This window comes from Saccopteryx leptura, chromosome 2 (assembly GCF_036850995.1).
Source record: "Saccopteryx leptura isolate mSacLep1 chromosome 2, mSacLep1_pri_phased_curated, whole genome shotgun sequence".
NCBI lineage: Eukaryota > Metazoa > Chordata > Mammalia > Chiroptera > Emballonuridae > Saccopteryx > Saccopteryx leptura.
Window position 1 is genome coordinate 133,635,298 of NC_089504.1, and position 68,599 is coordinate 133,703,896.

Below are 68,599 nucleotides of genomic sequence, written 5' to 3' on the forward strand. Positions count from 1 at the left end.
GGGGTGGAAGCACCCACATTTGTTCTACTCTAACACAATTAAGAAAGAGAAAAGATAGAAAGATAAACACATTAGCTAAGGAATCTCATCAGCTGAGGAGCAGAAGCACCGGCCATCCACTGGATGGGGGCGAAGCCCTGGCTGGGAGTCAGGCGTGAGGACTGTTCTAGTTCCTCCCTCTGCCTCATCTGCAAAGGCTGCTCAGAGGAAAGAAATGCAGACCCAGGCTCTTGGTGGCTTCATCGAAGGACAGAGAGCGCTTGTTAGAAGCAGTTCCTTCACGGTTGAAATTCCACTTCAGGTCTCAGCACCTAAAGTCATTTTTCTTCCTTATTTATGTTTCCCGTGGAAAGTCTGAAGAAAAACTTTGTAGCATCTTTCGAGTTTGTGCTTGGAAAGGAGAAAATACGCTCCTTCTTTGCTGGACAAACACTGCAAACATTGGTGCTTTCACAACCCAAACACAAGCTGGTGTCCAAAGCCTCCCGCTTGGCGGCCCAGGGAACTCCTCAGAGGTGCAGCCACCTGGGTGAGGAGGTTTGCTTTGGGAGCAGAACTTGGAATTTGTGAATTTTCTACTCCAAGTATATCCAAACGGTGCAGCCACAGCCCCTTTCTGCACAAGCTCACTCAGGCCTCCGGGCTCCGTCTGCCTGGGGCGGGGTGAGTGTCAAGGGCCTCAGATGACCAGCTCCTTGGCTCAACAAAGCCTGTGGTGGGGTATAGGGGGCTCAGCAGAGAGGATGCGGATAAACAAAGATGACCTCAGGGACTCTGGTCCTTCTCTCTGGGTGACATTGAGGGTGAAGGTCATGTTTCTGCACCCATAAAAAATGTTAGGCTTCCAAACACTAAACGGAAAGCACTGGGCAGAAGTTATTCCTGTGGAGCGAGAACTGAAATGACAGCTACCACTGTGTGCTGTCTGTGTCTTCCTTTGTGGTCTACAGCAAGGGTTTCCTTCTTTTCTCCCTTCCTCCCTTTCCTTCCTTCCTTCCTTCCTTCCTTCCTTCCTTCCTTCCTTCCTTCCTTCCTTCCTTCCTTCCTTCCTTCCTTCCTTCTTCCCTTCCTTTCTTTCTTTCCCTTCATGAGAGAATAATTGAATAACTCCAAGCACCCACTGGCTTTAACAATTATCAACTTATGGCCAGTCTTGTTTCATCTGTAACTACCCCTACTCTACCCACTCACTCCCTGACCTCTGATGGGAATGTTTTGAAGTTAATTCTAGATATCAAATTATTTTATCATTATATTTTATTATTATTATTATTTAGTATTGGACTCTGATGAATACCAAGGGCCTTCCCCCCACCCTTTAGAAAAAACACCCCAGCTTATATGTAAAATTTGCAAATTACTGCAGAGGTTCAGGAAACCTTTGAAGTACATTCGAAGACTTTATATTTAAAACCTCTGGTATATAGCATAGTTTCTGCCTCTAGAGGAAAACATTACTTTTTTTCTTTTATCTTTTTTTCTTTCTTTTTCTCTTTCTTTTTCTTAATGAGTAAGTGAGCAAACGAGAGTCAGAAAGAAGTGAGACAGACAAACACAGACAGGAAGGGAGAGAGATGAGAAGCATCAACTCATAGTTGTAGCACCTTAGTTGTTCATTGATTGCTTTGTCATATGTGCCTTGATTGGGGGGCTCAGTCACAGTAGAGCCAGTGACCCCTTGCTCAAGCCAGTGACCTTGGGCTTCAAGCCAGCGACCTGTGGGCTCAAGCCAGCAACCATGGGGTCATGTCTATGATCCCACGCTCAAGCCAGTGACCTTGCACTCAAGCTGGTGAGCCTACACTCAAGCCTGTGACTTCAAGGTTTCGAACTTGGGACTTCAGCATTCCCAGGTCAACAATCTCCTTTGCACCACCATCAATAGGCAGGAAAACATTCTTTTGATAGCCAGGAACTATTAGACATTTCATCTAAGGAGATTTATTTTCTTATTTTATTTGCGACAGCTATCTATTGAGTACCTGAGGACCTTGCTAGGCTGTTGCAGGGAGAAGCCAAGAAGCCAAAGGAGGGCTGCTGCCTTCCCGGCCATTCCAGCCAAGCGCAGGCCGTGGGAAAGAGCCCCTTGCAGGAGGGAGGACTCTCCTGCAAAATCTCCTGAAGGCTTGTTTTACTGGCCCACTTTAGTTAGGCCTCTTAGTGACTGTTAATGTGTTTGTTTAGAGTCTGTTGTACTGTCTTTAAGATAAGGACCCGGCTCAATTTACACTCCACCATCAAGTACTGGGCTTGGGGGCAGGGAGCCCATGAGGGAAGCAATTCTGTGATCAAAGCCACTCTCCCCCTGCCCGGCCTTGCGAGCTCCTGAAAGGGGTAGGGAAGGCACCCCAGAGCGGACCAGCAGGGTGCACACAGGAGAGGGGTTCCCTCCAGGCTGGACAAACAAATAGACTTTTTAATGAAGAAATGGATTTGTTTTCTTTCTGTTTTTCTTCTGAGAGGAGTTATGGGAACAAAGCCATTTTAGATGCAGGGTTCTTTGGAGAGAGCTCAGACGTTTTCTGATGCCGAGATCCAACCCTTTTACCACCCCCTCCCCTGCCTTGTCCCACCCAGTGACTGCAGTCAAGTCCAAGCGGCAGCCAAGGAAGAAGAGAGGAAGATGGCGCCTGGGTACACGGGCGGGGCAGGGGCACCAGAGGAAGAGCTGAGACAGGCACAAACTCTGGAACTTACAACGTAGAAAAGATGGCATTTCAGCCAGTGAGGAAAGATAGGCTTCTCAATAAATGTCCTGGGACAATGGGTAGATACCTGGGGAGGGAGGGGGGAAGTAAAGTCAGATTCATACCTCACACCTTAAAATGAAATAAATTGCACGTGGAGCAAAAGTTTAAATGTAAAAATTAAACCCTTGAATAACTCAAAGAAACTATGAAAATATTTTAAAGTTGATTAATGAAACTAGAAACCATAAATAAAATAATGAAAAATTTTACCATAAAAAATAAAGAGTTTTTCATGGCAAACTAACAAAATTCCCATAGGCAGAGTCAAAAGACAAAATGTCCAACCACCAAGTCCTTGCCACTGTTATCATAAACAAGGTCTAACATACAAAGAGCACATACAAGCCAAACACAGTATAAAGTAGGAAAATGCAATGGGAAAGTAGATACAGACTATTAACAAAGAGTTCCTAGGAAACAAAACAGAACTTGGTCTTAATTAGAGAGACACAAATCAAAACCACACCGAGACACTGTTTTCACTTTGCAGACTGACAAAGACCAGAAGGGTTAATCACGTACAGGGAGTGGCTGTGGTGGTTATTTCTCCTTTGTAAACCACAACAGTAGTGGTTGGCACAGGCTTGGCTAAATAAGCAGTCTTGTATGGTACTGCTGGGTATGGCGTGCGCAACGTGGAAAGAAATTTAGCACATCAATTTTGACCCAGGAAATTGTGTATAGATAAACGTAAGCCTGTGTGAATGACTTATATACAATTATTATTTCAGCAAAAGACTAGAAATAACCCAAATGTCCATCAAAAGGGGACTAGTTAAAGAATGGTGACATAGTATCATTTACAACAACATGGATGGACCTTGAGAACATTATACTGTGTGAAATAAGTAAATCAGAAAAAGCTAAAAACTATATGATTTTACACATACGTGGGATACAAAACTGAGACTCATGGACAGAGATAAGAGTGCAGTGGTTATCTGGGGGAGGGAGTGGGGAGAAAGGTGTAAAGAGCGACAACATAAGGTGACGGAAAATGATTTGACTTTGGGTGATGGGTACACAACATAATCAACAGTTCAAATGATGTGGAGATGTTTGCCTGAAATCTATGTACTCTTGTTGATCAATGTCATTCTGTTAAGTTTAATTTTCTAAATAAGTTTAAAAAAGATAAATTATGGTATACCCATACAATGGAATACTAAGTGCTCTTCAAACTAATGAGGATGGTTTTTTTTTTGTTTTTATTTTTTTTGTTTTTTTTTTATTTTAATTTTAATTTTATTTTATTGATTTTAGAGAGGAGAGAGAGACAGGGGGGAGGTGCTAGAGCATCAACTCCCATATGTGCCTTAACCAGGCAAACCCAAGGTTTTGAACCAGCGACCTCAGCATTTCCAGGTCGACGCTTTATCCACTGCGCCACCACAGGTCAGGCTGAGGATGTTTTTAATGTGTTGATGTGGAATCATCACCTCCAAGATACAAAACATGAAGTTCCGTGTAGACCAGTGTGTGGAACATGCGACCGTTCCTGCAAAGTGAGGGGAGGGAGGTGTGGTGGAGCTTGATCAAATAAACAAAACTCTTTGGAAGAATACCAGCCTGGGCTTGGGACGGTTAGAGGGGCTTCGCCATTTTCAAAGTCGGGCAGGTGAGAGAGGGCCGGGCTGGACACTGGCCCACACTTCAGCATGTTCCCTTCTCTGTGTGATCTCATGTGGCACAATGCTTTGGTACTGTCACCAACAACAATCCCTTACTCAGGGAATAATTTTGCAGTTTCTTAGATTTTCGTTCGAATACTGCTTCTCTGGCTGGAATAAAACCCTGTTAAGGGTGTTGTTATTCTACGAGTTCTCCCTTAATTGGAGAAACAGGACTTGCACTTGAAGTTGACAGAGAATAAGGAGGTGGACTAGCTGCTGGAAGACACAAGCTGTCCTTTTGCCCCGGGTCCACACTAGTGTCACCTTGGGGAAGTCTCTCGCCTTCCTGCTGGGGCCAGACCTAGGGTGAGACCAGCGAAGCGCTCGCCTCGGGTGCAAACTTTAAGGGGCACCAAAAACTCAGTAATCAAGATAAAGAATATTTTAAGGCAATGTTTTAAAAGTGAAAATTAATGTCAAAAGCCCATAAACAAAATATGAACATTTTAAATAAAGTATCAGTGATGCTTCCTTTATTTAGCTTTAGGCTCCACTGTGACTCACAGCCCTGCTCCTTCGTCCTCCTTCCCCATCTCTAAATCAAGAGGGTTGGACCACTGGACCTTCAGGTAGCCTGCTGAGTCCTGATGCTTTATGGTGTGCTAGTAAGTGCCATTGAAGAATTAGGAGCATTTTGCAAAGTGCTATGTATCCCAGACAGAGCAGTGACTGACAGGGAGTCTTCACTGAGACAATGGGACAGCAGTAGAGTTGAGACAGCTGGAGGAGAAAATAATGTTGGCCAGCTTTGTCTGTTTCCACTGAGCGCAGCCTCGCTTACACAGCCATGGAGGAGAGACAATCTTTCCTCTGCCTCTGTCCTGATTCTTTCCTGGAAATGGGCTCGCATCCAGTCGGAGCACAGAGAGCCTCATTCAGATGTAGCTTGTGGCCCAGGCGACTACTGGCTAACAAAGCTTTCTAAGGATACCTAGACATCTGCGGGATGCTGGGGAATCTCTCCGTGGAGGTGAGCGTGGAGGCACCTGCTCTGGCTATCCCGGGACACTCTGCTGCTGACCCTCGCTCCTCTCTTGCCCCGTGATGGAACAAGCATCACAGCTTGCTCTCTTGTAACCTTCCTGAGGGCACCCTTGTCCGAGTCTTGACCGAGTCTTCTAAGGTCAGCATGGAATGCAGAAGAACTAGGAATGCAGAGCTGAAGATTCCAATGAGCATATCAAGACAAGTGAGCTAATAATCATACAGGGGGGTCCCCTTTCCACAGCGAACCACTTGCATCTCCATCTGCCCAAGTCAAGGACGGCCTTCCTCAGGAGATTCTGGCATTGATGCTCCATGTGGCCTGAAGTTCCCTGCCCTGGGACAGCCTCGCTGCTCATGAAACCTGGTTTCTTCAGAGCCCCACTTCAGACATGCTTTTCCCGAACCTTCACCAACTGGGAGATGAGGACTCATCTCTGAAAATGTCATTCATCACTAGAAAGTGGCTGGGGCCTCTCAGGTCTTGTTCAGATCAACAGGATGAGACAGTCCAGCTCTTCAGGAAAACCCACCTTTTCTCTTTGGCCCCAGGGGCCCTCAGACACTTGCTGAGCTGCAGGGCTGGGCAGCCGGAGACAAGTGGCATTGGAAAAACCAGCCGCCTCCGCCCTGCATGGGAAGAATAGCTCCCTTCATTGGGACAGCTCTGGGATGGCAGGGTGATCCAGGTCCCCGAGTGAGGAAGTGAATCAGCCCTTCCCGGCCTTCAGTCATCCAGTCTGTTCAATATTCTTTGGTGGTGTGGCATTTGGATGTGCTTTGTCAAAAACTAACGAATATCTCACCTAGGCATTGGAAACAAACATGAGATCCAGCCAGTTCTCACACTTGCTGAGGATGAATAACTCTCTTTGGCTTTCCAGCCGGTCTGGGCGGACAGTGAATGCAGAGGCTGCGAGGTGAGTTGCTGGCCCTCAGGTGGACTCAGCCGACAGAGTGTGACCCCGGCTGGGTGGCCAGCCTGAGAGCAGTGGTTCACAACCTTGGGTGCACACTGGGGTCACCCCGGGGCTTCAACAGCATTGGAGCCTGGGTTCCACTCTCCCAGTAACCTTGCATTTTTTGTCTGGGGTGCAGTCACAGCATTGGGGAGTTTCAAAAGCTCCCCAATATGCAAGTGATTCTAATATGCAGTGAAGCTGGGAAGCACTGCCCTAGACTAATACTTCTCAACCCTAATGTGCAAACAGATGACCTCAGGATCTTGTTAAAATAAAGGTTCTGATTCAGTAGGTCTGGGGTGGGGCCTGACATTCTGTATTTCTAACCATCTCCCAGGTGATGTGAGGCTGTTGGTCTGCAGAGCACACTCTGAGCAGCGAGGATGTGCCGGATAGACCAGTATGTTAGCTCCTAGTAATGCATGGCTATTTAAATAACATTCAGCATTAAAAATCCAGTTTCTCAATTACACGAGCCACATTTCAAGGGCTCAGTCACCACGTCTGGCTACTGGCTACCATATTGGACAGCACAGATATAGAATACTTTCATCATCACAGAAAGTACTATTACGTAGCTCTGTCTTTGAGCAGCAGCTCAGTCTCTGAAACCTCATTCAAGCAACCATCTCTTTAATAAATGTGGTGGAAGCTTTCCAGGGATTACAAAACTTTTCTTTTGTGCTCTTCTCACAGTGCCCGTGCGCTGGACCTAGCCGGTGTTCAGCGAATGCTCGCTCAGGTCAGAGCACTCATGCTCTTGTCCAAGACCACTGCCATGTAAACACTAGCTGATCAACTGGTGGCTACTCGGGCACTAATTAGCATTCTTGCAGAGTTTTATCCAGGACAGCTCAGTAGGAATGTCAGTTTGGCAAAGGTTAACACCAGGATGCACTGGGAATTTCTTCCTTACTCGTGGCTGCCCCATGATTCAGGCCAAAAAAAAAAAAAAAAAAAAAAAAGGCAGGGCTTCGGATGATCTCCTTTGTGAGGGCGTCTGTCAACTGTCATCATAAGTCATGATAGTCCAGCAGATGGGTCGGGATGCCTTGGAGCAGCTGATGGGGACTTTTCATCTTCTAAGCCCAATTCAGAAGAGACAAATCTGGGCATGTTCTCTCTCTCAGGCATTCTCCCTGGGTCTTGGGGACAGGAAAGTGCCCGGACATGGCCTGCTTCCTATTTGTGGGTAACGTCTCTGCCTTTCCGTGGGCAGCTGGCACGGACCCAGGAGACAGGTGGAGCGGGGAGAGGGGTGCCAAGTGCCAGGGGCGGAGGAGGGTCCATCTGACTTAGCCATGCTGGGTGGGAAAGTTGAACCTTTAGCCAGCTGACCTCTTGTTTTAGCTTCATAGTGGTTGTTTTTCAGAGCCAAGTGATGGGTCACTGATAGTAAAACTAAGATCTGTGAGGATTAGGTTAAAGTGGTAGAGGACAAGAAACTGGAGCTGGAGCTGGGGCCTCTCTCATCACAAAACCACATGCAGCTACCTCACTTTACAGGAGGAGCGTGTGAGGCCTCCCAAGTGAAGCCAATTGATCAACATCACATGGCGAGTTAGATACACAGGTAGGTATGAAATTTAGGTTTCCTAACTCAAAGGCCAGTGTTTTTTTCCACTGCTTCATGCCAAAGAGACTTTTAAGAATGTATAAGCTATTCAAGGGGAGAAATAGATCATTACAGACATTTGCATCTATAGTACAACACACAATATAGGCTTTCTTTAAATGTTTGTTGGAAAGGATGATAATAAAAAAAGGATGCTTTCTTCCTGTCTTCTTAATTCTACCCAACACTTCCTACTGCTGAATTCACCTTGCACATACTCCTCCTGGGGTAACTAAAGCTCCCTGCAACACATCACACATCTCAGCAGTAAAGCAACATCTTTCATGAGCAAAGAAAGGTGAAGTGATGAGCAATGTAACCACAGGGAACGTTTTCAAGCTGGGAAAGAAGAAACAGTAGCTCCTTTTGTGAGTCTTCAGACACACCATCCTGCATAGTCACAAGTTGTGCAGCCCAATGCACCAAAGTGATTGGTCTGTTCTTAATAAATGCATAAACATACAACAGCCACCATTTCTTGAAACCTCCTTACCTCTTCCCTACCCCAGCCCTGACCATCTTCCTCACAAGTTCTCAGGATAGAAAACTGGTCAATAGTTATCATCATTCAGTATTATCTCCATTGAGAATCAGCGCTAAATAAAACTGATCACACACACCCCCAAATAATAATCACTGTGCTTAGTTTAATGTTAAGGACCAATACATCAAAGTACACAAACACTCACAAGGCATTGATATTGGGGAATTTAACATTTGCTAAGTGTACATCAATAGGTGTAATCTCACCAAGAGTAAAATATTAACTAAATTCACAAGTATAATGTTAGATATTTACAACCCTTCTAGAAGAGGAGAGGACATAATGTTTTTTTTTCTTTTCTTTTTTTTTTTTCTTTATATACTTTTCTGAAGCTGGAAACGGGGAGAGACAGTCAGACAGACCCCCCGCATGCGCCCGACCGGGATCCACCCGGCACGCCCACCAGGGACAAAGCTCCGCCCACCAGGGGGCAACGCTCTGCCCACCAGGGGCAATGCTCCGCCCCTCGGGGGGGGGGGGCGCTCCGCCACGACCAGAGCCACTCCAGCGCCTGGGGCAGAGGCCAAGGAGCCATCCCCAGCGCCCGGCTATCCCCGCTCCAATGGAGCCCCCGCTGCGGGAGGGGAAGAGAGAGACAGAGAGGAAGGAAGGGGTGGGGGTGGAGAAGCAAATGGGCACCTCTCCTATGTGCCCTGGCCGGGAATCGAACACGGGTCCCCTGCACGCCAGGCCTACGCTCCACCGCTGAGCCAACCGGCCAGGGCTGAGAGGACATAATGTTTGCTATTAGGTTGCACTTGCCAAGTTAGCACTCCTCAGGCCTTTTGCTCCTGGGTGCTGTGCCTGCAATTGTGACCCTCTGCCACCAGGTGGAGGCTCTGTCTTATCTGCAGACAATCTGAATAAACTGGCACATGCAATTTTCTGTTTAAATATATCTTCCCTGACAAACTAGATCTCTTTATTACTACAGTTAAGCATAAAGATCACAGAGGACCCAGATAAGTGATTCATACATAAAGTTATACAACTCCAAGCAAGATTTAAAAAGACAAAAACACTTAGATACAATCGGGCATCTTTTGTTTTACTCATTTTGAACTTTTTCCCTGACTGGGAAATACCACATTGGTGCTATTTTGACCTGAGAAAAGGCAACTTCTCCCTCTTATGTTTCTTTTTTTTTCTTTTTCTTTCTTTTTTTTTTTTTTGTATTTTTCTGAAGTTGGAAACGGGGAGAGACAGACAGACTCCCGCATGCGCCAGACTGGGATCCACCCGGCACGCCCACCAGGGGCGATGCTCTGCCCACCAGGGGGCGATGCTCTGCCCCTCCAGGGGGTCGCTCTGCTGGACCAGAGCCCCTCTAGCGCCTGGGGCAGAGGCCAAGGAGCCATCCCCAGCGCCCGGGCCATCTTTGCTCCAATGGAGCCTTGGCTGCCCGAGAGGAAGAGAGAGACAGAGAGGAAGGAGGGGGGGTGGAGAAGCAAATGGGTGCTTCTCCTATGTGCCCTGGCCGGGAATCGAACCAGGGTCCCCCGCACGCCAGGCCGACGCTCTACCGCTGAGCCAACCGGCCAGGGCCTCCCTCTCATGTTTCTGAGTTAGGTCAAATAGATCAAAAAGCCTTTCTGGTCATTTCCCCTCAAATCTTGACCTTTCCACAGTTACATCAAACTTGTTTTTTTGTTGAAGCTGATAGCTGTTGAGAAGGTCAGTCACTCCCTAGTCTTCCTAGCTTTCACGGTAACCAGGGAAGCTCCTGTTCTCCCCAGTACTGGACCCATGTATCCCTAGTGCCAAGTTTCTTTTTCAGGTAATATTGAAAGTTTGTGAATGCTGAGTTTGTGTTACTGATTGCATTACTTATTAATTTATTAGCATGCTTATGCACACACGAAAGAGAGAGAGAGGGAGAGAGAGACAGACAGGGACAGATAGGAAGGGAGAGAGATGAGAAGCATCAGTTCTTCGTGTGGCACCTTAGTTGTTCAGTGATTACTTTCTCATATGTGCCTTGACCAGGGATGGAGGGGGCTACAGCAGAGCGAGTGACCCCTTGCTCAAGCCAGCGACCTTGGGCTCTAGCCAGCGACCTTGGGCTTCAAGCCAGTGACCATGAGGTCAAGTCTATGGTCCCACACTCAAGCTGGTAACCCTGCACTCAAGCTAGGAACTTCAGGGTTTCGAACCTAGGTCCTCAGCATCCCAGGATGACACTCTATCTGGTTAGTCTGTGTTGCTGATTTTAAAACAATGAAAACATCCTCAATTCTACATCTCAAATTCAAGGCCGTTCATCAATCAACCTATGTAGATCCTGCCATTGTAATGCGAACACATGGGAGCATGACTGGTTAGATAAAAATATTAACAGGAGTCAAATAAATTAAAAATCGAGAAATGAGATTGTTTCTTTCTGGTATGGTAGGGGGGTGACAAGGGCAAATTCAGGGGGTTGAGACCAAGAAAGCAGTGCTGAGGATACTACACCGATACTGAGCATGCTCCATAAAGCCCTCTGCTGAGATGTCACCTCTGCTACTTCATCCATCCTCATGATGAGCCTGTGAACAAACTGCAGTACTCTGTTCTGTGGTGGCAGAGGGCGAGGTTGGGAGAGCTGCAGGACTTGCCCAGGAGGACAGAGCTGGAAAGTGCAGTTGCCGTGTCTTAACCTAGCAAGGTAAAGAGCAACCCAATTTCTTTTTATATTTATCCAGGAAAACATTAAGCATAGTTTGCATTTCTAGGCACTTTTAGGATGAGATGAGACAGGGCTTTGACAGGCTGGAGTAGGAGGGAACTGGGATTCTTTACTCTTGTCCCCATGAGAATGGGCCCTTTACAACCAGTTGAAGATTCTGGATAAGTTCCCTGCATGACAAGGAGTAAAAACCATGGTAGGGGCCTTGTTGGTATCTTAGTTATGCTCCCAGAGGAAGAAACTTATAACTGGGGGTGGAAGAAGGCACATTGCTGCAAATCCTAACAAATTGCTATTTGTTAGGTCACACTGTGGGACAGATGTGACCAAGCTGCCTTCTCTGCCCCTGGCTGCGTCAAGAAGAGCTATTCTCAGTTAAAGGCCAGAACAGGGTGCTTCCACGTATGGCACCGCATGGTGCTGCGTCACACACATTACAATATGTGCCGTTATAACTTGTTTACCTTGCTTTTTCCGTAAATATCTCCCCTGAGGTGGTAAGCTCCTTGAGGACAGGATCTATGTCAAGCAGCTCTTCCTTGTTGTCCCCCACGTCACCTGGCAAGTGCCTGGCTCAACAAAGTGGAGCTGAAGGAATGCCGGCTGAGGAATGGGAGGGGGATGGGGACAAAAAGACCAAGTGAGAAGAGACAGTCAAAGAGGACTCCAAGGGTCTGAGCCCAGGAATCTGGGAGGGAGGGGTCTCAAGGGTAGTGGCTGGTGTCAGCTAAGAAACTGGCCTTCCGGCTGGAGTGGGTTGCGGACAGTCAGAGTACAGTGGTGCCCTGGATGTCCCTGGACAGGTGCCTGGGCAGGGCAGACAGGCACCGCACTGGTTTTGAAGCATGGGCAAGCGTGGCACTCACTGTCCTTCTGCTACCTTCCCAGGTTGTTCTTGGCACAGGAGCCCGTGAGAAGCTGACCACACGTTCCCTTAAGCTTTTCAGGGACTTCCTGGAGGGCAGACCAACCCCACCCAGTGGAGCAGAATGGACTTGGTTTCCAGGTGCCTGGACTTCTCTGAGGGGGTACATGCCTTGCTAGGTCCAGAAGTATCCCAGTTCAGCTCCTTGCTTTCCACAATACTGCCCATCCAGGAAGAGTCTATGGGTCAGGAGTCCCCGGGAGGCAGGCTGAGGGACTTATTGTGAAAGAGGTGAGACGTTGGCCTTCACTCTGCTCTGACACTCTCTCCATGGAATTCAGGACTGAGTTCTAGAATGGGTCAGTCCCTTCCTTGCACTGATTCCATTTCCTGTCATAGAAATGGAATATGGGAAAAGTGACCTCCCACCTAAATCAGAAGGAGACAGTCTTTGAGAGTTAACACATTCCAGCAGCAGGCTTTTTAAAGTCATGTCTCTATTATCTGCTCTACAACCCTCTGTCCATCCCTCTCCCTCAACTCACTCTCTTTTCTGCCACCCCTTAACTCCTCCTTGGCATGGCTGGAAATGCAGTGCTGATATGATCCCAGCCGCTAATAGACCACCCTGTTCTATTATTAACCTGGGCCATGCATCACTACCCATCAATCAATATTTAGACCAGCGCCTATCCACTCTTAACAGGTGAGTTAGCTGGAGATTTTGGTAAAATGCCAATCTTGATTTTGTAGATTCTGTTTTTCTAACAAGCTCCTAAGTAGGTTAATGTTGCTGGTTGATGGACCACTCCTCTAATAGTAAGACTTTAGAATACTCACTAAGACTCTGGAAAACATGTTAAATGTGTAAGTTATGGCTCCTGCTCTCAAGAAGATATGTGAATAGACTTCTGTAGAATTTCTCTACATGCTTGAGGGATAGATGGATGAATAAGTGAATGAAGGAAGGAAAAAATTAATAAAAGGATGAAGCCACAACTTTATGGAACTGGCCACATGTTCAGTGTGAAGAGTTTATGGGAGGAGAAGATGGGAGATAGAAGCCTCCCACTTATGCATGCCTGGCAGTAGGTTGGCCCCTCAAAGGTTGTCCCATGGAGCCACTGCACTGTGCCCTTGTTTGATGAGTGCCCAGAGCAAACAGTCTCTGGCTCTTGGAGATGGCTGCAGCGGGGCAACCACTGGGTGTGAAACCAATTGCATCACCTGTAACCTCTGCTGGGAGTGCTCAGGCATCTCTGCGTTGAGGCGCATATGTTTTTCCTTTTACCTCAGAACCATCAAAAGCTGATGAGAGAGACATATGTTCCTTAAAGACAGAAAGCCATACACTTCAAGAAAATGCAAGGTTTGGCATGGAAGAGTATTTTTAAGGTGAAATGGGAAGATTATTTCTGTATAAAAGTATAGCCATTATTTCAAAAGGAAGCCTTAAAAAAAAAAATAACCCTCAGACTTCTTTCTCTTTTTCCCCAAAGGCTTATCTAGCAGGAGAGCTACAGAGGAGCGAAAAATAAGAAGTGAGAAAGGCAGGTCTGAGCCTGACTCAGTGACAACTAGTGGCAGTCATCGAGTCCTCCATGTCTGACCTCAATTTCATCCCTAATGACATATTTTAATCCCAGTGACCCCTGCGGCTGGCTGCACACCGTTCTGGCTCCCCTGCCATGCCTACAGTTCATCTGCCCTTCTTTGCTTTCTCATAGGGGCCATCCTGCTCTCTTACTATAACATTGCGTTTCTAAACCTCACCCATCCTCAGAGACCCACTTCTCCTGGGAACCTTCCCCAACTTGCTCTGTGGCTTCCAAAATGCTGTTCTTTCTGGGGGTTTTTGGTTTTGGTTGGGTTTTTTTGTTGTTTTTTGTTTGTTTGTTTGTTTGTTTGTTTTTAGGTGGGAGAGTACCTTCCTTGCAGCATTTTTCACAGCTATTTTTTTTTTCTTGCTTCCTCTACAGGCTCAAAGATAGTCTCTTAATATTCTGTCTCCCCATTTCAGAGAGGAGTGGGTGTTCAGTTCGAGTGTGGTGTTGGGGTAGGGCCAAGGAGACTGGCTGGGACTCTTAATGCTGTTTGTGTTTGAAAAGACAGAGTAACACATTTATGCTTCTATGGAAGGTAATGTACGCCATAAATCTGGACATGCTATCCTGGACAGTCCTGATCCTGTTAATCTGCCCCCAAAATGCCAAAGCAAAACATAAACACATCTTGAAAGGATATCTGAGCCGAGCTGAGCAACAGAAGCAGAATGTCACTAAGTGCGCTGGACCGACTCTCCTCCTCCCGGCCGGCCGTGTGAAGTGTGGTTGGAGACTGAGAAAAGGGTGTACATTCACCACCTGCCATATTTGGGATGGGCTTACCTCTTTGGAATGTGAATCCTTCCTCACTTTTATCACTGTTTTTAAATAGGGTTTGTGTCGAGGGAAACAGATCTTTTTTTTACAGTCTACATACAAACATCTTTCCCAATAAGGCCGTGTTTACATAAGTCTAAATTTAATATCCCCATAAAAGAGAGAAAAATAGTGAAATGGTTATTTTGTCTGCACAACACAAAATGACTGGTTCAGTCCATCCGTGTCACTGAGTTGGTCTGATTTAAGTCAGACCAACACTGATTGTCTGTTACTTCTGACTGTGCTACCTACTGTTAGGCATGTAGTGCTTAGAGGTACAAGTGAATGGCGGAGGTGGGACTTGCATTCTCAGCCGCTGATGCCCTTCTTCCACCATGTGGGGAAAACAGCAGCTCTGATTCCAGTTCTACAGTTCTAGAAATCACAGTGCTCCCTCATCTTGCTAATACTGCTAGGATATAGGATTTTTCACATTGAGTGAACAAATATTTATTTTCATTATGTTTAATGGAGAACTTTCCAAAGTGTGATATGTATTTTCCTGTCTACTTGAGGAGACTATAATACACTTAAATTAACATTTTGTTGGACATTTAAGTTCATCATTATAAACTGTAGGGACTAGCAGATGCTATAAACCAGGATACTCTCCGGAACCATTGAGGACGGCCCAGCTATTGACACCCACCACCCATTGGCCCTAGGCTACCATGTTTTTTATTCATATGTGAACTCATCTTGTTTTTCTGCCTCCTCTCTTATTGTCCCGTCTTGCTGTTCTTATTGTGCTATTATGCAACAACTACTCCCATATATTACCTCTCTTTTTCTACATCTAAATGGTGAGGTCAGATAATGCTACCTGTGAATACAGTATCTTAACTATGAATTAATAAACCCAGAGTAAGAGGGACTCAACTATGTACAAAATGCATATGTAAGTGTATATATTTGCAGTCAGAGTCACAAATTAGATGTTTTTCTTTTCTTTTTACTTATTGATTTTAGCAAGAGAGGAAGAGAGGGAGAGAGAGAGGAACATCGATCCACTCCTGTATGTGCCCTGACTGGGGGTCAAACCAGCAACCTCTGTGATTTGGGATGATGCTCTAACCCAACCAAACTATCTGGCCAGGGCACAAATTAGAAGTTTTAAATTGTAGTTGTTTGAATCATGGACTAGTAAAATATTAATATTGATGTTTAGTTGATTTTAGAATTAAACTGATTTCTATGGTTTATTTTGGCTTTGTCAACTTAAGTTTTATTTTGCTTTTGCCAATTCTCATCTCTGATGATAACCTTTTTTCCCACTGGGATTGAAGAACTGAACTTTGTATTTGTAGGTGAACCTTGACTACCAGAAAAATCCAGATCTTTTATGTGTAGATACAGTTCACTGGCAAAAATGAATCATCACAGAGTTAAAGAATGAAATAAAGAATAACTTAGCAATAGAACTATGCATCTCTTTGCTTCCCACTGAACTAGACCACTTTAAAACAGCCTTCAGCCCTGGCCAGATAGCTCGGTTGGTGAGAGTGTTGTTCCAACATGCAAAAGTTGCAGGTTTGATCCCTAATTAGGACATACAGGAACATATTGATGTTTCTCTCTCTCTCTTCCCCTTCTTTTCCCTCTGAAATCAATCAATAAATTTTTAAAAAGAAAATAACTTAAAAAAATAAAATAGCCTTTAATTTTTTTCATATATTTTAGTGTTATTATCAAAACCCTTATTTTTCAGCTGAATTCTTATGGTCAGTTGTATTGAGGTCAATTATATGAATGCCTAGCTTTCTTTCTACTTCTGTGTTGCTTGTATCATAAACCATAGTTTTCATTTAACTCATTTGTCCACAGGGGTTTAACTGAATCTATGTCCTAAAATTGTGCTAGGCACCATTCTTGTCCTCAAGGAGCTTCCAGGCTCATTGGTAAGATCGCTGAATATGGGGGGGGGGGGGGAGAACTACACACAAAGTATGTAGTTTAGAGTATAATTGCGGATACAGGGTATAAATGCAGGGATGCAGAGAGGCAGAGAGATGCTGTATTCTAGACACATCAGGGAAAGGTTCTCAGAGGGATTTTAACCTAAGGGGTCTCAAGAAACGAGTGGGATTTGGTCATTTTACCTTCCAAGTGAGGAAGATAGAACCCATGACCCCAAGGAGGGCATGGAACACTGTGGCCATGAGAGGAGCTTTCTCTTGGCAGAGGCTGGGCTGGGGAGTGGCTCAGAGGTCAATGCAAGGAGTTGAACAGGAGGATGGGAAAGGGCCAAGGAAGGCCCATGGCCCAAGAGGAGAGGCCGGAACTAGCAGCTGAATCCTTCAACTACCTTCATCCAGCCTGGACAAGACGTGGCACTGTCTCTTTAAACAATAGACCTTCTTTCCCTTTCCAGCCAGCATACTTACTACAGAAGTTAAGTTCTGCACATTTGGAACTCAGTAGCTTCAAATCATGGTGGGGTTGGGGGCGGGGAGCCTGGAACCCCCACCCCCTCCCCTGTGGAAGCCTGCAGCCTGGGCGGTAGAAGCAGTTCCTTCCAAGTGCCCTCAACTTCCAGGAGAAAAGCACTGCAGAAATGCCACTGCCAGTGAGGGGAGTTCTGGTTAAATCAGAGCCTAAGTGCGAGTTCCATGAAAGTTTGCCTTTGCCTGAAGTTCTCTGGGGGAACGGTACAACCCTCAGGAACTATCTCTTCAAGAGGAAGAAGGCCCGTTTGGGGGCTTTTCCTCCTTGGTATCGAAGGAGGCCCCAGGAGCCAGGCAGAGAGCGCCACTGAGCCTTGGGGAGAAGGCAGGATTTGAGCGGAGGTGCCAGAGGGCGCTCACTGGAGAAGGTGAGGCGAGGTGGGAAGCCAAGGGCCAGGGGGCCAACTCGGAAATTCTGGCTTCTCCCTTGGCTCACTGAACTCTGTCCAGCTGGAGCGGCCTCCTCGCTTCCTGGACAGGGCTGCAGCAGTGACCAACCGTCTCTGGCCCGAGCTGCTCAACCAGGGCGGCAGCGCCCACTCCCCCCGGGACTCCCGGAGCCCGGCCAGGAAGAGCAGACACCACGTCTGAGTCTGGAACGAGACGGTCCCCCACCTCGGCCGCGCGCACGGTTTAGTCTCGGCGCTCTCCCCGTCCTGACTCCTCGAGCCCCTTCCTAAGCCCTGCCCGCGCTCCCCCCGCCCCACCTTCACACAGGTCTCTCTGTGCTGAAACACTCGGCCCCTTTCCTGGCGCTCGGCTCCGGCCAGCGTCTGCCGGGCTCCAGAGGACACTCTTTCAGCGCACAGCTGAATGGGGGAGGGGAGGGGGCTCTCGTTCCGAACTTCCAGGTGGGAGCCCTGAGGCCAGGTGCCCCGGAAAGGGGCTCCCAGACCTGGCTCTGCCTGCCAGTCTCTAAGGTTTAGGACTTCGGATACCTTCGCGGGCTCCCCTTGTGCTTGTCCCTCTCCCCCGCCCAACCCTCGCCGCCCAAGGTCCCAACACGGCGCCCCCTCCGCCTCCCCCGCTGCTGCTTTCTACCACTTTCCCCTCCTCCTTCCCAAGTCTTTTCCGTCCCGGTCTACGGCTCGCGGCCTGTGCCTCTGCAAACAGCCCCCCTCGCCCCTCCAGCCCGGGCAGAGCTCCGAGGGGAGGGCCGAGGCCCCCCGCCCGGCTGCGGTTGAGGGGGCCGAGCCGCAGCCCCGACTGCGCGCCCCGCCCGATCAGGCCACTCTGCACACGGGGGTAGGGGGGCGGGAAGCCGGGCGAACGGAGAGGGGGGCTCGGCCCAGGCAGGTGCGGGCTCGGGCCGGGCCGGGGCGGGCTCCGGGGGCGGGGTCTCAGGTTACAGCCCCGCGGGGGGCCGGGGGCGGCCCGCGGTTTGGGCCAGTTCACCGGCCTCGAGTGGGGCCGGGCGCATATAACGGGCACCGCGGCGGGGAGGAGACGCAGAGCGCTGCTGGGCTGCCGGGTCTCCTGCCTCCTCCCCCTGCTCCGAGGCCTCCTGCATGAGGGCGCGGTAGAGACCCGGACCCACGCCGTGCTCCTGCCACCTCGCTGCGCTCCGCTCGGCCCGGCTCTGCCAGGCCCCGCGGGGAGCCATGATCCGCCTCGGGGCTCCCCAGACGCTGGTGCTGCTGACGCTGCTCGTCGCCGCTGTCCTTCGGTGTCACGGCCAGGATGTCCGTAAGTCACCCACAGTCCCTGCCTGCCACCTTTCTGTGCCGTCCCTCCTCGTCCTCTTACCCAGCCCTTTGGTGCCCCGGAGCCCACGGGCCCGGGGTCCGCGTTAGAGCCGCTCCTGAGGTCAGATTGCGCCGAGACTGGGGCGCAGGATGCGCGGGACCGTACTGAGCAGAGGTCACAGGGCAGCGGCTCTGTCCGAGGGTCCTCTCGGAGGGCCACGGTTGGAGGCATCTGCAGGTCCCTACACTGCGTAGGAATGTTAAACATGCAAAGTGTAGAATCCGAGAGATTTGCGCACAGATTTAAGCGCGCTCTTTTTCATCAGCTTTGATAAAGAGGCGCACTCACACATCTCATCTCGCGGAAGCACTCGGAATTCAGCAAAACAGGTCGTGGTCCCTAGTTCTTAGAAGTAGGAGAGAGAGGGTACTGGTGGAGGAACGAGCAAGCGCCAAGGGGTGGACTTCGCAGTCGCGTCCAGGGGTTGGTCGCTGGGGGGTTCAAAGAGGAGGTAGACAAAGGAGATGCTTTAAAACTAGTGGGCTGAAATCCGAGGCCACAAAGAAAGGCTTCGGAGAGGCGCTCGGAGACCGCAGCGCCTCTCCCGGCACCCTCCCCCTCCAGGCTGGCCCTGGAGCAAGGTGCAGCCCTGTACGCAGCTCGGCTTTCCCCCTGGAACTTCCCGCAAGAGAGGCCATTTGAAAGGCGATAACATTCCAACCAGACCGTGTTTTTCAAACGCCCAGGAAAATAGCGCCCCCTCCCCGCGGTTCTTCCCCCTAACCCCCCGAAGTACTACAATGAGTTTACTTTTCTGTTTCTGAAACTGAGCGACCCAGGCTGCCGGGTGTGCGTGTGTGTGTGTGTGTGTGTGTGTGTGTGTGTGTGTGTGTGTGCGTGTGTGTCAGGTTGGTCGATTGCTGTAACTATTTCAACCAAATACATTCAGAGACGGCACTTTTACAATCTGGTCCAAAGGCGGCTCGTACCGTGCCGTGCCATCGCCTCCTTCGGTCAAGTTCCATTGTCTGGGATTATATTCAGGACAAACGAAGCCTGGAAAGTGTATTAGGTAGAGAGATTTTTTTCCACGTGTTTGGGCACGTTTCCGACGGCTGGGATTCCAGCCCTGTCTTTGTATGTTACAGATTGTAAATCAATCGCAGGGTAAACTCTTTCGGGGGATGGAGGAATCAAAGTCTATCGGTCGGCGAGACTCTTGATGTGGTCTCGTCAGTCACTAGGCTGTCTCCAAAGACGGTTTGTAAGGCCCGGGTGGACTTTCCGGTCGTTGGAGCGGCTAATCCCGGCGGGGCCAAGACTGGAGCCCGCGGTGCAACTGCAGGGAGCTTGGGGAGTAGGAGATCCTGGCCAGGTGGCCGCGTGGTGCACTAAACTGGCAGCGCGCTCTGGGGCACCTGTTGGAATACGGTGTGTATAAATGGTCCCGCCTTAGGCTGACTATATTTTTGTCTTAAATTTACATGAACACACCCACAAGCTGTTTTCTTGACTGACCTTTGCTTAAGTGCACAATGGAATTAGCTAGGTGATTGTAAAATAATACCCAAATTCTCCACCTGGTATTGGAGGCGCTCACTTAAGTGGCAGACTTCTCGCACTGCCTGCCGCGGCTTTCCCGGGAGGGAGTGAATTCCACAGTTTCTTGAGCCCGGCTCTTCCAGTCGCTGCTCCTCCTCCCCAGGGGAAGTGCATCGGGCGGCTGATTTTGCTCCCTGGAACATCCCAGCTTTATAACCCCACACCCCGGGTCAATGGACCTAAAAATGTGAAGTGGGGAAAGGCGCAGTCTGCGTGGACGTCAGGAATGTCAGAGACCTGGAGCTCCGGCACGCCCCTCCTCCCCATCTTTCCATGAGTTTGGGAAACTTATTGGCGGTGGCGTCTTTGACCCACATCTGCATTTCACAGCCTTCGCCTCCGAAAGTGCCCCTCGGCTGCGGGGAGAGACCTCAATCCTCCTTTGTGAGGCTTGTTTGCGTTGGGAGATTGGCAGCGATGGCTTCCAGATGGGGCTGAAACGCTGCCCGTATTTATTTAAACTGGTTCCTTGCGGAGACCTGTGAATTGGGCTCTGTATGCGCTCGAGAAAAGCCCCATTCATGAGAGGCGAGGTCCGATGGGTTCCCCCGGATTCCCCAACACTCTCTCCACAATGCCCCCCTGTGCCTGCCCGCCGCCACCTCCCGGGCTCCAGCCCTGCGCAATTCGGCGGCGCAGCGAAACAGTTCCCCGAAAGAGGTAACTTTTTAATTGGCCTGCTACAAAGAATCACTTATACGGCGCTGCGGTAATGAGCGGAACCCGATCCTGCGCGCCGGGATGCTATCGGCAGCCGTTTGAAACAGCAATTATGGTGGTTCTGGGCTCCTCCGTCCACACCTAGGGGATCCGGTTACGGTGCTGGCTCCTTTCTGGGGCAGTCATTTAATCCCACTTTTCACCCTCCCAGTGTCTGTGGGCGAGCCGTGTCCAGAGCCGCCTCCACAAAGAGTCACCCAGTAGCTCTCACACCCAGCGCCGCCTGGCCCCGCCCCTGCGCCCGCGCATCCCGGCTGCCCTGCCAGCGAAATCCGATCCCCAGGGCGACGGTGCACCTCTCCCAGCATTTCCCTTTCTTTCTATCCTGGTCCCTCTTGGGTGAGAGTGGGGTCTTCCTTAGTCCGGACTTCTCCTACTTCCCCTTCCCGGCTTCGGGCTTTCTACAGTTGGAGCAATTTTAGCGGTGGGTGTGTCCGAGCGGCTTCTGAAAATACCCTGGGATCGTCTCTCTTCCCGATGATTGTCTTGCCTAAAGACTGAGTGGATTTCTCTTAGTAGAAAAGAAAAAAGAAAGGTTTATCTTTAGATTTTCAGAGTCTGCTTAAAGAGCAGGGGGCAGGCTGGTTTCTGTCTCCGCCCACCTGGTTTGTGGATCTTTCCTATTCATCCCCTGCAGTTGCCATTGCGTTTGGGGATTTTGATGAGAAAAACAGCGCTGGGCGCTCCCTAGCACGTGGTGCGGGCTCTCAACCCTTGGCGCTCTCGGAGCGCTCTTGTCAGCACAGGTTTCATTTGCAGGAAACCAGTGCTCCAGACTGTAGGGCGCTTGTGGAAGGCAGTAGTCCCTTCCTTTCTTGTTCTGCATACTTGGTGCAGGCCAGGCCTGCACTGCTAACCTTAGCTCAGATCGAGTATTCGAACCCTCCCTCCCTGCAAATCTGAGTGTCTTCAGTTGGAGGCAGGGCCTCTCCAGGGAGGGCTATAACTGGAGGTCAGCAATAGGGGCCCTTTGCTCCCACTTGCCTCCCAAGGCATTTTATTAGCCTGCTTGGGTCCCAAGTGTAATGTTTGAATGGGCCTATCTTTCTCCCCAAATTGGCCCTAATTCTAATATAGTTTAAAGAATGAGACTAGATCCTAATTATAATAGCTCCTTTTTTCAGCTGTCCTGCCCCATATTCATGGTTGGAAGCTGGCTGTTAATTTTTGTGGGTAGAATTTTCTGTATACTTTCTGAATTTTAGCTATCAGTTGTATTTAGTGAGTCCCATAATTCCTAGAAGAAGGCAGTAAAAAGAAGGCCTCTGTTCCTGTGCTGGGGTGGGGCTCCCTTTTCCCCTCTCCTCTATCTTTACAGTCCTGAGTTCCCATTCACAGCCTCATCTGCTCCTGCTCCCACTCTAACTTGCCCCTGCCCCCCACATCACCAGGTCTCCCTCATGCTAGATGCATGAAGAGAATCCGGTACAGTCAGTACAGTACCCCCCGCCCCTTCATTGCTGGGTCAGGTTTTCATTGGTGAAAAGACAGCATATTGCAAGGCACATAATACATATTCATTGAATACATGGAAGAATGAATGATGTCTTAGAAAAATAATTTTCAAGTTCTTTATGTTTGGGTGGCCTGAGTCCACGTTTTTCAGCATTTGAATGATGTCAAGTTGACTGCAACCTCTTTCTCTTTTTTCTTCTGACTCCCACCCCCTCCTCCCTATGCTCTCTGCTTCTCCTGCTCCACCCTTGGTGCAGAGAAGGCTGGCAGCTGTGTGCAGGATGGGCAGAGGTATAATGATAAGGATGTGTGGAAGCCTGAGCCCTGCCGGATCTGTGTCTGTGACACTGGGACTGTCCTCTGCGACGACATAATCTGTGAAGACATGAAAGACTGCCTCAGCCCTGAGACCCCCTTCGGAGAGTGCTGCCCCATCTGCTCAACTGACCTCGCCACTGCCAGTGGTCGTAATTTATTTATTTCCTCTTCCACATAAATAAATTACTTGCAGGTGCAGCAAATGCCCTCCCATGGATGCTGGTCATCTCCGCAAAGCTGAGGGGCTGGTTATCCATGGGAACCCAGCAGCTGAGGCTGAAAGGAAAGGCCACTTCTCACTTGCAGGTTGAAACTGAGTGAGCTGAAATGCTAGAGGGGTCCTTCCTCACCTAACACCTCCAAAATATATGCTCCCCAGATGCATGGAAGGACAGATGTGATTCCACAAAGAGCCTTCTCTGGAACCATCCCTACAACTTGTTAAAGACATAGTGGAGATCGAATGCTCTCTCTGTCCAAACCACAGATTAATTCCTCCTCTATGACCCAGACGTTGTCTTTTCCTTAGAAGACCTCCAAAATATGGTCATCAGGGAGGAGTAACCTCTGTGAGCTAGTGGGAGACAGGGCAAAGGCTCTCTCTTTGAGATGGGAAACACTGATGAAAGTTTCCTTTTGCTTCTACCTCTCTTGGAGTTGACTGCCAGTTAAAAAGCACATTAATAAGAGAAGGAGGTACGGGGCTCTGAGAGTCCTAGTGGCAAAGGGTGAAGATAGGGCTGGGACAGTCCCTGTGCCTGCAGCCTGGTGGGCAGTTATAAACTCTCAGCTAGAATCAGTGCTGGTGGGTCACTGTGTGCAGGTGACCTTCCCAGCACTGGAACACATGCCCTGTCTCCTTATAGGGTGGATGGGGACCCATGTCTAAGTCTCACTGTTCCTTCCTGTTCAAGTAGAGAAGTGGAAAGGGAAGTGAGAGGTTGCCTTTCCTTAACACGTCATCAGCACTGGGAAGCTGCTTGGGGAAGCTGCTTTTAGGGACCAGATCCCCAGATCATTTCTGGGGGAGGGGTCTGAGTGAAGTACTGGTTGTCTTTACTGTTGCTGCTACAAAGGACAAGAGGTTACTGATTTGGGGTGGCCCTGGCTGTACTGCTCTTTATAACTCCTATGCCGTGCTGTTTATTATTATTTCTTCTTCTTCTTCTTTTGTGCTTGCTTCAAGGAGACCCAGCTTGAATGTAAGACCTTTTTAACTACCTAACTCTTTGGGAGGGCTTGGGCTGCGGGAAGAACTTCCTATCCAGTAGGGGAAAGAAGAGACTGAACCTTCTGCCAGTTTTTAGTTATTTCTTGGTGGCTGTTGAGATCTTGAGCTCTTTGTTTTCTGTTTTCACTGGCCCTGCTCCATTATTTTGTATACTGGCTGCTTTTGAATAACAAAGTCTAGGTCGTCCCTACTCCTCTTGGGACCTCAGCAGCCTCAGGACCCCAGTGACTCTAACACCCCAGGCAGAGGGTTCAGTGGAGTCACAGGAAGCTGCCTCCTTCCTTGGTCATGTCCTTTTTTTCGGTTTGATCTCTTAAAGAGTGTTTGAGTGACAAAAATTTGTCCTTCTCTGACTCACAAATCTTATGTTCTCTATTTTTTCCACTTGCAGGGCAACCAGGACCAAAGGTGAGGGTTTTTTCTTTTTTGCTTTTGCCTTGATCATTTCTCTTCAGAAGCAATGCTCTGCCCATGCAGCCTGTCATGTTTTTGTCAGCAGAGGTCTGCTCCAGGGGCACCTTGAGGCAGGGGCTGCTGGGTGGGACTTTGTGTTTGGGGCTTGGTGGGCTTGCCCTGCTCAATCCTGAGACTGTGTCATGTTTCAGGGACAGAAAGGAGAACCCGGAGACATCAAGGATGTACGTAAAAATTATTCTTACACAATGTTGCTTCTATTGCTCTAACTGGGTCATTTTCTTGTGGTCCCCTCTAACCTGCCATTCTGTGGGTCTCTCTCTCACAGATCGTAGGACCTAAAGGACCCCCTGGCCCTCAGGTAAGAAAGGGAGAAAACCTTTCCTCTACCCCTTCTTCAAGTTACTGATCTGCAAACCCCCTGGCCTTGCTGTCATCTCAACATTTCTTCACCTTCAGGGGCCTGCAGGTGAACAAGGACCCAGAGGTGATCGTGGTGACAAAGGTGAAAAAGTGAGTAGAGAAACAATGGTGCCGACCCTTTAGGGCCCCTGTACGTGCCTGACTACCACTTTAAGGGCAGCCAGTGGACAGATGGTTCTTGCTTTAACACTGCCTCACATTGCTGCCTTTTTCTCTCTCTCCCAAGGGTGCCCCTGGACCTCGTGGCAGAGATGGAGAACCTGGGACCCCTGGAAATCCTGGCCCCCCTGGCCCTCCTGGCCCCCCTGGTCCCCCTGGCCTTGGTGGAGTAAGTATCCTTATGTCCCCTTTCTTCAGAATGTCCCTCCAGAAATGTGGCTTCTAAATTGCTACTCACACCTACCTGGCTGGCTCCCAGGGCTGCCAACAGTGTGTACACAGCCTGTCCATGGGCTTCTCCCCCAAGCCTATAATTTAGTGGAATCACATATTAGGCATGAGACTGTGGCACTGAGGGTTGACTTTTTTCATTCACTGGGTTTTTGCAAAGAAAGTCTTCAGTTACCTGGCTCCCTGGTGTCTGTACTGTGTGGTCAATTCTTGGGAGTGGGTGTGGGGGTTGGGGGAGAGGATGACTGGGCACTTGTAGTTCCCTGGAAGAAGACTGACCACTGTCCTTGGAAGACATTTATTCTTGGTCTTTGCCAAGTACATTCCAAGCAACTATTCATTCTTATGAAAGAACCCCACTGAGTGAAGGTGTGTAGCTAAAGTCATTTTTGGAGTCAAACCAATCAACAAATTATATTATTACCCAGTTTCTACAGGTTTGCCATTTTGATGTTTGCTATGTTTTTAATTTTTAAACTTGAAACTGACAGGCACCTACTACATCCCTTGCTAAAATATTTCAAGACTGTTCATTTTAATCTTTTGCTGAGCATTAAAGTCTTGAGGGAAAAAAAAACCCACCTTTAAAAGTGAAGCTTAAGCCTGACTGTGGTGGCACAGTGGGTAGAGCGTAGATCTGGAGTGTTGAGGTCGCTGGTTCAAAACCCTGGGCTTGCCCTGTCAAGCCACATAAGACAAGCAATTGGTGAACAACTAAAGTGAAGCAACTATTAAATTTTATAAAATTTAATGCAAGCAACTGATACTCTTCCAAATAACACTAATCTTCCAGGGAAATTATCATGCCACTGTCATCTAATAACACATTTCTAAAACCATTTTTTCAGGAATTATTGGTAATTCTTATCAATGTTTGGTTAATCTCCCACAATTAGAGTTTCTCTAGTTTTTTTTTTTTCTTCTATCTAGATATAACTTGCCTAGCCAAGTAGGAAAAACCTAGGACCTCTCAAGCTCCTAACGTTGTTGGGTTTCTTTGCAGAACTTTGCTGCCCAGATGGCTGGAGGATTCGATGAGAAGGCTGGTGGCGCCCAGATGGGAGTAATGCAAGGACCAATGGTAAGATGACACCAGTCCTTTGTAGCCAAAATGGCAGGAGGTGGCCCTTAGCAGAGCCAGAGACTCTAATAACCTCACTTTACAGATAATTGCTTAGAGCAGCTCTTCTCCATCAGTTATGTAACCTCCCATTTATTTAGACCAAAGCATTTGGTTTTTAATGGCCACAGATGCCAGTTTTAATGATGCGCTGGAGTGACTAAGAAGAATGAGGATGGAGAGATGCATATAGGCTGATCTGTTAGAAGGCCAGTTGCTATTGCTTTTGGAATGAGAACTGAAGAATGCAGACAGCAGCCACTGTTCTCCAGCATCCCCAAGACTTCCAGCAGGAAATCTTAGCCCTGTAGCTCCGACTTGGCACAGGCTAAATGAAACTCAGACTTTAGTAAACATGGCTGCTGTCCAGGAGAAAGCAAGGCCAGCTTCTCTGTCCAAATGGTGCCTATAAATAAAAATAGATTGTTGCGTGAGGAGTGGGAAATAAGAGAGAGCAGCCACTGTAGGCCCCCTGCCCACAGAGTAGCCCATTGTCTAGGCTGCTGACTGGAAGGAGGTGGCACATTGGAGGCCGTTGGTGAAGCATTTCCAGTAAACGTCCTCATTTTCTGTCCCATACAGGGCCCCATGGGACCGCGAGGACCTCCAGGCCCTGCTGGTGCTCCCGTAAGTATTGGGTCTTTTCTTCTCGGTGTCAGTGCAGCTGCTTTCAAGCTGTCTTCTGTCAGTTTGTGGTGGTCAACCTTGTATTTTCACTTTATTTTTTAGGGACCTCAAGGATTTCAAGGCAACCCTGGTGAACCCGGTGAACCTGGCGTCTCTGTGAGTACCAGTGTGGGCCCTGCCCTCCTCCGGGGGAGTCTCCAAGATGTACCACTCGGACCTGATCCTGTCACCTCCACCCGCCACACTGCCCTGTGCTTTCCCACAGTAGAGGGCCCAGAGGAAATCCAGATGTCACTTCTTAGCTATGGGGGAGCTCTGACAGAGAGCCAGATGTGCCGAGGACCACCAGGAACTCTGGCATAACTGTCCCCTTTCTGGCCCATCACTAGCCTGTGCTGTTTGCTGCCTCCCACTGTCATCTGCTCTGGACCCTTTGCTCTCTCCTAGCACAAAGAGGGATTTTTCCATCTTTCTTCCTTAGAGGGGAACTAGTTTCAAAAACTATAGTCTCAAAGCTTTGTCCATTGATTTGGTCTTTTCTCCCCTCAACCATCTCTTAAACTCTCTTACTTTGTAGGGTCCCATGGGTCCCCGTGGTCCTCCAGGTCCCCCTGGAAAACCTGGTGATGATGTGAGTATTCCCAAGTAGTCACAGAGGTGGCCGCCTCTGTGACATGCCCCCCCCCCCGAGGGGAGGTGTCCTAAAGGACAAGACTAGTCAGTCAGAGGCTTCGACCCTGTCCTCTGTGTATATTCCCACTTGCAGCTTAGCTTGTCAGTGCCCAGGGGACTGCTGTGGGCTCACTGAGAAGGGAAATAATTAAAACATCATTAGCTCTGGGAAGGGAAATTGAGAAATGAGAGGGGGAGAGGGAGAGCACCAGGGGAAGAGATACAGAGAAGAAAAAACAAAGAAGGAAACGTTCAACAACCCAACATTATCTTAATTGTAAATGAGTTAGGAAAAGCTCAGCCCAGTCAGGATGTCTACAAAGGATGCAAATGAAGTGGAGACAAGAGATGGCACTTGAGCTGTCCTTATGAATGGCATTAGTCAAAGTGTCCCAAGGTTAGGGAGCCTGAGCCCTGGCAGCAGAGCTCCAAAGAACAGAGAGAGAGCCCACCAGGGGAAGTGGGGTTGGCGGGGGACAGGGGGCGCCCCCACCCAACATATAGGCTGTCTCAAAGAATACATCGCGACCTAGGAAAAGCATTTAGGGAAGTCTGGAATGTGAGGGAGGTGCGGGAGATGAACAAGCAGGAGAGCAAAGGCAAGGCTGTGAGCAGAGACACCCTCTGCTGAAGTGTCTTGGGAGGAAGCTGAGGTAGGTCTATCTCTCTCCCTGCAGGGCGAAGCTGGGAAGCCTGGAAAACCTGGTGAAAGAGGCCCTCCCGGCCCTCAGGTGAAGCCCCACTTCTCTGCCTCTGACCTCCCTTTTTGCTCCTCCAGTTCAGTTAGCTCCCTTCTAAAATACAAATCCAAAGGTCTCCGCCTGTATCACACCCTCATGCTTATGATCATGGTTATGATCCTCACACAGGCTCACAGGGGAGGTGGGCAGTTGTTTCTACCCACTTTGCATAAGATAGGGCAAGGCAAGGTGAGGGGGATTCTGGGATTTGCTAAAAGCAAATCCACGTGCTAGGCTTCTCCACTGCTCCCTGGCACTTGGAGGGAGCTGGCTCCAAAGACTGTCTATCAGCTCAGGGAGGCCTTTCCCTGGCTTTCCTGCTCTGTGCCCTGACATCTCCTTTTTGGATTTCAGGGTGCTCGTGGCTTCCCAGGAACCCCAGGCCTTCCTGGTGTCAAAGGTCACAGAGTAAGTATCGTGGGTGAGGTGTTAGAATTGGAAGGGATTGCCCTGGAAGAGAGAAAAGCATTTGGGAACATGTGTATCTCTTTCTGTTGAAGTTCCCCAGACGTGTGATGTATGTTTCCTCTTGTCTCCTAGGGTTACCCAGGCCTGGACGGTGCTAAGGGCGAAGCTGGTGCTCCAGGAGTGAAGGTAAGGACCAGGAAACCCTGGGACAGGGGGCGGAGAGGGATGGCGGGGAGTCTTGCTCTTCAGTCAAAGAGAGTCTATTGAGCTTAGTGGAGTCAGGACATCAGAACAGCTTTGGCTGGGGGCACCCAGTCCTATGTCCTGATGGATGAAGGAGCGGGGGGAGTTGCCTCTCACAGAACTGATGCCTGGGGATTTCAGTGCTAGCTGAGATGACCAGAATGTTCAGCCTTTTCCTGGGAGTTTCCTGGGGCTGGCAGTGGGTCCCAGTCACTGACTGTGTGCATCTTTTTTCCAGGGTGAGAGTGGTTCCCCCGGCGAGAACGGCTCTCCGGGCCCGATGGTGAGTAGGAGCCTCCCCCCCAGGGCCTCACACACTCTTCAGCACCCCGCAGCACAGCGGAGGGCCTGCCCATAAACACCAGTGCTTCCTTTGTGCAAAGTAGATATTCAGTTTTGTAGACTGATCTACATTATGAGCAAAAAACAGCATGTTTTAAAAAGATGATTTAGTCAAGCTTTCACCGTTTCCTTGAAATAGCCCTAACACACTTTAAGTGTGCTGGAATTTTTAAAAATTCTGTTCACTCTCAACATTTCGGGGAGCTTATCTATTACAAGAGTCAAGATGTGCCTGTAACTGGGATCCTGATCGGTAATGGAAGCGTTCGTGTGTTCTTCCGGGGCAGCACACTTTGGTGTGCTGAGTGCTCCAGGGTCAGAAAGGCATCCACACCTTTCCTCCTGGGCACCTGCACGCGTCCTCTCCTTGGGTGTCTGGGGAGGGCCTGCCGGTCGAAGAGATGGCACAGAGTGTTGTTAAGTCAACTCATGCTTGTACTGTCTTGATGTGTGTTGCAGGGTCCCCGTGGTCTGCCTGGTGAGAGAGGACGGACCGGCCCTGCAGGTGCTGTGGTGAGTGATTGACAAGGCCAAAGGCCACCCTTTGCCTAGCACTTGAGAGTTTACATGGCACTCTCACATGGAATTACTTCATTCACTTGACTCTCAAAACTGCCTTTGAGGTGTAGAGTATCATGCCCCACCCCCTTGAGCCAGACTGTGTTCCCTCTGAGTGTGTCGTCACAGTCCCCAGGCTGGGTCTGCTCAGTTGAAGGGAGGTGGGGGTGGGGGTGGGGGAAGGCTGTGGGAGAGTTGGTAACCAAGGCAGGACTCTCTCTTAACCAGTCTGGGTTATTCAGGTAATTCCATCAATACCACCCACACAGTCAATACCGCCTCTCCCCAGTCAATCCAGCTTGAATTTACAGACAGACTTAAATTGGTTACAGTACTGTACTACTTCCTGTTCTTTTGGTGGACTCAGATGATGCCCTAGAAAATAGAGCAGTTCAGCATCACCTGACAGGGCCTTTATACATGACACTGCGGCTGCTGTTATTATGATTTCATGGGCACTGTCTGGGTATAATGCCTTCTATGCTCTGTCTCATCTAATCCTCCCTCAGATCCTGGGAGGTAGATTCTATTATTCTCCCCATTTTAGAGAATAAGAAACTGAGGCACTGAAAGGTAAAATACCTTTAGACAAACTATGCTTGGCGGCCTCAGACTTTTGGTGGCCTCTTACTGTGGGAAATGAACAGCAAAGGAATTAGCTGCTGATAGAGGGTACAGGGGCTCAGCTCTGCTCCCTGAGCAATAGAGCCCCTGTAGGCGCTTGGGCAGGCGAGTGATATGATGAAAGCCATGTTTGAGAAAGATTATGCTTTCTGTAGATTTCATTCCCCAGCCGCCAAGCACTGGGCCCCTCCTCACCAGTCCCTGCAGGGCTGGCCGAAGAACATCAGCGCCACTCAGAGTGCTGCCTCCGGATAATGTATCTGCTTGGCAGAAACTGCCCTCAAAAGCAGATCAGCGAAGTAACAAGCAGCCTCAACCCCCATTTGTCACCCAGAGCTGCTGAAGTGGCTTGTCCCAGGGTCACTTTGTGTGAGAGGATTAGAGAGTGCTAAGCCTGCCAAGAAACACTGCTGTTTCTTCAGATTAGCAGGACCTGGCTTGTGGCTTTCTGGCTAGGCCCAGAGCAGCAGCGCTGTCCCCGTGTGGGGCAGGAACAAGCTGCGTCCCTGCCCTGGTTTCCCTCCTTCCTGGGCACAGTGGGCCCTGTTTCTTGGTCCTCCTTTCTGGTTCCTGTCCCCATGGTAGTCAGGCTGGCAGGGTGTGTGCGTAGGATTTGGTGTGGAAGGTTGGTAACATCACATAGTTCCAAGTGCAGGCCTGGTGTCAGGGCTGGGCCGGGGGCTGGGCTGTGCAGGCGCTGCCTGCTGCGGTCACGTGCCCCACCCCCTTGGGCCAGACTGTACTCCTCCCAGGCGTGCTGCAGGGAGGGCCCCAGCCCTGGCCTCCCGAGCAGCACCACAGCTGCCCTTTGCTTGTGCCCAGCCGGGCCTCTGCTCCAGCCGAGCCCTGGAGGAAGGGTGCTCCAGGGCTTCAGAAGCAGCCAGGCCAGCCCAGAAGAACCTCTGGCCAATGCTGAGGATTCACATTCCCTCTAACATTTTTGTTGTTGTTGTTGTTAAGTCTTGGCTTGCTTTCCTGTTTAATGCCAATCCGGACAGTCTCAGTTAGGAGAAATGGACCATAGCCAGGAAGAAGATTTGAGTCTTATTTAAAACATGAGCTCCACCTAAAGAATCCTTCTTCTTCAGCTTCTGTGGAGAGACAGAGGCCGGTTCACGGGGAAAGGTTGTCTTCTGGCCTCCTCTGGTCCTCTGTCTAGGACCGAGTGCCAGGCCCGGCTCAGACTAGTCTAATGTTTCCTGGAGTGTGGGTAAAAGTTCCCTGGGTCCTGAGGGGCTTTGGCAGAGATACTGAAAGGTGCTCACCACAGACCCAGGGGAAAAAACCTTCAAAGTAAAAGTCCTGTAGAGAAAGAGCCGACAGCCTTGCCTTTCCGTGTAAAGGAGTGTCAGGGGCACGAGGTCAGATGTGGTCCTTGGGCTGTGCTAGGTGCCCTGTCCCCATCCTGGAGCTTCTTCTTGGGCTGGTGGCAGATGGGCTATAGATCTTTGTTTTCCTTTGGAGCAGATTGTCAAGGAGGGGCTAGAGTGCAGAGGCAGCCTGGAGTTAACCAAGGGCAGCCTTGACCGAGCCTCCCATCAAGGCGGTTAACCAAGCCTGGAAACCTCACCAGAGCCCTGGAGGCCTTCCTGCTATGAGTGGCGGAGGGAGGGGGAGGAACCAAGTCAAGGTTGCTCCTTGGCTATTTCATTTTCCTTTGGTTCAGTTCTCTCTGAGTCTTTAAATGATAACTTGTTCTTGGAATTGGGGATACTGGAGACCTACCCCAAAGTTTAAGGAATGATGGACTAGCTGGGCAATTATCCAAGCTTTATTTAAGCTGAGAACGAGCTCTCTGAAGCCCCCAAGTACCCATTCACGCAGGCACCAAGGATGGGTATTGGGGTCCCTCCCTCCCGCAGGGCTGTCCCACAGCTCACACCATCCAGCCTCATGCTCAGCCCTGGGACACCCTGGGCACCGTGTCACCCACAGTTTCCATGCAGATGTGCTGTGGCGGGGAGGGGCTGGATATGTGGGCCCCTCTCACAGTACCTATTTCCTTCGCCTTTGCTCACAGGGTGCCCGGGGCAACGATGGTCAACCAGGCCCGGCAGGGCCCCCGGTAAGTCTGCCTCGTCCTCGGCGGGTGTGTTCTCAAGGCGCGTTCAGCAGCCCAGCGGCGTCTCCGTCTCGCGCTTGTTCTGTGTGAGCACAGCGGTGCTCAGGCTCCTGCCCTAGGGGGGAGGGTCATTCTCCAGTGTGCCTGAGCTTATCGACAGCAAGCTTTAAAGCAATGGTTTGCTTTTCTCCACTGCCTTTTCAGCAGGTGTTTTTTTGAGGAGGGATAGATAGAGAACTGGAGGAATCGCCTGCTTCTCACTATGTAGGTAGTCAGAATCTTGCTTTGCCTTCTGAAGCCAGGCCTGGGGACATTGGCAGTGGGGACAGTTTTCATCCAGGGACTTTAGCTGCCATGGGTTAGAGCCAAATCAGTACAAAGGTGGGAAGGAGTGTGAGGTGTGTGGGTGGCTCACTTTGGTGTCTGCAGAGACTCCATCCAGAAATGGCATTTACCTCTGAACCTCTTTCCTTCCTCCAGGGTCCCGTGGGTCCTGCTGGCGGTCCTGGCTTCCCTGGGGCTCCCGGTGCCAAGGTGAGTACCCTGGTGGTCGAGTCAGGAACACCTTTCCCCCATAACCCTTGCTGGTTGCCCACCCCCCATGATCCCCCATCCCTTCTGAGGGATGTTTCCCGCCCCTACCTGCTGTTGCTCTCCAAGGAACAGACCGGGCACTTTGCAGAGTCACCAGCTAGGCGGGAAAGTAAGATGGAAGGATAAAGAGCTAGAGGCACTACAGTTACAGCTGCAGAGAGGGGAAAGGCGGAGAAAGATGGGGAGACACCGGAGACTGGAGACCGGGGAGGGAGCAGAGGACCTGGCATGCAAGGAAAGAAGGTGGAGCTCAGCCAAGTCTGGGCCCAGAAGAGTGTTGGAGGGAAGTAAGTGGTCAGGGGCAGCGAGACTGTTCCAGGCTCCTTTCTCCCTGTTTCATCTGGGGGGTTTGGCTTTTCCAGGCGCTGTTAATTGAGTTCTTCTGAGGATTAATAAAGGCCAGTGGAAGGCCAGCAGTGCAGGGAAAGGCCCCTGTGGCCCAGGAGGGATTCCAATGCCCGTCCCTGGGAATTCTCTCCTGTCACCGCCAGGAGATGAATAAGGAGCCTCCATGTGGTCACTGGCATCAGGTTGCTTTTCCCCTCCTGGGGGTTTCCATGGCAACCAGACAGTGTCTGAGGCCCCTGGGAGCCGGGTGAAGGAGACCCATTGTGAAGAGGGACAGTGGAAGGTGAGGGGGCCTGACTTTTAGAAAATAATAATTACAAAAGTGAGCAAGAATGTTCTGAGCAGAAACCTGAGGAGGCTTCGCCTTCCCTCCAGGTCAGCAGTCCTCCCCAGGGACTCTGCTGTCCAGAGAGCCCAGATCTCAGCCAGTTGCAACTTTCAGGAAAAAATGAAAGTAAAAGCAGAGGCCATCTTGAGGACAGGGGTGGGGGGGGGTGCTTGGGGGGGGGCTACCCAGGGGAATTGAACTATAGTCAGAGCAGGGCAAAGCAAAGTGGGGTGCTTGTCCTTGCTTGCAATTCCCCTGGCTTTTTGGCTCAATTCGAATGGGCCTGGCCTGGAGGCCGGGGCAGCAGTGTTCACGCATCAGCCCAATACCAGTTGGATCGTGCCCTAGGCCGAGGAGCCTGAGGGTCTCCTAGCCCTCAATAAAAGAGAGTACTAGGTGGAGGGAAGGAGGTAGACGTGCCCGCCCATCTCAGCCCTGCATCCATCATCCCACAACACCAGGGTGACAGGACTCCCCAGCACAGGCTTTCCAGGGGGCGCTGATGGGGCCAACAAGATGCCCATTGCTGTAGCGTGCTGTGCGTTTGATTGCGCTGGTTCACAGTACTGAGCAGAGATGGAGATGGAGAGGTCAGGGGAGGGACTCACCAGGTCGAGAAGCTCGGTCAGGTGGCCCTGCATGCTCACGTGCAGGGCGGATGTGCATGCGCGACTCAGCTTTCTGGTGCATGATACAGCTGGTCCTACACTGCTGCTGGTTCTCAAGAGGTCTGTGCCCCTTGTCTACTCCTCATTCCATCCCTCCTGTCTCTTCCAGGGTGAAGCTGGTCCTACTGGTGCTCGTGGTCCCGAAGGCGCTCAAGGTCCTCGTGGTGAACCTGGCACTCCTGGGTCCCCTGGGCCGGCCGGTGCCTCTGTAAGTGTGGCTTCTCTTTGAACTGAAGGGCCTGGGTCTGGACCCTGGCACTCTTGACCCTTTGCTTAGCTGTGAGGGAAGTGGAGCCCCAAGCATCTAGCTTTTATTCTGACCCTGTGTCTGCTCCCCCAACCCACATCTCTAAGGGTACGGCTCCCTCCGTCCCTGTCGTATCCTTAAAGCATTCAGCAGGACGGTGCCTGCGAAGGGCAGCTGCTGGCCCAGCCCCAGGACCGACGACCTGGGAGGGTTAGGAGGACTGGGGCTTATTCTTTGCCACTTATTTTATAACGATCTCATCTCCTTTTTCAGGGTAACCCTGGAACAGATGGAATTCCTGGAGCCAAGGGATCTGCTGTGAGTGTTGTGTTTGGATTTGGCTCCTTCAGGTGGGGTTGGTCCCCCTCATGCCCTCTCCTGATGCCCTTCTCTTCTGCTCATGCTGACAGGGTGCTCCTGGCATTGCTGGTGCTCCCGGCTTCCCTGGGCCCCGTGGTCCTCCCGGCCCTCAAGGTGCAACTGGTCCTTTGGGCCCAAAAGGTCAGACGGTAAGAGCCTGGAGTGAACCCCAAGTCCCACTGACACCCTGGAGTCAAACCCCACCCTCCCTCCTTCTCACACTCTCACTGGTGTCCTTCAGTAGGTGCCTTTAAGGGTTTCGGAGGTGGGGGCAGGGTTCGTGGAGAGAACCCAGTATGAGAACCTCCCTCTCTTTTTTTGTCAAGGGTGAGCCTGGTATTGCTGGCTTCAAAGGTGAACAAGGCCCCAAGGGAGAACCTGTGAGTATCTACCCCCAGCCCTTGTCTTTTCCTGCTGCTCCTCCCTGGGCTCAGGGTCACCCCCTCCCACTGCTCTCTGCCTCCGTGGCCCCAGTGCATCGGGGACCTCTCAGGTTGCGGTTGCGCTAAGAAAAAGGGGGTGGAACAGGGTAGAGAAGATGCTGTGGCTTTGGCTCTCATCTTTGGCTTGACCAGTTTGACCAGTTTGAATCTGGAGCTCTCTGCTCTTGCCCCCTAGGCCACTTCTGCTCTTCCACAGCTGCTCCTGTCTGGCCTCCCCTCCCCCAGCCTGAAACAATTGCCAGGGCCCCTTCCTCCACACGGTCAGTACTTGCACAGGCCCAGGGGAGGACTCACCCTGTTTCTCTCTTGTGTTGGTTCTCAGGGCCCTGCAGGCCCCCAGGGAGCCCCTGGTCCTGGAGGTGAAGAAGGCAAAAGAGGTGCCCGTGGAGAGCCAGGTGGTGCAGGGCCCATCGGCCCCCCTGGAGAAAGAGTAAGTGGCTAGGAGTCCCTACTTTCACTGGTGTGTGACCTCGAGATGTATGTCAAGTCCTCGCGGCTCTGTGTTCTTGCCAAGTGATGGGGCCTGTTGGTATCCTGCTTCTCTTTTCCCCACCACTGCCATGGGGATAAGGCTCCCTTCTCCTTATTTGTGTCCCCTCACTCCCAGGACGTCATGAAATAGTTTGAGCTCATTCCCAGACAAATGGAGAGAGGCCCAAGAGGCTAATCTTTCAAAATCTTGCAAGCTGGAGCTCTTGCTCCACAGACCCTGTCGGCAGGATGGACCCGCTGGAGCCTGGCTCCAGGCCATGGTCGGAGGGTTCCTTCCAGCTCACTGCCTTTCTCCTGCATCTCTTTCTAGGGTGCTCCTGGCAACCGTGGCTTCCCTGGTCAAGATGGTCTGGCAGGTCCCAAGGTGAGTCAGGGAAGAAGTGCTGGGGCTCCTCCCGCATCACTAGTCTGATGGCCTTCCACTGACTCTCTGCTTCCCCTTGTATAGGGAGCCCCTGGTGAACGAGGGCCCAGCGGCCTTGCTGGCCCCAAGGGAGCCAATGGTGACCCTGGCCGTCCCGGAGAGCCTGGCCTTCCTGGAGCCCGGGTAAGTATGTGGGCTGCTTTTGCCCTCAGTTTCCAACTTGGAACAGACCCTTCATGCCCTTCCCACCTGTTCCCTTCGACCCTGTGCTGCCAGGATTGGGAGGTCCTGGGACCTGCTCTGACACCCATCTTCTTCTCTCTCCCGAACACAGGGTCTCACTGGGCGCCCTGGTGATGCTGGTCCTCAAGGCAAAATTGGTCCTTCTGTAAGTCCATCATCTGGTTTGTTGGGAGAGGTTGGGTGTTACCCTTGGGGAAGCAGATGGGAAGAGAGACAGCAGTTGGGGTGGGGACAGCCTGTGAATTTTGAGAATTGATGAAGGGGCAGATGGTAGGTATTGGAGTCAGGTTTGGCCTGTGCAGTGTCTGTGAGCTTGGAAAATGTAACCCCCTTGTGCATGTGGACCTTCCGTTGGGGAAAGACAAAACCTGGTGTGCACTTTCAGAAGCAGAACTTGTAAGCTAAGCAGTGTCTTGTCACCCATGGGGTCCGTGTGTGTGGTGTGGGCTGCTGGTCGCAACCTTGGTCAATCCAACATACTGGGTCTGGCTGGTGCCTAGTCCTGGGCCTGCCACACAGTAGGTACTTAATCGATATTGGGTGGATGAATGTGGTCAGAGTATCTGGTCTGAGAATGGTGTCCTCTCTTTCAGGGAGCCCCTGGTGAAGATGGTCGTCCTGGACCTCCAGGTCCTCAGGGGGCTCGTGGGCAGCCTGGTGTCATGGGTTTCCCTGGCCCCAAAGGTGCCAATGTAAGTAACAATATGCCCTTCCATTTCCTTCCGCGGGGTGCTACCTGCCTCCCTGGGGAGAATGCTGGCTCTTGAATAGAGTTCACCAAAGAGCTGTGATGAGCAGGGTCCCTGGTGCCTTGGCAGCTCGGGCCTTCATGTCCTACAGGAGCGCATGTGATCTGGGGAGACCCAGGGCTCCTTAGAGCCTTGAGACCTCTCAGCCATGACATTGTTCCATGGGGCAAAGTTCTCAGTTGATGCCTCTGAACATAGAGAAGGTGCTGACTCTTGGCTTTAGCCTTTGCTGTCCATCAAGCCCCAAGCCCGTCTCCCCAGCCTGTTCCACATTCCACTCCCACCGAAGCCTCCCCACTCCCACCGAAGCCTCCCCACTCCCACCAAAGCCCCGCACTCCCACCAAAGCCCCGCACTCCCACCAAAGCCCCGCACTCCCACCAAAGCTCCGCAGTCCCACCAAAGCTCCCCACTCTACCAAAGCCCCGCACTCCCACCAAAGCTCCCCACTCCCACCAAAGCTCCCCACTCCCACCAAAGCCCCCCACTCCCACCAAAGCTCCCCACTTCCACCAAAGCTCCCCACTCCCACCAAAGCCCCGCACTCCCACCAAAGCCTCCCCACTCCCACCAAAGCCCCCCACTCCCACCAAAGCTCCCCACTCCCACCAAAGCTCCCCACTCCCACCAAAGCCCCGCACTCCCACCAAAGCCCCCCACTCCCACCAAAGCCTCCCCACCCCCACCGAAGCCCCCCACTCCCACCAAAGCCCCGCACTCCCACCAAAGTTCCGCACTCCCACCAAAGCCCCCCACTCCCACAAAAGCCCCCCACTCCCACCAAAGTTCCGCACTCCCACCAAAGCCCCCCACTCCCACCAAAGCCCCCCACTCCCACCAAAGCCCCCCACTCCCACCAAAGTTCCGCACTCCCACCAAAGCCCCCCACTCCCACCAAAGCCCCCCACTCCCACCAAAGCCTCCCCACCCCCACCATAGCTCTCCACCCCACGGCCCTGCACTCTCTCCTTTAGGGTGAGCCTGGGAAAGCTGGTGAGAAAGGACTGCCTGGGGCTCCTGGTCTGAGAGTGAGTACCTGCCCCGCTGCTGCACCTGGTGCTGGCTGGACAGCCACGAGGGAGGGAGAGGACTCCCTCCGGCATGCCCCTGGGAGCCCTAGTTAGTAGTGGGGCTTCCTGTGGCCGAGCCCACCTGCCCTGGGCCCTTTGGGAGTCCACACGGGGGGACTTCTGGTTGCTGTCAGTCAGCAGCCTAGGGAAGACTCCTGTGCTGAGAAAGACTGAGGGGAAAGGAGGGGCGGGGATGGGCAGGGAGGAATGGGGTAGACATGGAGTTCAGGTGCCATATAGTGGAGCTCTGGAGACTCTGGGCCACAAGTGTACCTGTCTAGTGCTGGGGTCTGCAGAACAGAAGGGTCACTACATCACCCTTCTGTCTCTCCTCTAGGGCCTTCCTGGCAAAGATGGTGAGACAGGCGCCGCAGGCCCTCCTGGACCCGCTGTGAGTACTTGCCCAGCTTCCCCAGGTGACCCTGTGAATAGGGGCTGGGTAGGGTGGCTGCAGGGGCGCCTCAGGCCACTCAGTAATGGAACTGACAGATGTGGATCTGGGCTGATCTAGGACACTAGACCCACCCTGAGCTGAGGTGGGGTACCCCACCCTGTGGAGGCAGTGTGGACCCCACACTGGTCACTGGTGGAAGAACAGCAAGGCATACAGGCAGACACGCCTTGCTTGGGTTGTGCGGGAACGCATCTATCTGCCCCCCCCCCCCGGCCCCTGGAGACTTGCAGGTGCTCTGGCGTGCTGGCTCAGTTTACCTCGTTTCCTCTGCAGGGACCTTCTGGTGAACGAGGCGAGCAGGGTGCTCCTGGGCCATCTGGGTTCCAGGTAGGCAGCTAAACCAGGCTTTCTCTGCAGTCCCCTTCCATGCCCAGTGCTCAGGGGGCAGCAGCAAGCGCCGTGGGTGGAGGGCCCACCCCTCCAAGGGAGACCAGGGAAATGAGGCTTCCCTGCACCCCTGGTCCCCTCCCTGTGCTCGGTGTAGCAAACTCACCCCTTTGTTAATGCTTGTCACTTTGGCTTCTAGGGACTTCCTGGACCGCCTGGTCCCCCAGGTGAAGGTGGAAAACCAGGTGACCAGGTGGGTTTGGGGCTCTTTGAATCTGCAACCTATTATTTTTTTAAGTGAGAGGAGGGGAGATAGACAGACTCCCACATTCACCCTGACCAGGATCCACCTGGCAATCCCCGTCTGGGGCCGATGCTTGGACCAACCAAGCCACTGGCTGCAAGAGGGGAAGAGAGAAAAAGGGAAGAGAGAGAGAAGGGGGAAGGAAGGGAGGAAGGGAGGAGAAAAGAAGCAGATGGTAGCTTCTCACGTGTGCCTTGACCGAGAATCAAACCCATACGCTGGGCTGACACTCTATTCACTGAGCCAACCAGCCAAGGCTGGATCTGCAACCCACTTAGATGGGAAAACCTCTTCTGATGCCCAGGAGACTAGGGTAGGAGGGTATGAGGAACCCCCGGAGGCCCGAGGTGTCTGGGGCTGAACCCCAGCTCTCCAAGATGACTACCTGAGCTCAGCAGGGGGATGCTCAGCCAGGCCAGGACATAATGACCTCTGGTCTCTCATACATCCTTCTTGTTTTCCAGGGCGTTCCTGGTGAAGCTGGAGCTCCCGGCCTCGTGGGTCCCAGGGTGCGTGTCCTGCTGACCGTTCCTAGGGGCGTCCTCGGGCCAGCGCTCCCCTGTGCAGTTCTGCCAGCCCCTCCCAGCAGTGCGGCTGCCTTGGGCCCTGGGCTCCCACTCTGCTCCCCGCTTCCCTGCTTCTCCCAGTGCCTTCACCCCATTCGTTTTGCCTAATTGCTCCTTGGTGTCTCTGCCACAGGGTGAACGAGGTTTCCCAGGTGAACGTGGCTCTCCAGGTGCCCAGGGCCTCCAGGGTCCCCGTGGCCTCCCTGGCACTCCTGGCACTGATGGTCCCAAAGTGAGTGAGTCTGGTCCGGCCAGCTGGGGTCCTCACTGGCCTGGGAGGCCTGCCGAGGGAGGGAGAGGAAGAGGAAGAGGAAGAGGGGGGAGTGGAGATGAAACAGAAAGGAAGGAGAGAAGGAAAGGAGCATTCGGGCACTGGGGTCCTGGGGGAGGTGCTGCCCGATACAGACTCTTTCTCTCCCCCTCTCCCTAGGGTGCATCTGGCCCAGTTGGCCCCCCTGGGGCTCAGGGCCCTCCAGGTCTGCAGGGGATGCCTGGTGAGAGGGGAGCAGCTGGCATTTCTGGGCCCAAGGGAGACAGGGTAAGTACCAGGCTGATATGCCCCCCAAAGCTATGCTTCCCTGTCCCCACACTCACTCCCTCTCCCACAGTCCCAGGAATGAGGTCCCTAGCTACCTGTCTGGAGGAACTTGGAGATCCCCCTCCAAAGTCCCTGCCTTTTCAGTGACATCCTTCTTCCACCTTCCCCTCCATCCCACTTCCGTCACTCCTTGTCACTCGCCCTTAGACTGCAGCAAGTCCCTCTTGGCCAGGGTCTGAGCTCTTCCTGGAGCCTCATTCAAGGTGACACTGAGCTGGCAAGGGGCTTCTTGGAGTGCCTCCTGAGACGGCCTGTTTTCTCTGTCCCGCAGGGCGATGTTGGTGAGAAAGGCCCCGAGGGAGCCCCCGGGAAGGATGGTGGACGAGTAAGTGAATGCTGGTTGCAGGCTTGTTGGGGTCTGGGTGGGGACAGATGCGGGTACCCTACAGGTCCGCAGCGCTGCACTCAGGGGAGAGAGGGTCCATGTGTCTGTGCAGTCCCTGGTCCCACCTCAGCTCTCCGGGCTGAACAGCCACAGGGACTTCTCTGTCAAAGCAGGGGCCACAGAGTGAGAGGGAGTTCTGGGCGCCATGGAGGGTATGAGAGAGTCCCCTGGGTGTGGGGTCCCAGGGTGCCTGCTGGGCTCCAAGTCCCTGACTAACTCTCCCTGCCTTCCTCCCCTCTGCCTTTTCTCTTCCCAGGGTCTGACAGGTCCCATTGGGCCCCCTGGCCCGGCTGGTGCCAATGGTGAGAAGGTGAGTCCTGGCTCCTTTTCTCTCATCAAATCTTCTCATATCTTACCAGACTGTTATTTCTTCTCACTCATCAATTGCCACTCTTCTGCCCACCAGGGGCTGCAAGGAGTACAAGATTGAGGGTCTCCTTAGAAGCAAAGTCATTGGCTGTGCGCCTTGTTGAGTGGAGCAGATGGGGGTGGGGGTGGGGGGGTGAAAGTGCACTCAGCACCTGCCCTGGGAGGGTGCAGGTGTGGGCTGAAGTGATAAGGAGAAAGGCTATGGGCCCAGGGTGGGGGGTGGGGGAGCAGGGGCCTGCGGGGGTGGGGGTGGGGTGGGGGCAGAGCTCCTGTCCATCCTCTGGGCTTTCTGGATGCACTTTGCTCTCAAAGGGTCCCACGTTGAGCCCTACCCCCTCCCGACCTTAGGGAGAAGTTGGCCCTCCTGGTCCTTCAGGAACAGCTGGTGCTCGTGGTGCCCCGGTGAGTATCTACCTCTGTGCCTGTGTCTGTCCCCAGGCCCCTGTGAGCAAGTGAGTGAGGGAGCCAGCTCTGCCTCTTAGAGGCCCTGGCTCCCTCCCTGCCGTTTGGGTCTGGAGGTGGGAGTCAGAGAGATGGGAAATGAAGGGAGAATGCATGTCACCCCCATGATGTGATCAGGGTGGAGAACCTTTGAATCACTAGATCCTCTGACCAAGAGAGGCTTTCTGAATTGGGTCCCTTTATTTAGGACTGAGCTTCCTGAAGCTACTTTAGGATGCCTGCCCTCTGGGGTTACAGTGCAAGAGGCTGGGCTGGGCCCCATGGGGCTGTGGGCTCGCAGGAGGGAACAGAGCAGGCAGTGAGGCCTTACCCCTCCCGGGCCCCCTTCCCTCACAGGGCGAACGTGGGGAGACTGGACCTCCGGGCCCCGCTGGATTCGCTGGTCCTCCTGTGAGTACCCCGTTGACACCCCTCCACCCTCCCCACCCCCCTCACCCCTCACCCCCCACCCCCCTCACCCCCCACCCCCCACCCCCCTCACCCTCACCCCCCACCCCCACCCCCACCCCCCCACCCTCACCCCCGCCACTCAGGCTGGTTCCACATCTGGCACCTGAGGGCGTCTTGCAGCCTGTGGGAGAGGGAGGGACAGAATTTAAAGAAGAGAGAAATGGTCTTTTCCCTCACTCAGGGTCTCTGGCCCTCTTGGAAGAACCTCAGGTATTTGGCTTGCTTGCCCTTCACCCACTTGCTTCCTCCTTCCTGGGACAGGGTGCTGATGGCCAGCCCGGGGCCAAGGGTGAGCAAGGAGAGGCCGGCCAGAAGGGCGACGCTGGCGCCCCAGGTCCTCAGGGCCCCTCTGGAGCTCCCGGGCCTCAGGTGGGTGGTGCCGAGCTCCCCCAGGAACCACTGTTCCCACAGCGCAGGGGTCGCTGGGTACAGGGTGAGGGTGGGCAGGCAGAGAGCGACTGAGAGGCCTGGGGACGCTCCACCTGAGTTTAGGGCCCTCCGGACTAGACCGTGGAGCATGCTGCTGTGGGCGCAGGAGGGAAAGGCGGCAGGGAAGAGCAGGCACTTAGGGATACAGGCTCAAGTAGCCACATTGGCTTTTATTTTCTAGGGTGCGGGGTGTGTGGTGGGGGTGCTGGGGGGTGGACACAGAGTGCTGGTTATGTCTCCCTGAGAATGCACAGCCTGGACAGAGCAGCCAGGCCCCTGGGGGTGGGGGTGGGGGGTGAGGGAGATGCGACTGGCTCTGCAGATTCCTGATGGGCTTCTCCCCGAGATCTAGAACATGAGTCTCCTGGTGACGGGGTGGCAGGCCTGCCTGTGACAGCTTCTCTAGGCTGGGAGATTAGTGCCAAGAAAGCTGAGTCTTTGAAAACCTAGCCCTCAGGAGTCCATTGTTGGGGCTCAGACAGGCTCTCCCCTGGGGTGCTTAGGCCTCACTGTCTCTCTCCCTCCTTCTCCCCCAGGGTCCTACTGGTGTGACTGGTCCTAAAGGAGCCCGAGGCGCTCAAGGTCCCCCGGTGAGTGAGGCCAGCTCACACCCTGATGGCCAGGGTGGGGGGAGGGGGCAGCTGCTGCAGGTGCAGAGGTTTCTACTACACCCCAACCCCTGGCTGGGCCTCACAAAGAAGGCCTGGCACAGAGGCCCCTCTGGGCTGGGCTGGGGTGCACCCACCTCCTTCCTCCTCAGTCCTGCTCTTGCCCCAGCCTGCGCCCATCCCGGGGGAGGGTGCCCCCTCTGCTGGTGCAAAACAACCGTGGGAGAGCCAGCCCTAGGCGCTGAGTGCCCAGCCGAGCGCCCCCTGCAGGAGTGCAGGGCAGAGAAGCTGCAGCTCTCGGGCTGCGACCAGGCCCCGCAGGCCCTTTCGCCCTCTCGGGCTCCCCTTGCCCCTTCCACGCTGGCCTCGAAGACCCCTTACATTAAACTCTTGGACCTCCCAAGGGACATGAGGGATTCAGGGGCTCTCCTCTTTTCACACAGGGAGCCACTGGATTCCCCGGAGCCGCTGGCCGCGTTGGACCCCCAGGTTCCAATGTAAGTGCTGCTCCCGGCTGGTTCCTTACGCAGGCACAGGCGGGCGCTGCAGAGTCTCGTCCAGTCCTGGCCGGGCCTCGGAGAGCACAGGCTCACCTCTTTGTGCCCATTTTCTCTCCTGGGAGAAGTAGGTAATTGGCCATGGGGACCAGTTCCCCTAGTAGACATTTGAGTGTAGAGGAGCGACTCTTGTTGGCCATGGCAACCTTCCCAGATGGCTGGGTTGGGCAGGATGGGCTGTCATATTGCCTTCATCATGGACACATTTTTTTTCTTTTTCTTTTCTTTTTTTTTTTTTTTTACAGGGACAGAGAGAGAGTCAGAGAGAGGGATAGATAGGGACAGACAGATAGGAACAGAGAGAGATGAGAAGCATCAATCATCAGTTTTTTGTTGCGACACTTTAGTTGTTCATTGATTGCTTTCTCATATGTGCCTTGACTGCGGGCCTTCAGCAGACCGAGTAACCCCTTGCTCAAGCCAGCGACCTTGGGTCCAAGCTGGTGAGCTTTGCTCAAACCAGATGAGCTCGTGCTCAATCTGGCGACCTCGGGGTCTCGAACCTGGGTCCTCTGCATCCCAGTCTGACGCTCTATCCACTGCACCACCGCCCAGTCAGGCATGAACACATTTCTTGAGCACGCCCTGTGCACCTGGCCCTGTACAAGTCATACATCTTGCCCTCAGGGAGTTTGCAGTGGAGGGAAGAGAGATCAGGAAAAGTCACCCAGATCACCAACAACACGAAAAGAGCAGGGGGAGTGTGTGCACAGGCTTAGTGGGCAGAGGAGCAGCTTTGAGCTGCTGCTTGAAGAGGGGGTGAGGTGCGGTGGGGGAATTGAGGCTGCAGGGAAAGAGGCAGGAGGGACTCCAAACAGATCAGAGAAAGAAAGCAAAGCATGCAGGTGCTGGAGATGCCAGGGCTGGCTGCCTGGAGCTCTCATGTGGGAGGAAGATTGAAGAGGGAGACCGAGATGGGAGGGGTGGTGTCAAGCTGCCCTTCCCCAGAGGGGAAACTGCTGTCCTTGGGGCCACAGTGGCTTTGGCAGCCCGATGGACAAGAGAGACTTGAGTTCTCACTTCTGCATTTGTTCCTTCTAGGGCAACCCTGGACCCCCTGGCCCCCCTGGTCCTGCTGGGAAAGATGGTCCCAAAGGTGCTCGAGGAGACAGTGGCCCTCCTGGCCGAGCTGGTGACCCTGGCCTCCAAGGTCCTGCCGGAGCCCCTGGCGAGAAGGGAGAGCCTGGAGATGACGGTCCCTCTGTAAGTCCCTCCACGGCCCCGGGCCAGCTCAGGCCAAGGGTGTGAGGGACTCCTGAGCTCCCAGAGCCCGGGTGGGGAGAGGGGCGGCAGGGGCCGTGGGGTGTGGGGAAGGGACGGAAGGAGAAGCTCGTGCACTGGGGGCAGGAAGGCCGCTGCTCCCCGCTAGAGGGCAGCCAGGCCAGTGTGGGTCGGCGGCCGCTCTGTGTCAGTTCTCAGGTCTCATCTTCCTCCTTTCCTCTTAGGGTCCCGACGGTCCTCCAGGTCCCCAGGGTCTGGCTGGTCAGAGGGGCATTGTTGGTCTGCCTGGGCAGCGTGGTGAGAGAGGATTCCCGGGCCTGCCCGGCCCATCGGTGAGTGAGGGGTGCCTTCCTCTGGGCGAGCGCTCAGTGCTGTCGGGGCAGTGGCCTGCCCTCTGCAGAGGCACTGTCACCCCAAGGCTTCTGCCCACGTGGCCCCTCAGAACTGTACTTTTGCCCGCCCTTTCTCAGGAAGGCTTAAGAGTCCACACTCACCATCATTGTCATTGTCCCTGCAGGGTGAGCCTGGCAAGCAGGGAGCTCCTGGTGCATCTGGAGACCGAGGTCCCCCTGGCCCCGTGGGTCCTCCTGGCCTGACTGGTCCTGCTGGTGAACCTGGACGAGAGGTGGGTAGTGGGACCCACGGTGGGGGGGCCCTTACTAGGGAGAGGGCCCCGTGCTTCTCTGTGCCAGGCCAGGCAGGCCAAGTCCTGGTGCCCTGGAGGAGGGCCTGGCAGGATGGGCCGTGGCTGGTAGGCTCAAGCCCCTGGATGCCATGGGAATGTCGTGATGGGAGAGAGGAGGGCACAGAGCCTTAGAGCTGGGGGCACAGGGAGGAAGGCAGAAGGGAGCCCTGTGAGTAGGCTTTGGCTCGAAAGTGTCAGCTGGACAGAGAGAACAGGCCTGGGCTTCTGAGGGTGGGACAGGGGAGCGGGGTGGGAGATGGGCAGGGGCATCTCTAATGGCATCTTGTTTCCTTTGCCCAGGGAAGCCCTGGCGCTGATGGCCCCCCTGGAAGAGATGGTGCGGCTGGAGTCAAGGTGAATTTCTGGGGGTCCCTGTGGGCAGGATATTCCTTTGGCCTAATGTTCAGCCCAGTAGCAGGTTGGGAGCAGAAATTTTTAAATTGATTTTAGAGAGAGAAAAATAGATAGATAGATAGATAGATAGATAGATAGATAGATAGATAGATAGAAACACTAATTTGTTGTTTCACTTATTTAGCCATTCATTGGTTGATTTTTATATGTGCTCTGGCCAGGGATCAAACCCGCAACCTTGGTGTATCGGGACGATGCTCTAGCTGAGCTACCTGGCCAGGGCTGGGGTCAGAGTTTTGTATCAGTCTGGAAGGACCTTCTTTCCTTGCCTTTTCTGGAACATCTTCCTCTGAGTCTGAGACCTCTCTCCTGACAGGGTGATCGTGGTGAGACTGGTCCTCTGGGTGCTCCTGGAGCCCCTGGGCCCCCTGGCTCTCCTGGCCCCGCCGGCCCAACTGGCAAGCAGGGAGACCGAGGAGAAACTGTGAGTACTGTGGGAGCCACAGTCTTGGTGCTCAGCCCGAGGGCAGGTGCAGAGGAGGGCCGACCCGGTCCTGGCTTTGCTCTGACATGCCCCCACTCTCTCCCCACAGGGTGCACAAGGCCCCATGGGACCCGCAGGACCAGCTGGAGCCCGTGGAATCCCAGTGAGTATTTGAGTGTCCTGAACTGGGCCCCCAAAAGGGGCAGGCTGGGAGGACAGCAGGTGACCTTAGGATCCTGGACTCCCTGGCTCAGATGAGGCCAGCAGAGGGCTCTCGCTCAGCCTGGCCTGACCCAACCTGTGTTTGTCTTGTTCCCAGGGCCCTCAAGGCCCCCGTGGTGACAAAGGAGAAACTGGAGAGGCTGGCGAGAGGGGACTGAAGGGACATCGTGGCTTCACTGGTCTGCAGGGTCTTCCTGGCCCTCCTGTAAGTGTTGCTGTCCGTCTTGGCTCCCCGAGGCCCCCCACTGCTCAGAGCCCACTTGAGTTTCCCATGTTGCTCAGAAAACTAGGGATCATCCTAAAATATCTTCAGGACTTCTTCAGGGTTGGAGGGAGGAGCAAGTGGAAAGGGAATGGAGGTGGGACATGTATCTACTCCTCCAACTCCATATATATATATGATCATATATATGATTCAAGAAGATGGGGCCCTGTTTGTGCTGACCTCTGACCTTTGCCTTTTCCTTCTGCACAGGGTCCTTCTGGAGACCAAGGTGCCTCTGGTCCTGCTGGTCCATCTGGCCCTAGAGTAAGTGAGATGGCGTGAACCCTTTCTCTGGAGTAAGGCCAGGGCACTGGCCAGGCATCCGGGTGGGAGGGAAGTGTGGCTGCTTCTGCGGAAGCCTTGGGCTCGAGGGGCTCACTCAGCATGGAGGTCGGACTGGCTCAGGGTGACTGGCCAGAAAAGCACCTGTGATCACAAGCAGGATGAACAGGAGAGGACCTCCCGGGGAACAGGATTTAATGAAGAGGAGCTGAGGAAGCCCGTCTGGGGCTCTGTGACCTAGAGACGTGAAGAATTGGGAGCAGAGTGGCCAGGGCTGTCAGGGTAGCCTGAGCAGCCCCAGCAACTCCCGACCTCCTCGGCTGCTGGCCGTTCTCTCACCGCCTTTCTCTCTCCTGGCCCGCAGGGTCCTCCTGGCCCCGTCGGTCCCTCTGGCAAAGATGGTGCTAACGGAATCCCTGGCCCCATTGGACCTCCTGGCCCTCGTGGACGTTCAGGCGAAACAGGCCCCGCTGTGAGTGGCCTGGCTCCTTCTCTGCTGTCTAGGGTGTCCCCAGCGTCCTGGAGGCCTAAGCTTTCTGGTGCTAGTGGCGTCTTGGGGCATCAGCCTACAGCTAATGGTGATGGCATCCTGGGGTCTCTGTGAAGGTTCAGAGGGGCCATGGTTGGTATTGGGAAACAGAAGAGAGGGGCTAATGAAGAAATAGGGAAGGTGCTATGGTTTTTGGGTCCTGGCCTGCTGTTCCCCTCTCCTACCCGTGAGACTGGGAATAAAACACTAATGCATTCTAGCAGGTGAGGACAGACACAGGAGGGACGCCTCCCCACAATTCCTGGCTGATTTCTCTGTTTCCTGTTGTAGGGTCCTCCTGGAAATCCTGGACCCCCTGGCCCTCCAGGTCCCCCTGGTCCTGGCATTGACATGTCAGCTTTTGCTGGCTTAGGCGGGAGAGAGAAAGGCCCTGACCCTATGCAGTACATGCGGGCTGACCAGGCAGCTGGCAACCTGAGACAGCATGACGCTGAGGTGGATGCCACCCTCAAGTCCCTCAACAACCAGATCGAGAGCATCCGCAGCCCCGAGGGCTCCCGCAAGAATCCCGCTCGCACCTGCCGGGACCTGAAACTCTGCCACCCTGAATGGAAGAGCGGTGAGCCTGGGGGCTGGACCTCCTCCTCCAGAGATAGGAAGTCTCCATTGGACATGTCCCCTGCAGAACAAGGGAGGAGGCACCTCTTAGTGCAGGGCAGAGGCAGGCCTGGAAGGTTCTGGCAGATGGCTGCTCCCCCGTTCACAGTAGAGAAACTGTGGCCTCAGATCCCGTCCTGCCCTGGCTACATGGCGGGAGTGACCTCAGGGTAGAGTTCCAGCCACCAGGCAGGCACTGCTCCTGTCCCACTGTGCATGCCACAGTTTAACACTGGGCTTTTCCATTCATGTCTCCTTGCTCCTTTATCCCTCCATCTCCCCTCCCTGGGCCACCTGTGGCCCTCACACCCTCCTCCCCTCCTCCAGTGTCCCTGGAGGCCTTTCTGTCTCTGGCCTTCTTGGGAGGGAGCATCTGTGCCTGCCTCTTCCCTGACAGAGTGTCACCTCCTCCCACTGCAGGAGATTACTGGATCGACCCCAACCAGGGCTGCACCTTGGATGCCATGAAGGTTTTCTGCAACATGGAGACTGGAGAGACCTGCGTCTACCCCAACCCAGCGAATGTCCCCAAGAAGAACTGGTGGAGCAGCAAGAGCAAAGACAAGAAACATATCTGGTTTGGAGAAACCATCAATGGTGGCTTCCACGTGAGTGCCTGGCTGCTGTTGGCCAGAGACAGCTCCTCAGAACTTTCTCTTCTCTCCCCCTGGAAGTTTTTTAGCACCTTCCATATTCTCACCAATTTTCTTTGGGGCTAAAGAGGAAGAAAAGAGGAGGAATAGTATTTTCACCTTTGTAGCAGTGGAGGAAAGGGTCCTTCAGAGGCTTGCTGTATGCCCTGGAAGCAGAAATGCCCTCCCAGTGACCCACACCCATTGCCCCTTTCAGCTCCTCTAAACCCTGGACACGTGGCAGCCCTGAGCCCTTGGTCCCATTGAATGCTACCCCAGGGTCTCATCCCACTGCTCTCTGCCCTGACAGTTCAGCTACGGAGATGACAACCTGGCTCCCAACACTGCCAACGTCCAGATGACTTTCTTGCGCCTGCTGTCCACCGAGGGCTCCCAGAACATCACTTACCACTGCAAGAACAGCATCGCCTACCTGGACGAAGCAGCTGGCAACCTCAAGAAGGCCCTGCTCATCCAGGGTTCCAACGACGTGGAGATCCGGGCCGAGGGCAACAGCAGGTTCACGTATACGGTCCTGAAGGATGGCTGCACGGTGAGTGGACTGGAGGGAGCTGCCAGAGAGCTGAGCTGCCTGGGCCCAGGGCTCGGGCTAGAGCGGGCAGAGGGTTGGTCCCAGCAGGTGTAGTGACCCAGAAGTGATTGGCTAATCAGAAGCGCGAGTGTGAGGGGTTGTGTAAAGACATGCAGAGTGATAATGAGGGAGAGGTGTGTGCTGTTCTCTCTTGGCTCAGGGGAAATAAGACCTTACCCAGTGTGTCCAATGACTCTTGTAGGAGGAGTCCTGCAATATGTATGGGCTATGAGATGGAGCGATGAGGGGTCAGAGGCAGGGAGCTCACTGGGGAGTGCGGGGAGGGGGAAGGGCAGGGTGGAGGTGGAGAGGGATCGGGCCAGCCAAGGAGAGGTCTAAGGAGCACCGAGTGTGTTTTGTACTTTGTGTTCTGCAACGCTCAGTCTTGGGGTCCTGGGAGCTGGCATTGGATTGCAAGGAATTCACTGAATAATGTCTCCTTTCTTTCTCCCCCAGAAACACACCGGTAAGTGGGGCAAGACTATGATCGAGTACCGGTCACAGAAGACCTCACGCCTCCCCATCATTGACATTGCACCCATGGACATAGGAGGGCCCGAGCAGGAATTTGGTGTGGACATAGGGCCTGTCTGCTTCTTGTAAAAACCTGAACCCAGAAACAACACAATCCATTGCAAACCCAAAGGACCCAAGTACTTTCCAATCCCAGTCACTCTAGGACTCTGCACTGAATGGCTGACCTGACTGATGTCCATTCATCTCACCCTTTCACAGTTTGGACTTTTCTCCCTCTCTTTTTTTCTAAGAGACCTGAACTGGGCAGACTGCAAAATAAAATCTCGGTGTTTTATTTATTTATTATCTTCCTGTAAGACCTTTGGGTCAAGGCAGAGGCAGGAAACTAACTGGTGTGAGTCAAATGCCCCCTGAGTGACTGCCCCCCAGCCCAGGCAAGAAGACCCCCCTTCAGGTGCCGGGCGCAGGAACTGTGTGTCCTACACAATGGTGCTATTCTGTGTCAAACACCTCTGTATTTTTTAAAACATCAATTGATATTAAAAACAAAAAAATTATTGGAAAGTACATATTGATGTGAGCCTTGTTCTTTATTTTCCATTAGTCCTTGATTCAATAGGCAGGACCAAATGGCACACTAAGGCTTTCTTCTGTTGACTTTGCAACCAAAAGGGAGGGCACTGAAGCCACACTGCCTGGTTTAGTGACCTCACACAAACACACATTCTTGCCTCTCTTTTGTAAATCTTGGCTCTGTGTGGAACCCAAGGGTAAACTAGGACCGGAGACCAAGATTTGGGAAGGGAGGCACAAAAGAGGGGTGGATGGCTTTGCTCTTGAGAGTAAACATGGAACAGGACTCGAGGGTAAATTAGTGCAAGAGAAGTGATATGCTCAGAGCTCAGGGGATGGGCTACATCTTGCTGGATGGGAGATACTGGAGATGCTCCCAGGGGAGGAAGGAGGTGCGGGGGTGGGGGGAGAGGGGGAAAGGAGTGTGTCTGTGGGGGCGCATGCCAAGTACACACAATCAGGCAATCTTGGTGACCTACTTGTGTCTTTTTCTAAGACTTTTAGGTCAAGGAGAGGCGGGAGCACTAAATGCTAACCAACTCTTTATTCCTCTTTCCTGTCCCTGTACCTCTGGCCCCCACTCTACACTTCCTGGCCCTGGGCTTCCCTGGACTTCCTCCCAACATCAGGCTTGTGAAGAGACAGCCTCCCGTGTCCTCCTACCACCATGTGTCTCTTGCTTTCCAATGACTGTGGATGTTGCAAAAATGAGGAGGCTGCTCCCTTCTCCACTAGAGAGGGCTAATTCATCATTTAAAATAAACAACCTTGCCACCTACCAGGAGAGCTAATGGGAGTGAGGGGGAGAGCCGGGAGGTATGCTGAGGCTTATTAAAGTGGTCCCTAAGACAACAGGTGGAACTGAAGAGTTGAGTTTGGTTGGAACCTGTCGACCTCGCGCCAAAAGGCCATCCTGCTTCCGAGCTCACCTTGTTGCCCACAGGGGTGCCAGCGCTACTTCCTCTAAAGCAGCTCAGTGATTGTGACCAGCAGCTCAGACCTTTGTAAAAGAAGTCCCAGGATATCAAGGAGATCCCTCCCAATCCACCCACTTCTTGTGTACCTGGCAAAACCTAGACATTATATTAACTGTTGCATAGTATTCGATGGGTGAACAAAAGGTAGAGCTTAAGGGCAGAGAAGCAGAGGAGCAGACAACCTGGCTTCGGTGTGGTCAAACCGAAATGCACCACCCTGCCTGGCGTTGCCAGGCTGCTGCTCATTCTTTCTCCTTGTCCCAACCTGGCCCAGAGGGGAAGGTGAGAATAGCCAGGTTTGTACTAACTCCTGTGATCCCTGATGCCCCGAGAAAGGCAGGTGTCTTCAGTTAGAATAACCTGTCGTGTAAACCCTGACCCCAGCAGGACTGAGCAAACAGACCTGGCTAATTGTAAGGCCTCAGTCTGTTTAGTTTTCCTCTCGAGCTTCCTCATTTTTATGACAGTATCTGAAGGCTTTCAAGTAGGAGCCAGGAGTCTGCGCTTCCACTAAGACTTACCCAAGTTTCCTAGGACCTGGATAAATTATAGAACTTCTGAAATAGTTTCTCCCTCCAAACAAGTGAAGAACACAGAATCTTAAATGAGTGCTTTTGAGATGATGAAAAGCCTCACTTGTAAAGGCAGAGAATAAGAATTGTTTTGCACAGAGGAAATAGTTGGAACCAGTTAGGATTTATGTAGAGCATTTACAAACAGGTCGATTCTTTTGGTAATTTGTTTCACACTTTGATTTAGAAGCCCTAGACAGCTGACTCCAAGATTATGCGGATCCTGCTTTAGGGTAACTAGAGTTGAGGAAGAGATGGGGCCTGATGAGAATAAAAGGCTTGTAATGACATTTTCAACTTATAGCTATGATTCTGGACAAAACACATCAGACAATGCGATCCTTAGCATACAGCAGGTGTTCAGTAAATACTTTCTGGATTGAGTAAATCAACCAATGGAGATTTTAGCCAGGTTATACACTGTAGTTTGAGAGCAAGAATAGGGTCAGCATAGAGGCCAAGCCAGATGCTACAGAGAAAAAGAGGTCTCTGATAAAGCCTTATTTTCAAGAACCACATTCTTTCCAAATTTCAACCCACTAGAAATACAATGATGATGGCAACGACATCCAAGCCAACCACTTCCCCTTTCTATTTCGGGGTTACTGAGAGCAAATTGTACGCATTTGGTTAAGAATTTACAGGTAGCATGCCACAGCTATACAGAGCACCCCAAAGGGCAGCTTGGGATGCTAAGAATGTAAATAGGTATGAGAAGTTGTAGCATTATGAGGTCAGACTTACTGTTTAAAACAAGTTTCAGGCCCTGGCTGGTTGGCTCAGCAGTAGAGCGTCGGCCTGGCGTGTGGGGGACCTGGGTTCAATTCCCAGCCAGGGCACATAGGAGAAGCGCCCATTTGCTTCTCCACCCCCACCCCCCTCCTTCCTCTCTGTCTCTCTCTTCCCCTCACGCAGCCAAGGCTCCATTGGACCAAAGATGGCCCGGGCGCTGGGGATGGCTCCTTGGCCTCTGCCCCAGGCGCTAGAGTGGCTCTGGTCACAGCAGAGCAACGCCCTGGAGGGGCAGAGCATCGCCCCCTGGTGGGCAGAGCTTCGCCCCTGGTGGGCATGCCGGGTAGATCCCGGTTGGGCGCATGCAGGAGTCTGTCTGACTGTCTCTCCCCGTTTCCAGCTTCAGAAAAGAAAAAAAAAAAAAAAAGAAAAAAAAAAAACAAAACAAGTTTCACTTGAATATCATAGCTGGATTTAAAGGTAATGCTGAGAAGACATGCTACTGAGGTACGGTCACAAACAAAATTAAAGTTTAAATACCAGTATGAGTAGCTTTTCCAAAATTGCATGAAAAATATGCTAGAGGATATTTGGGAAATGAGAAAACTTTAGAGAAAAGGCAGCAATCTGACCATTTTCATGTCTAGGGCAATGTTCTCAGAAATGGTGTACGTTTACCTCCATACACGTCATATTCCATCACCAACACACAGAACACTCCTCTCCACTGTGTTCATACAGACCACTAAAGGATCCAGCACAACGCTGAATCTCAGCTTTTAACCCTTGGCTTTTGGGTTACTCAGTCACGGTGTCAGCAAAGTAATCACAAAATTTAGCCTTTAATAAAGGTTCAGTGTCAAAATCATTAAGCAAATACTGAAGATGAGGGTATGGGAATGAGGACTAACACAGACCCCCTGCCACCACGTTGCTGTTGGGTTTCCTGAGGCCACCTCAGCAGAGTTCTGAAACATGAGTACTCAAGCTTCCCAACTAGTTTCTCTGCCATTGTGGGGCCTTAGCCCACTCTTCGGTGGCTGGCAGTTTGGAGACAGTTCAAGAAACGTTCAAACCCAGACCAGGCCCTCTTAATCAAACTACAGTCAAGTGGTTGGTGGTGGTGGTGGGGTATTCCTCCTCAGAAAGCAGCTTCTCTTCAGGCATGTCTGCCCTACCTCTTCTAACCGCCAGGGGGCACTCATTGCTCTGCTCTGGAAGGGCAATAGGACAGCCTGTCACCACTAGAGGCAGATAGGGGGAGAGTGACGTCTTCTGTGACAGGAGCTTCCTCAGACGGTACAACCAGGGTCCCTTCTCTTCCCTTCCCACTCTGTGCTGCTGACCTACTAAGCAGGCCACCAGCCTGCGGTTCCCCCAGGTGTCTACTCAGACGTCCAGGCAAGCAGAGGAGACACAGATGAATCAAGAGCAGGGTTTATTTTTCTACCAAATCCCCAATCCATGTTCCAGCCAATGGATGAAGGGTAAATCACGCTCCACACAGACTCTTGGGGAAAACAATAACTTTCTACAAGAAAAAAAAGTTTTGCTTTTTAAAATTCCTAGGCTTTTGTGAGCAGATGACACATTTCACATGCCTGTGCTTTCCTTTATGTATCAAGTATTCCCTCCCTGCTGCCTCTTCTGTGCAGATGAGGCCTGACGATAGCTGTGCAGCTGCACTCACAGTCCTATCTCCACAGTACTCATGGTTTGATAACCTAGAACCACAGTATGCTTTCAATTTGTAATGCTCCAAGAACAGCTGAAAAGATCTGAACTAAATTCTTCAAACCCTGAGTGCCTACTATTTGCTGGGCATAAACTGGGACCCGGGCAGTGATTCTGCTGGTTCAGAGAAACATAAATGGTGCTACAGAGGCAAGCTTTTCTCCCAAGCAGTAAGAAGCATTTGCCGGGAGTACAAGAACCAGTTTCCTCTCCACTTCTACCACCTGGGGCAGGTGCAGCACTCAGGCCCTGGGAACAGGTGCTGTCTCTTCTGACAGGGGCTGCCGATGGAAGAACCAAAAGCAGGCTCTACACAGCTGAGGAGTTTGTTCCACAATCCACGTAGTGATGTGTCTCTAAGGAGCTCTGGGTCATATGGCCAATGTATGAAATCTTCACTGAAGTTCTAGGAAAAAGAAACCAAGAAGAATTAATTGTTTTTGAGATGTAATAAGAAAAACTGCCCAAATAATTTCTTGCAAAGTCAGGCAACAATATCCACATCTTCATGGTTATACAGCCAAGAACCCAGACTCTTTCTATATCCACAGAGGTGCTGTGCCATGAAGTGACTTTCTGAATAAGCAGTTCTCAGCTGGGGACAATTTTACCCCACAGCAGACTTTTGGCAATGTGTGGAGACATTCTAGGTTATTACCACTGAGCAAGGAGGAGATGGTGTTACTGGCACCTGGTGGTTAGAGGCCAGGGATGCTGTCGGGTATCCTACTGGGCACGGGAAGCACCCTACCGCAAGGAACTGTCTGGGCCAAAAGGGCAGCAGTGCTGAGGCCGGAAACCTTGCTCTACACAATCACACTTCAAAGGTCTGCAGACCCTTGTCACCTGCAGATTTAACAGTCAAGGCTCTACAAGTTCCCCTGAATGCCTGTGACATGTGATAATTTGCATGGCTAGAGAGTCAGTTTGGCTAAATGCTTAGTATCTACACCTTGAGAAAGCTTTTTGTTCATTACTGGTCTCATTAGGATTCTAAAGGGATCACAAAACTAAACCTCGTTTCCTGGAAAACATTATATATGATGTTCACTGTGAGTCTGGTGATCTGTGAAGGGAGTTTGGACACTGCATCTAGAGGACACCAAGAGTTCACTGTATCTGTGCCTGAAGGCATCGAGTGTCCCCTCTATGGCTGGGTGCCCCTGCCTTGTGGGTCACACAGATTCTCCCGAGCAGAGGTTGCAAGCTCACACAGCCTGATGGTCTAGGCTCAAACACAAATGCCATAGAACAAGCAGGAGAGTGACATACCTCATGAAGATTACTATGTTGTGCACCTCGATACTGGGTAACGTGCAGAAGAAGCTACCAAACAGCAAATATGGAAACAGTTTGGTTAATAAAAAGGAGAATCCAGAAGAGTGCCAGTCCCACTGTCAAACTGAGGAGCAGTCAGGAATGTTTGGGGCGCCCCTCCTTCACCACACCGACTCTCCTGACCTCCGGTGCTGCCCTGGCCCCAGTTCCCAATCCCCACTGTCCTTTCATCCTCCCAAACCACGACACTTTTTTTCTTTTGTCAAATCCATCATATAAATGCTGGAATGTGGAAATGTTTCTAGTGGCTTATTGTTCTCTTTTAGATAGTCAAACACTTTAGTCACATGTCAAAAACACATCCTCCAAATAAATCTCAAGATGGCCAAAGCTAGGGAACCCAATGGCCAAAGGCTGGGACCTAAGGCAGGACCAGCCCCAATCAACTGAGTAACTCTGCATCCCTTTCGTCCAGTGGAGAGCACACAGAGAGAGAACAGTGTCCTTACTACACATAGGAAAATGGTCCTCCCATCTCCGCCTGCACCGTAAAATTCACCTGAAAAGAAAACACAAGAGTTCGTTTGTGGCCAAGCAGGACTGACACATAACAGTACATCCAAAGACCTGGATTCAATCACAAACAAAAAATTTCCCCAACATTGACCCTCATAGAGCCTATAAGCCTCTATCAACTTCTTCCAACCTCTTCCCTTTTGAGAGGCCAGTGGGCCTCAGACTAGCATTCTGCCTCTTCTTGATTTGTACCAAATTGCTTTCTCCTACATACTCTTTTGTTCCCCTAATATTTAAATGCTAGCTGATTCCCCCCCTAATTCTCACAATTAGAAAGCCCCTCAGGTCTTTCTCATTAACCAGTTCTTACAAGTGGAAATGAGAGGACAAGGAAAGTAATGAGGGGACAGAACCCCTAGGGCCCCACTCTTCTCTCAGGCCTATGGGGCAAGGATCCTAAAAAACAACATACCAGTTGCTCGCTCCGAGGTGGAATGAGGGAGATGTTAGTTGTTTCATACGACCCAACCACTGTGTTCATGTACTGAACTTGGTTGGACAGGCTGGTCACTGCCACAGAGTAGAAGTTGGAGTTCCTGATTTTCAGGGTGGCCTACATCAGGACAAGTGAGGAAACAAGCGTAAGTTTTCTGGGTCCAGGCATTGTAGGTGCACAACCCAGGAAGAGAGGCCCTTACCTTGATGCTGAGGATGACAAGGGAGTCCTTCTTATTAAATGTGACTTTCATCACTTTGATGCCGTCATCATCCACAAGGACTGAATGTGGAAACAGGAAGAAAACCACCAAACCAAATGCCAGGAGACAGAGCAGGACAGACAGGAGGACATACTGCTTACTGCAAATGACACAGCATGTGACCATCTCGAGGAGTCAGATATCAAAGTCCAATCCCAGTTAAGATTAAATGTAAAACCAGGAATGACGGAGGGACAGGAGAGTACACAGGGCTGGGAGCCACAAACCAGGCAAGAACGAATGGAGCACCAGAGCCCTTGCTGTCTGCAATCAAGGAAGGGACGTGGGAGGGGGGAGCCATGTGGACAGAAACATTTCTGGACACCTCTCTTCTCCAGTTCCTTCCAATGCAATCATTCCACTTGGCCCTCAGAGTGTTGCTTCTAGCTTCAAGTTTCCTCCCCCAAATGGTGATGGGGACAGAGATATTTCTTGAGTAAGTAGTATGAAAGGAAATGGAGGAATTTACAAGAACATATAAAAGTTTTCCAAAAGAAAACTGGCATTCATGTGTGTAAAAGGGGACCAGGGATAGAAATAGGTATTAATAGGAGAAAAGCAGGTAACTCACGTTCTCTGAGGGCGCAATCTCTGATCACTGTGTGGGATCAAAGCCACCAACTCATTTACTTGTTCTGGAAAAGAACCAAACAATTATTTGGGTAAAATATATCCCACATGTTGGCAGTACTTTCCTTCACCTCATACACTGGTCTGCCACAACGTACACTTGTTTGGAATTAGACACTTCTAAGATACTATTTGCACATTTTGGGTCTAATAAACAAGAAATAAGCGAATCTATATAGAGTGCCACAAATTACAAAATATCTGTCAGTGCTGCCAGGGCAGTAATGTGGAAACTGAGAAATCTAGGGTCTTGTTCTGGCTTTCTGACATGGCCCTGGCAAAGGCACTGCCTCTCTAGGCCACAGTCTCCTCATCTCTCATATGAAAGCTTTGGAGCAGATGGCTACAACTCCCTTTGTGACTATCTATCTAAACTGTTACAACTTTCTGAGGATCAACTTTGTGATAGCTGATTCTGCACCTAATCTGGTCTCCACTCCTGAGCATTTGTTTTTCTCTCCCCACTTGATATACATATTTTTCAGATCTTAGGTTAATGATTTACCATCTGCTTCCTTGAACATAAGCTTTCAAGATCCCCTACCTCTCACCAACCATAGCTGTTCCAGGTGTTATAATGAGAGCAATAAAGAAATGTGGCTGTCAACTAATCCTAACAGAGCTAACTGTTAAAGAGACAACCACAGGCTCAAAATGGAACCACTTGTGCTAACGTCCGTGACAGTGAACCTACACTTAATAATATCTGACCTAACTGCTGTTTCAATCTTCTCCAGGAATGTAATCTTAGTCAGTCTGGAATTTTTTGGTCAGTAGCAATGGGATAATTTGTCATGTGGACCCTCACCATCACCCCACCCTCCTGGCAAGAACAATCCCCCTCGCCTGAAACAATCCTTTTTTTTTTCCTTTGGCTAACAACTTTCATGTCCCATCCAGTTTCTGCCTATAAAAGCTTTCTACACTGTACAACTCTCTATACTTGATCAGTGGGATGCTGCTCAATTTCTGAATTGCTCACTAAAGCCAATTAGATCTTCAAATTTACTCTATTGAATTTTTGTTCTTTAATGAAACCAAATATTCCAAACCAAGGAAACAAAGAACAGAAAGAATAGAAATTAAAAAAAGAAAGGCTCACAAATATAAGGAAACCGAGAGAAGCGGTGGAACCTGCCCAAATTTATCAAGTCAGCACCATCTAAGACTCTATTACTGCTAGAATAGAAACTCTGTCTAGGAGTCAGGAGAAGTCCTGTGGGTACTTTGGGATTCTGGTTCGGGAATCATCCTTCCCATGATGAAAGATTCTCACCTGTTGGAATGTAACCTGTGCCTTGGCAAGTGAGACAGGTGACGCTGTCCCGCCCAGTGAACTCTACATACGGGAACTGGGCAATGGCTTCTTCCTGCTCCCGTTCATCCAACATATCCTCTCTGTCATCTCTCTTTAGCCTGCAGGAAGGAGGGCGAGCAGAGGCAGAATGCTGGGACCCCATGGCCGGGATGTGCCACCTGTGTCATGTCCTAGGATGCAAAGAGTCAAGTGAGTGAACGTTGCTGGCCACACGGCACAAGGACAGAAGAAACTGTATCAGTGAGAAAAGTGAAAACACAAAAATGACCAAATTGCTGTCCTGACTGTGATCCCCAAACACCTGCACAATTTCTGGTAGGCCTTCCTTCTGGAGAAGTGCTCCCCAGCCCCCTCCTACCTCCCACATACGGCCGGAATAACCGGGCCGCCTCCGCCAACCTGCCCAGGACTTGGGGCACCCCAACTCCCACCTCGTCCAGCTTTGCCCCTTTCCGTCCACTAGTTGCAAACTCTGTGCCCTCCTGAAGAAAACATTCCTAAACAAACAACAGACACCAAACTCCCAACAGGCTTTGGGGACCCTCCCACTCGCCTCTCAGCCCCGGGAGGCGGGCTTAGGTCACACCCCCAGGCAAAAAGCGACTCTCGGAGCCCACCAGACTCGCCCAGTGGGAAGCGAAAGGCGGAGTCCCTGGACTCCGTAAACCCTCAGCAACACTTTTCTGGGCCGCACCCCTGCCCCCGACCCTGCCACCTGCCCGCTTTGGCGCGTTTACCTGCCTCTTAGGTCCTCCGAGCTGCCAGCACTCGGTGCGCACGCGCCGAATGGCAAGCTGGCCGGGGACGCGGACGACGGCGTGCGCGCGCGCGCGCTCTTCTCAGCCTAGCAGTCGGCGCCGCTAGAGGGCGGCAGAGCGCGGGCGGTGCGTGGGAGAGCCGCGTCTCGCGCGGTCTGGGGGAAGAAACTGCGCAGCGACTGGCGGGTGGGGCGGGGTTGGGGAGAGAGAGAGAGAGAGAAAGGAGAGAGAGGGAAAGAGAGATGAGAGAGAGAGGTGCGCTGCGGTTCGCCAGAAAACCTGGGAAAGGCTCCAGCCAACTTTCCGGAGCAGACTATCTCGGCCCTGGGAGGAATACGAAGGCTCCAGAGGCCAAAGCTAGTCTCAACTATTTCTTGAGCAGAGGGGCTGTGAAGACACTGAAGATACAGAGACACAGAAGACTCCAAACCTGTCTTCCATTGCTTTAGGACCTCCCCTTCCCCAGCCATCCGCGCGCAAAACAGGCACGCACGTAAGAGGCTAGAGAACACTTTTTAAAGGGTGGCTTTCTCTGGAGGTGCCTCCAGGTTGCGTTCAGCCTGCTTCGGGAGGAAGTGAGGGCTGCAGGTAAAGTTACTAAAGACGATGCTTGTGGAGCAGAGAGAGTCTCTCGAGTGAGTGAATGAGGGGCTTGCTTGGCAGTGGGGAGTGAGACTGGATGCCTCTGCATGGCCATCGCTCTCTCCTTATTCTGTGGGGAAAGCTGAAGTCGCAGCGTCTGTCTAGCCACTTGTCCAATCGCTGGTCACAGCCACCCCCTTGAGTCTGTAGAGTAAGAAGTGTTGAAGAAAAAAAATATTGCACAACAGTTGTTGAAAACAGGAAGGTGAACTTTATTCAAGAGGTTCATGGCAATGGGTGTAGGGACCACTGCAATGGGTCTTGCTGTGGGAAAGGGAGATTGGGCTTAATTCTGAATACAACACAGGCAAGGAGGAATTTATTTTGGTCAGGAGCATAATGAGGGTCCGTGCATGGAAATTTCTGAGAGGAAACATTAGGGGTAACTGAAATTCTGTCTAAACCGACCTAATAGGATTCTTGCTGAAGACAGGCCAAGGTGATCAGACATCACTTAGGGCAGTGGTCCCCAACCTTTTTTGGGCCACGGACCAGTTTAATGTCAGAAAATATTTTCACGGACTGGCCTTTAGGGTGGGACGGATAAATGTATCACGTGACCGAGACAAGCATCAAGAGTGAGTCTTAGACGGATGTAACAGAGGGAATCTGGTCATTTTTTTAAAAATAAAACATCATTCAGACTTAAATATAAATAAAATGGAAATAATGTAAGTTATTTATTCTTTCTCTGCAGACCGGTACTGGTCTGCGGCCCAGGGGTTGGGGGCCACTGACTTAGGGGATGGTGGAGGATGAGGAATCTGATCAGATTTGAAGGTGATCAGATATCAAGGGTTGGGAGTTTTTTTGTTTGTTTGTTTGTTTGTTTTTACAGAGACAGAGAGAGTCAGTGAGAGGGATAGACAGGGACAGACAGACAGGAAGGAGAGATGAGAAGCATCAATCATCAGTTTTTTGTTGCGACATCTTAGTTGTTCATTGATTGCTTTCTCACATGTTCCTTGACCGTGGTCCAAGCTTTGCTCAAACCAGATGAGCCCATGCTCAAGCTGGTGAGCTTGGGGTCTCGAACCGGGGTCCTCCGCATCCCAGTCCGATGCTGTATCCACTGCGCCACTGCCTGGTCAGGCAGTTGGGAGTTCTTGCTGAAACTGGATTTTATAGTAAGTGCACAGAGGGTCCTAGGAGAAGGTTGAGGAACCTGACTGAAGTTTGGTCAATCAAGAAATCTTTGTCAGAGCAACAAGGAGCCTGACCAGGCGGTGGCGCAGTGGATAGAGCATCAGACTGGGATGCTGAGGACCCAGGTTTGAGACCCAAAGGTCGCCAGCTTGAGCGCGGGCTCATTTGGTTTGAGCAAAAAGCTCACCAGCTTGGACCCAAGGTCGCTGGCTCAAGCAAGGGGTTACTCGGTCTGCTGAAGGTCCACAGCCAAGGCACATACATATGAGAAAGCAATCAATGAACAACTAAGGTGTCACAATGAAAAACTGATGATTGATGCTTCTCATCTCTCTCTGTTCCTGTCTGTCTGTCCCTATCTATCCCTCTCTCTGACTCTCTCTCTGTCTCTGTTAAAAAAAAAAAAAGCAACAAGGAGCCATTGCTGCTCCTTTTCTACCTCTGCCTACACACCTTCTTCCTGAAATCTGGTCTTCACCTCTCTCCTTGCAAGCACTATACCAATTTATATTCCTTATTTATACAAATCTGATTTTGTTGGGGCAGCATTATGCTCAGTTAAAAATCTATTTCCCAGGCTTTCTTGCCAATTCAAGCCAATGAGATGTAAGCAGAGGTTGTGTGGGACTTCCAGGAAAGCTTCTTAAAAGGGATGGAGACTCAACTAATCCTTTGACCTTCCTCTTCCTGTTTGAAATTTGCACTTGATGTTGGAGGTGGGAAGACATCTTGTAACCATGAAGCAAGAAGTGCATGCTAATAAAGGCTGGGTAGAGGATAAAGGGTCCTTGGGTCCTGATGACATTTGGAGCCACGGACTCCCTATCTTCTGACTTCTCATTACATAAGAAGAATAATCACCACCTCAAAATTGTGGGGGGTTTGGTTGTCTCGTTCTCACAGTGGATGCAATCCTAAAAGACAGGCACAGAGCAAAAGGGAAAGCACAAGCAGTCTGACTACTTTAACACACACCATGTAGACCACATTTCGGTTTCTATCCTTTTCATAACGTCTGCCCTTAGGGCACAAGCCCTTAGAGAGGCCCCTTGCCTGCCTGAGGCTTGTCTTCCAAGTTCAGTTTTCTTGTCTGAAGACTCACTTCTGACAGGGAATTCACCTAGGGAATCTGGGGAATGAGCCCATCCATTAGTAAGATGGATGTCGCCTCACTTTATGGCCTCAGTGGACCTCTGCCAAAGACAGGGTGCTATAGTGTCCATTATAGAGGGTTGCACATGCTGTCTCAGAAGCAGGGAAAGTGGAAAACAGCAGCCTGATGCATACCAGCTCGAGAGGAAAAGTGGGCCTGAGGAAGGTGTAGGGCTATGGATGCTTTGGATGAAAGAGAAAGAGGCTAAGGGCTGGGGCCAGTAGGGAGGAAAGACAGAGCTCTGGACTGGTGGGGACTGTAAAGGGGCCCTGGGGGCTTAACCAGCAGAACCCGTGAGGCTTTCTGATCATGTGCTTCCAAAAGGGTGTCTAGCACAGATGGACTGTACTCTCTGGTGTGGCTCTTATTACTTCTTGTCACCCCAGCACCCAGCTCAACACCTGGTGCATAGTAGGCCATCAGTAAATGCTTGAAGAATGATTCGGGCTGGAGGCTGGCCAGCATGGCCGTGGGGAGCAGTCCGAGCACCCACCTGAGCCATCCGGGAGGCAGTTTTAATTGGGCAGCACATTCCTAAAGAAACACCCATCACTTCTCACCTGTGCCTGGCTGCCAGCTTTAATTCATCGTCTCGGTTATGAGCTTTGAGGTTACTGCAGACATGAGCTCACTGGGGCTCTCTGGGTGGGCTGGAGCAGAGTAGGGCCAGCTGAGGGTCCCTGCACCCCAGCCTCCTCAGCTTCTCCCTGTGCATTATGTCCCCCTGGCCCCACAAGTTGAGGGCTGCTGTCCTGGAAGGCTCTGAGGGTCAGGGGGAGGCCAGGCACTAACTCTGCACCCTCTCTGTTCACACATAGGACAAGACTGGGCTGGGGAATGTCTAGGTCTGTATTAACCTCCCTCTGCACTGACAGGGAAACTGAGGCCTTAGAGTTGGAAACTCTCTTCCTGTTCTTCATTCTGCTCCCTTTATTTATTCCACAGCTGGGAAAACTTGCTTGAGGTTAAACGACACAATAAGTGAAAGAATCAGGACTAGAACGAAACCTGCCATTTCCTTGTTTGGTATACTTTCCAAAAAGATCCACGCTTGCTGGGATGCTGAGAGGTGGGGCAGAGCCAGGTCTTAGCCCCACTGCTGCAGCCACTGTGGTACAGCAGGGGGATTTAAGGGCCACACAACCCTTTTTATGTAATGAGTTCTGTGTTTATTCTAACGGGAATCAGAGATCTCAGTGTGCAAAGCTCTGGCTCATGTGTTGTTCAGATAAAGAGAAAACAGTCCCATGCTCTGAAGTTCCAGGTTTGGTTCCCTAAAGGGAGAGGGGGGAGAAGCCGGCCTCTTGCATTTAAGACCCTCTTAGGACAGTAGAGCCCTTTGCCGCTTGCCTGGCACTACTTCTGTGGTGAAGCAGCTCCATTTGCATTTTATGGCATGATAATCAGGGAAGCAGATTGTCCCAGCTCGAGCGGTCAGATCAGAACTGGATCAAAACTTGGGTTTTCTGCACCCAGGCCCTGTGTCTTTTTACTATTCTGTTTCCTAGGAAGGGTGGTCACAGGAAGAAAGTTAACAGGCCCGTTCTAGGAAGAGGAGAGGCCCAGAGCGTGCTTATATAAAAGGGGTCTAGGCAGGGGCTAGACTTGTGTGCTGCTCCCACAGTGGTTGTGGGCCAGTGGCTCTGCTCAGAGAAGTCACCTGTGAAGGGGAAACACTGTGCAGGGGCCTGTGTGTCCAAGGAACTGATAATTCACTACAACCTGGTAAAGGGGACCCCTGAAGCCACAGTCAATCAAGTGCAAGGTCAGGGTCTCCTCAGCTCCCTCCCTGAGGGGCATAAAGGATGCTGCTTTTGAGGTGCACATTTCCCTGGCTCAGGAACACATGCTGGAACAGCAATACAGTGTTCTGCATGCTGGCTGCAGCAGGAGGTGGGAACCTTCCTCCACAAACCCAGGTGGACAAAAGATGTTCTATTTTTTAAAAATAGAAACCAGATGGGATCGGGTGCATTTAAGTCCATTTGACCGGCTTACAGTTGGAAGAGCCCCATTGTGACTGGCTGGCAGGGAATGTAATCTCCTTGGTTATCAAGGATGCCTTCCCTTTTCCAAGGTCACTCAAGGGTCCTAGAGACTTGCTTCTTAGAGCCCAGGAGGGAAGGGAAGGAAGGGCCTCTCACTCAGCCCACCAGCCATGCTCTCTCCTCCTCATCCAACACACCACATGCCTGATTTGGGTGTCACTACTGCTGCCTCAGGGCCCAGGAATCCTTGCCCAGGCTGGCAGAGCTGGTGCCCAGGGTTGGACATACCCAGAGCACAGTGCAGCCATTCCCCACGGCGACGCCAGGGAAGGATCAGTGTTGGGCAGATAAAATATATTATGCTCATTTTGTTAAAGATGGCGCTGCCCACGTGGAAGCCTGTTGCCCAGGTGATGGTATTGGTTGCCCTTCTTGCTTGGGATGGGCGTAATTATATTAATGTGTGTTGGGGGCGGGCTGTGGGCAGGCAGGATCCTTGTAGCCTGGGGCTTGGTTTTGGGACTAAGCCTTTCCCACCCTTTTTGATGTGGGGTGGTGCAGTCTCATGAGGAATCCCATCATGCCTCAGATAAGTGACTTTGTATCAGAGACTTCCTTGTTTGTATATTGGATTAAAGGTTTTGGTTTCTACACTATAAAGTGGGCAGACCGGGAGCTTGCTCTCTCAGTTCCTGAAATTAGCATTAGAGGAGAGAACAGAGAAAGGAGAGCAGAAAAAGGCCACGTGGAGGAGGGGAGAGGCAGCCAAGATGGCAGAATGGAAAAGGAGAAGCCAGTTAGTGCAGAGAGAAGGAGATGGGGAACAAAGGAGAATGAGGCTAGTGAGCTAGAAACCTTTGATTCTAGGAAACTTGGATAAGTTAGTAGTTTTGTGAGCACTGAATGAGTGGGTTTTGGAGCCCAATGTGTGTTTGTACTTGCCCGCCGGGTGCAAGCTAGGATTAAAGGTAATGGCCCACCAGTTCTTGGCTCTGTTGTTTCATTACTGTCTGTCCGAATCAAATGTGAACCTGCATGGGCCAGGTGGTTGTGATGGTGGCCCTGGCTACTGGCTTTACAGTCAGTCCTCACGGCCCTGCCTGTAGGATACCCCCTAAGGGTCCCTTCCCCACCTGACCAGGCTCCATCTCTCTCTGCTCTCCTTGTGTTTTTCTTTCTTCAGTGGCAACTCAGGGATTCTTGATATTACCTCTTCAACACACTGAACCATTGATGGGAAACAGCTCATGGTGTTGTCTTAATCTTTTAAGAACTATTTCTACCCCACGGAAATCAGAGTAACCCAAAGGGCTGTTACCTCCTTGGAATAGGAGACAGAAAAACCTAAACACAAGCTAACATCTTAGGGGCACACCTAAACCAGGCTCTGGCAGGAGGGGCTTACAGGTGGAGGAGACTAATACCTGGCCCCTAAGCACTATTAACAACAGTCCCCGGGGATGGCTCTGCGTGATGGCTCTCGGGCCTTGCCGAAATCTGCACTGCTGGCCACCTCAGATGGACGCAAACTCTGAGTCACACCAGCCTGCATGCTGTACACATGCAAACTGAGTGGCCCTCTCCCCGCCCCCTTCCAGGAATTGCCTCTCCTCAGCACCCCTGCTTAAAAGCTCTGACACCTCCTGGTGGGAACTGTTAGGAGCAGGCGCCCTCGCCCTCGGGCCGTCTGGCAGGCAGAGGAGCTGTGCTGGGGAATTTGGGAAGCTGTGCCTGAGGGTAGGTCAGGGGTGGGCTTGCTGGATTTGAACTCTGCAGTAAGTGTTGGAGGAAACCGAGGCAATGGTTATCCAGTCTTTGTGGGCGACCTCCCCCAGCACTGCCTTTCTCACCCACTGTGCCAGCTTTGGGAACAAACCTGGTGGCTGAACAGACCCACATGAGACTGTCTTCAGAAACCGCCACTAAACTCCTGTCTGTGTCTGCTGCGGTGTTGGGCACGGTGCCCGGGGCCTCGGCCAGCAGTGCCTCTGCCTCACCCCAAGCAGCCTCTGCCCAAGGACCAGCCAGACGAATGAGAGAAGGACAAGCACTGAACAAGGGAACACCCTGTACAAGGCAGGCAGGGAAACCCACGGGAGGGTGACAGGAGTAAGGGAGCCAAGGGGCTGAGCCCGAGGACCGGAGGCAGAGATGTGCTCCAAGAGGGTTGTAGAAACACAAAACCCATACCCTGCCCCATCCCAAAAGTTGGCAGTCTGAAATAGCTCGTGGTGTCTCCTCCACATCCACAGTCACAGTTAAATTCGGGCCCTCTGTATTTTTTTTGCCTAGGCCATGGCCGTAGCCTTCTGAGTAGGCTCATTGGCTTAAAAAATGATAGTTTACTGAGTATGTATTGGGTGTCAGGTACTATAGTAGCTAGTTCCTGCATATCCTCATTTAGTCCCCTCAACAGCTCCTCAGGCTGAGTATCAAGCCCCCTCCGGTGGACACGGCATCTGTGCTCAGAGAAGTGCAGTGGCTTGCCCAGTGTCACACAGCTGCGATCCAAGCCCAGCATCCTTTCTGGCCATGAGCCCTTCCTCCGCACTCCATTGGTCTAGTGCTCCGGTCTCCTGGTCCTTTCCTAAAGTGCAGATGTGGTCATCTCATTCTGTTTCTTAAAACCCTCAGTGGCTCCTCACAGGCTGCAGGAAAAGACCCCACCCCCTTCCACAGCTCGCAAGGCCCTTTCCACTCTCCCTCTGCCCTCTCCCCACTGACCACACTCCTACCACAGAGGACTATTTGTAGCTCCCTAACCATGCCGGGACTCTGTGTCCTTGCTTGCTCTGTCCTCTCAGCAGAGGATATTCTTTTCTCCCTGACCCACCCCGCTCCACAACCCGTTTCCTGTGCCCAGAGAGATCCTACACAGCCGTCCAAGCCCAGGCAAATGTCAGTCTGAAATCTTCCCTGCGAACCCATCTCCTGCCGCCCCTGCACGCCCCTGTGCGGGGTCCGTGCCGCTGTCCTCATGCTTGTCTCCTCCTCTGACCTCTTTTCTAGCAGCTGTGTTTTCCCCACTCGGCTGCAGTTGTCTGTGAACCTGCCTGGTTGTCCTGGTGGACTGTACACCCCCCTGGGGGCTGGGACACGTCCCTGGAGCCGAGAGGAGGGAGCCTGGCAGAGAGTAGGAGCTTCATAAGAATTTTATTGATTGGGTGAGGGAGTTGAGTGAATGAATGAGGAGCACCTTGGGGCAGGCACAGTGTCAGAGTCACAGGATGCACTGTGTGTTCCCGTCTGGTGGCATGTGCCTGGTACCCAGTGGACATGTGGTCAGAGTGAATGAATGGAAGCAAAAGGAGGAGAGAGGGTGGAGGGGAGGAAAGGCAAGAGAAGATGGGACTCAGACGGCACTGCAGGCTGCGGGAAGAATCTGTTCCTCTGCCAGGGGGCGCCAGAGGCCCGGGAGTTGTAGACTCCAGACTGGTAGTTTCCGTCTTCCTGAGGCTCAGACTTAAAACCCACAGCACTGTGAG

The 68,599-nt window shown here is 51.9% G+C and overlaps 2 protein-coding genes across 7 annotated transcripts; one reads left to right on the plus strand and one right to left on the minus strand.

Annotated features, from left to right (window-relative positions):
* Positions 1–18,374: 18,374 nt before the first annotated feature.
* Positions 18,375–50,908, plus strand: COL2A1 (collagen type II alpha 1 chain). The gene is made up of 54 exons (XM_066368840.1): positions 18,375–18,614; positions 22,649–22,855; positions 24,332–24,348; positions 24,546–24,578; positions 24,683–24,715; positions 24,814–24,867; positions 25,004–25,105; positions 26,171–26,248; positions 26,870–26,914; positions 27,017–27,070; positions 27,492–27,545; positions 28,264–28,317; positions 28,681–28,734; positions 28,867–28,920; positions 29,216–29,260; positions 29,779–29,832; positions 32,522–32,566; positions 33,044–33,097; positions 34,611–34,709; positions 35,022–35,066; positions 35,159–35,257; positions 35,435–35,488; positions 35,874–35,981; positions 36,354–36,407; positions 36,492–36,590; positions 36,742–36,795; positions 37,244–37,342; positions 38,374–38,427; positions 38,807–38,860; positions 39,197–39,250; positions 39,450–39,503; positions 40,019–40,063; positions 40,254–40,352; positions 40,551–40,658; positions 40,990–41,043; positions 41,360–41,413; positions 41,821–41,874; positions 42,271–42,324; positions 42,646–42,753; positions 43,350–43,403; positions 43,865–43,918; positions 45,020–45,181; positions 45,424–45,531; positions 45,717–45,824; positions 46,185–46,238; positions 46,615–46,722; positions 46,832–46,885; positions 47,042–47,149; positions 47,420–47,473; positions 47,856–47,963; positions 48,312–48,600; positions 49,059–49,246; positions 49,581–49,823; positions 50,319–50,908. The coding sequence occupies exons 1-54, from the start codon at positions 18,530–18,532 to the stop codon at positions 50,463–50,465; spliced, it is 4,464 nt and encodes a 1,487-aa protein (XP_066224937.1). The 5' UTR covers positions 18,375–18,529; the 3' UTR covers positions 50,466–50,908.
* A 3,706-nt stretch (positions 50,909–54,614) lies between these two features.
* Positions 54,615–60,238, minus strand: TMEM106C (transmembrane protein 106C). 6 transcript variants are annotated; one of them, XM_066368844.1, is made up of 8 exons: positions 60,165–60,238; positions 59,386–59,597; positions 58,051–58,114; positions 57,420–57,579; positions 57,194–57,334; positions 56,715–56,764; positions 56,200–56,253; positions 54,615–55,333 (listed from the first exon to the last, which is right to left on the minus strand). In XM_066368844.1, the coding sequence occupies exons 2-8, from the start codon at positions 59,567–59,569 to the stop codon at positions 55,237–55,239; spliced, it is 750 nt and encodes a 249-aa protein (XP_066224941.1). In that variant the 5' UTR covers positions 59,570–59,597; positions 60,165–60,238; the 3' UTR covers positions 54,615–55,236. The 6 variants fall into 6 exon arrangements, with proteins under 6 accessions (XP_066224941.1, XP_066224944.1, XP_066224938.1 ...); XM_066368847.1 differs by having other exon boundaries at positions 60,169–60,189; XM_066368841.1 differs by lacking the exon at positions 60,165–60,238 and adding an exon at positions 59,981–60,115.
* Between the last annotated feature and the right edge of the window lie 8,361 nt (positions 60,239–68,599).

What these genes read in the sequence shown, in the direction of transcription:
- COL2A1 (XM_066368840.1), top strand. Translation starts at nt 18,530, where the DNA reads ATGATCCGCCTCGGGGCTCCCCAGACGCTGGTGCTGCTGACGCTGCTC. An exon ending in GAGGCCCTCCCGGCCCTCAG is followed by an intron (nt 28,318 to 28,680) that starts GTGAAGCCCCAC and finishes TTTGGATTTCAG; the next exon opens with GGTGCTCGTGGCTTCCCAGG. An exon ending in AGGGTCTTCCTGGCCCTCCT is followed by an intron (nt 47,150 to 47,419) that starts GTAAGTGTTGCT and finishes CCTTCTGCACAG; the next exon opens with GGTCCTTCTGGAGACCAAGG.
- TMEM106C (XM_066368844.1), bottom strand. Translation starts at nt 59,569, where the DNA reads ATGGGGTCCCAGCATTCTGCCTCTGCTCGCCCTCCTTCCTGCAGGCTA. An exon ending in CACAGGTTACATTCCAACAG is followed by an intron (nt 58,115 to 59,385) that starts GTGAGAATCTTT and finishes GTTCTTTTCCAG; the next exon opens with AACAAGTAAATGAGTTGGTG. An exon ending in AGATTGCGCCCTCAGAGAAC is followed by an intron (nt 57,580 to 58,050) that starts GTGAGTTACCTG and finishes TGTCATTTGCAG; the next exon opens with TAAGCAGTATGTCCTCCTGT.